This window comes from Enhydra lutris, unplaced genomic scaffold (assembly GCF_002288905.1).
Source record: "Enhydra lutris kenyoni isolate GAN:26980312 unplaced genomic scaffold, ASM228890v2 scaffoldscaffold245, whole genome shotgun sequence".
Taxonomy (NCBI): domain Eukaryota; kingdom Metazoa; phylum Chordata; class Mammalia; order Carnivora; family Mustelidae; genus Enhydra; species Enhydra lutris.
In genome coordinates this window covers 1-60,860 of record NW_019154329.1, presented here as the reverse complement: position 1 = coordinate 60,860, position 60,860 = coordinate 1, and the positions used below count along the sequence as shown (strand labels likewise).

The window sequence follows — 60,860 nt, the reverse complement described above, 5'->3', positions numbered from 1 at the left end:
GTGTTGGTTTCAAGGCAGTCAGTTAGCCCGCCGCCTGCCTGTCTGTCTGTCGCCAGAGCCATGGAGAGAGCCAGTCTGATCCAGAAGGCCAAGTTGGCAGAGCAGGCTGAACGCTATGAGGACATGGCAGCCTTCATGAAGAGCGCCGTGGAAAAGGGTGAGGAGCTATCCTGCGAAGAGCGAAATCTGCTGTCAGTGGCCTACAAGAATGTGGTGGGTGGCCAGAGGGCTGCCTGGAGGGTCCTGTCCAGTATCGAGCAGAAAGGCAACGAAGAGGGCTCGGAAGAGAAGGGCCCTGAGGTGCGAGAGTACCGGGAGAAGGTGGAGACTGAGCTCCGGGGCGTGTGTGACACGGTGCTGGGCCTGCTGGACACCCACCTCATCAAGGAGGCAGGTGATGCCGAAAGTCGGGTGTTCTACCTGAAAATGAAGGGCGACTACTACCGCTACCTGGCTGAGGTGGCCACCGGTGATGACAAGAAGCGCATCATTGACTCAGCCCGGTCGGCCTACCAGGAGGCCATGGACATCAGCAAGAAGGAGATGCCACCCACCAACCCCATCCGCCTGGGCCTGGCCCTGAACTTTTCAGTCTTCCACTATGAGATTGCCAACAGCCCCGAGGAGGCCATCTCACTGGCCAAGACCACCTTCGACGAGGCCATGGCTGACCTGCACACCCTCAGCGAGGACTCCTACAAAGACAGCACCCTCATCATGCAGCTGCTGCGAGACAACCTGACGCTGTGGACCGCCGACAACGCCGGGGAAGAGGCTGGAGAGGCTCCCGAGGAACCCCAGAGCTGAGCCAAGGCCGCCCCCTCCCTGCCGCGCCCTGCCCTCCCCAGCACCCCCACCGTGGCAGAGAGGACTAGTAGGGGTGGGAGGCCCGACCCCTCTCCCCGAACGCTCTGCACCCTGCTCACAAGAGCTCCGAGGAGAGGGACCAGCAGAGCTGAGGCCAGCTGGAGCCAGGGGGTCCCGCTCTGCCTGCAGCTGTGGGAGCTCCTCGCCAGGGGTCAGCCCACCCACCCCTGCTCTCTGCACCCCTCCTCCAAACCCCACCGCCAACTGGGCCACCTCTAACCCCTCCTGCCTCCTTCCCACCCCGTTCACCTCTGAAACTTAGGAATTGAGGAGTGTCCCACCCTTGCGCCTGAGAGCTGGACTGTATGGCAGATGAGTGTGTGAGAGACTGAGAGAGTGAGAGCGAGTGAGTGTACGACCCAGAATGACAGGGAAAGCATGTCTGCTGGGTGTGACCCTGTTTTCTCTCAATAAAGTTCCCCTGTGACACTCCTTCTGTCTCTTCCAGTTATTGGTGGAGGGATGGGACAGGGACTGGCTTATGATTTACGGAGACCTTGACTTTTGCTTCTGATTTAGGGCCCTGACCTCTCACGGGGCTGGCTCAGTGACCCACAGGCAAGACTTTGGAGCCAGTGACTCCAGGTGAGAGGCTGAGGGGTGGGGGTCCAGCTTCCCAGGGGGACCCCCCACAAACTGGTCTGGACCCCGGAGGGACAGGAGAGCGCAAAGGCGGCTCTGACGCTGCTCGGAAGGGGCCCAGGGCAGGAGGCCGAAGAACCAGATCTGAGGGGACAGGAAAGCAGGGAGTGTCAGGTCCGTGCTGCAGGGATAGGCTGTGGGGGGGCATCCCAGATCGGAAAACGAGGAAGAGTCCCATCAAGCGCTCCAATCCGAGAGAAGGGGAGCACAATCTGGACAGGGGCATGACGCCGCCATTAAAAGCCCTTATCTGAGGAGAGGGGAAGCCCCCGCCCCAGCGTTCGGACGCGGGGACAAAATGAGAGCGGCAGGCGAGGAGGAGCCGCGAGCTGGGTGGGAAGGGCCGCGGGGAGCAGAGGCCCCCCCCAAGCCAGTCCGGCTCGCCGCCTCCGCGCCTCACCGCCAGCTCCGACACGCCGGGACCCTCTGCCGCCTTGCTCGCTCCCGCCTTCACCGCCTGGGGCTGGAGGCGGGCCCGAGGCCGATATCGTCCAATTTCGGGAGAGAGCTGCTCAGGGACCCGCCCCCGGAACCCGACGAGCCAATGGGGGAGAGCGCGGCGGAACGCGCGGGGTGTGTCTTCCCTTCGACCGCCCGGCCCCGCCGGCGTCGCGACGCGCAGCCGGAGTGAGGGGTTCACCGCGCAGTCCGCCAAGCCCCAGGGGCAGCGCTTTCCCGGTTTCACTCAGACAAGTTGCCACCCGTTCAGCCCGAGAGCTCCGCATGCACGGAGCAGCGGGACCGGGCGGGGCCGTGCGGCAAAAGGAGTCCCCGCCCTTTGAGTCATCTGCTCTGCTGGCGTTGCCCAGCCTGGGCAGGCGGGCAGGGTTGGCCGCCCGGCCACCAGTGCGTCCCCACTACCTTCCAGGATCCAGGCAGCCCTGAACCGATGGGCTTGGACTGTGTCCCCGACTGACTCTGCGACCTTGGAAAAGCCATTAGAACCTTCCCTGGGTCTCAGGTTCCCCTTCAGTATCAAAGGGTTTGGGCAAAAGTCTTGACAAAAACTGGGGTGTCAAAACTGCCTTGGGTTCGAATCCCAGCCCTCCTTGGTCAAGACTCTGCTTTTCGCTTGTGCCCTCTTTTGTAAAGCGGGGATTGAAAAACTGTACCTAAAGAGTTGCTATGAAGTTTGAGAAAATAAATGTGCCTAAAGTAGTCCACAGTGCATGTTTAATACATGTTAACTATTATTAAACCTTCCAGCATCAGTAGTCTAGGGTTGATCCATTTCCGTACCAATTGTCAGGCCTGGTCCCGAGGAGTAGCTTTATTATTATTTTTTAAATTCAAGTTTGTTTGTTTTTTTAATTTTATTTATTTATATGACACAGAGAGAGAGAGATCACAAGTAGGCGGAGAGGCAGGCAGAGAGCGAGGAGGACGCAGGCTCTCTGCAGAGCAAAGAGCCCAGTGCAGGGCTCGATTCCAGGACCTGAGCACAAGGCAAAGGCTTTAACCCACTGAGCCACCCAGACACCGCGAGGAGTAGCTTTATTGCCAAAGCTGACCTGCATGCTCCCTGGGCCACCAGAGGATACTGTCCTGACATCGAGTGGTCACTCCTCTACCTGGCAAGATAGGGGGAACTCAGTTCAGCCCCCTCAGGTTCCCCAGAGTCCAAGTTTGGTCACACCCATGGGACTGGAAATTGAAGGGCTCTTATCAGAGCTACTTCTACAGGGGAAGCTGGCAGGACCACTCTGCTGCCTTCTGAGTCCCCGGTTTTCTCTTCTTTCCTGGAAGGGTGTTGGTTTTCAAGGCAAGCAGGCAGAGACTCTGGGTTAGGGCAAGTGACTCTCCCTCAGCTCTGGAAGTGACCCATTTTCTCTTACCAAACAGGTCTGGTGACTTTCTCTTAATGGGTAGGTCCTGGGAAGAGATCTTCTTTCTTTTCTCTCACTCTCTGACTTTTGTCTATCCTACACCACTCATGGTTGCCCTATATGGGGAAAGAAATGAGCTACCCTAAGGTAATATGTTGGCGTTGACAGATTCCAGAAGCAGATGCTGTGGATTGGAATATCACCAAATCAGATGGCTAGGTGTGAGCCGGCTTAAGCACCAGCTTCTGACCATGAAAGTCCCAGACCTTTTTGTTTATGACATAATCTCTCTAAAGCTTTCTTACCAGGGCGGAATCTCAATGAGCATCTCTTGCCATCTCTTCCTGACCTAAATTTGACATTTAAATTTTTTCAGTCCTACTGTTAATGGGTACGGAATTTCTTTTGGGGTGATGCAATGTTCCAGATTCAAAATAGTGTTGATATTGGCACCTGGCTAGCTCAGTCTGAAGAGCGTACAACTCTTGATCTCAGAGTTGTGAGTTCAAGCCCCACATGGTGTGTAGAGATTACTTAAATAAATAATAAATAAAAACTTTTAAAAAACCCACCAAAGTGTTGGTATTTGCACAACTTTGTGAATATACTAAAAACCACTAAACTGTACTCTTGAGGAGGATTAATTTTTTAATATGATTTAGTTAATATATCCTGCATTATTAGTTTCAAGGGTAGAATTTAGTGATTCATCAGTTGCATATAACACCCAGTGCTCCTTACACCAAGTGCCCTCCTTCTTGCCCATCACCCCAATGCCCCAACCTCCCCAGCCACCTCCCCTCCAACAAACCTTAGTTGGCTTTCTATAGTTGAGTCTGCTATGGTTTGCCTCGCTCTCTGAAAAAAAAAATGTTCATCTGTTTTGTTTCTTAAATTTTACATATGAGTGAAATCCTATGGTATTTGTCTTTTGAGAAGGATGATTTTTATGGCATGTGCATTTTATCTGAGTTTAAGTGTTTTCTCCTGGAGTTTTCCAAATTCCAAAGCCAAATTCCAAATTTCCAAAGCCCAGCTTCAGGTCAGAACATGACTAGCTGCCTCCCCTCTCCCGTTAACATGTATACAAAGCTTTTGGATATGCTATCCTACCAACTCCTTTCCTTTATAGAGGGACATTTATTCAGTTATGATTTCATATCTACTTGCTTCACCTCTGGGTTTGCAGCTATGTCCTGGGTCTATTTCTTAACTCCTCAGATAGCTTCCTAAAAATGGTAACTTTGTCTCATTATTTTTACTTTCTTCCTCCAGTGCCTTCAGCAAGGTTTTTGTACAGGATGATGCTCAGAACTTAGTTTTATTTATTTTTTATTTGTATTTATTTTTTAAAACGTTGTTGTTGTTTAAATATTCTCTATACCCAGCGTGGGGCTAGAACTTAAAATCCTGAAATCAAGAGTCACATGCTCCACGGACTGAGCCAGCCAGGCACCCCTCGGAACTTAGTTTTAAACCATCCTCCCAAATGCCTGGAAACCCAGTGGAGTGCCAGGTCCTCTATTGTGGAAATGGAAATACAGCTGGTTCTGGGATGAGGCGGGGCTGTCTAGACAGAGATTCGAGCTCACAAAGATTCAATAACCCCAGCCCTATCCTTCCTGTACTGCCAGAGTACCCGACCCACCAGGAAATGGGGCTAAGGGCTTGCAAAGATCTTCCTTTCCCAAGAGGTTGAGGGATATAGGAAAAATCTACAACCTATAATTTTCTAAAGAAGGTATCTACTCTTCTTACATATGTAGTTACTTCAGAGATCAAAATGCAAATTGGCTGTCTAGAACCCCAGGAGTAGAAGATAAAGGGCAAGGCTTTGAACTAACCAGGACCCTAGGGAGGTCAAGTCACTGGGGTCAGGCGGGCTGCAGTGGCTCCTTCCAGAAAAGCAAGACACTCCTACACACACATGTCCAGTGTCCAAATGTCCAGTGCCTTTTTGAGAAAACCTAATTTTGGATGCTTGCCCTGAGACTGCCCATCTAACCAACAGGCCCCACTTCTTCCTAGAGAGTACAGTAATAACAACGGCTGGAGTGACCACCATGGACCAGCCACTGTCAGACCTCGCCCGCACAGAAATACATAGCATCTTTGTTTTGCCTATGAAGATACTGAGGCTCAGAGCGGCTAAATAACCCGATAACCAAGGTTATAAAATTACTTATGTGTCTGGGGAGTGGAATGGGTCTAAATCCAAGGCCCATGATTCTTAAACTACAACAGCTGTTTCCAAATTGTGTTCAGAGGGTTCCCCATAAACTGCCACAGGGCAGGAGGCCAGCAGTCTGGGTTTCCCCTGTTCCCACACACATTGGCTAAAATCGTCACACATATGTCTGTTTTGTATACTGGAGTTTCATGAGTTAAAAATAAGTTTGAAAAGAACCACATGATGTTATGCTGCCCTGCTTGTGTCTTGGACTTTCTAAGAATCGAAACAGACTTTCTCATCGAACCACCACCCCAGGGCCCGGCAGAAAGGAATTGTCTCCAATGGGAAAAGACTGTGTAAGGGGCCAATTTCCTGGCACGTTCACCAAGTTAAACGTTCCTTCCCCTGGTTACATCCTTTGTTCCTTTCCAGTTCTTCGCCCTGTTCAGAGGGCTCCCCCAGCCAGCGCGCTGTCCCTGCTGTGGGAGGGGTGAGGGGAGGGAGGCAGGTTTCTGCAGGGTAGGTGTGCTCCTCTCAGAACACCCCCCGCAGCCCCACCTACCCCGTGAGTCAGAAGCCAGGAATGTGTGTGGGGGCAGCAGACAGGTATGTCACCCTGGGGGTGTCAGAGGCTGATTCGTGTCTCATCTCCACCCAATCTTCTCCTTACTGCTCTTTGGGAAATTTAACTCATTATCTGTCTAGAGATAAAAGAGGAAATTCCAGACTCAGAAAAGCATGGAGTCTTCAATCTGTGGCTAGGTATAATACCGAATACATCAGATTATGGCTTTCAAGGAGTATTTGTTATAAGAGAAGAAGGAAGACACATCCCCCGGCTTTCTTCCCTCAAGTAAAGTTAACCGGAAATATCCTTGTCTGACTGTAGAGGGGCCTGATCTTTAGCTCAGAATAGGCTACGTGACCATGGGTATGACTGAAGAGTTGGGAGAGGGGTGCCTGGGTGGCTCAGTCAATTAAGTGTCTGCCTTGGGCCCAGGTCATGATCTCAGGGTCCCCGCTCAGTGGGGAGTCTGCTTCTCCCTCTCCCTCTGTGTCCTCCCCAAGTAAATAAATAAAATCTTTTTACTATTTTTTTAAATTTTTTAAATCTTTTTTTTTTTTTTAAAGATTTTATTTATTTGACAGAGAGATCACAAGTAGGCAGAGAGGCAGGCAGAGGGGTGAGGGGAAGCAGGCTCCCTGCTGAGCAGAGAGCCCGACGCAGGGCTCGATCCCAGGACCCTGGGATCATGACCTGAGCCGAAGGCAGAGGCTTAACCCACTGAGCCACCCAGGTGCCCCAATAAATAAAATCTTAAAAGGAAAAAAAAAAACATTGGGAGAGATCTTACCCATGTTCCAGTATTCCTTTTCCTCTGTTTCGATCATTCCACAAGGACTGTGAAGGCTTCAGGATTAATGTAAGGGAAGAGGTGGTAATCCAGTATGACGGGGAGCACGAGGGAACATTTCTTTTTTCCTTTTTTTTTTTTATTAGCATATAATGTATTATTAGTCCCAGGGGTACAGGTCTGTGAATCGCCAGGTTTACACACTTCACAGCACTCACCATAGCACATACCCTCCCCAAACGAGGGAACATTTCTTTTTTTTTTTTTTTTAATATTTTTATTTATTTATTTGACAGAGAGAGAGATCACAAGTAGACGGAGAGGCAGGCAGAGAGAGAGAGAGGGAGAAGCGGGCTCTCTGCTGAGCAGAGAGCCCGATGCGGGACTCGATCCCAGGACCCTGAGATCATGACCTGAGCCGAAGGCAGCGGATTAACCCACTGAGCCACCCAGGCGCCCCGAGCGAACATTTGATGTTGTATTTGCACAGCAAGCAGATAGCACCCCCTTCACTCATACACACACATGCACACATCCTCCAATGTCCGAATGTCTGGTGTGTTTGGAGGAAAACTTGATTTCAGATTCTTGAAGCAAGATAGCTGCAGATTTATTTAGGATAATAAATCAGCTGTGTAGGGGCCTACTACTACTACTTCAAGGTCTTGGATGGAAAAAAAATTGAAGCTTTGCTATATATTCTGGTCCAGAGGATCTTCCCAGTACTCGTATTTTCTCACCTCATTTGGGTTCCAAATCCCCAGCCCATCCCCTCACAGCTCCTTAGTCTTAAGCCACCTGGATATCTGGGGCCATCTGAAGTCGGATCCTTGGCTGGAAATGAAGGACACAATGGCCTGGAAATGAGGTGTATGTTTTCCCCTGCCCTCAGCAGGCCTGATGCCATCGAAGTATGAGCTAATCCAGACTCTTCCTTCTAAAGGCTGGGTGAGCACTCAACAGCCAGGGAGGAGAGAGGAAAAAAGTGAAGGAAAAGGAGTAGGGGGCTACTCAGCCTGCTAGAGAATTTCTCTTTAGGATTCTGGGGTAGCTGGGCCTCCCTATTGCTTTCAAAAATTTCAAAAACAGGGTGGATCTTAGTAGTGGTAGGATGGGTCTGCCATCACTTCCCTCCCCTTCTCCATAGCCCTGGGAAAGGCGAGAGAATCTCTGAGGTAGACCTTCCCACAGACTCTAATGGAATCAGGCTTCCTTTCTCAGCCAACTGTGGGTAAGCATTTTACTAATTCAGAAACAGCTGAGAGCAGACCGGCTGTGCTTCCACTCTGTGGGTTTTAGGGCGTTACTCTCACTCCTAAGCCTCTTTGTCTGCACTGGAAACCTGTCCAATTAGCTGTGACCTCTGATAAGTTCCAAATACTATCTTCCAATTTTTTTTGAGGGGGGGGGTCCCCCACTTTTTTTTTTTTAAAGATTTTATTTATCTGTTTGACAGACAGAGATCACAAGTAGGCAGAGAGGCAGGCGGAGAGAAAGGGGGAACCAGGCTCCCTGCTGAGCAGAGAGCCTGATGTGGGGCTCGATCCCAGGAACCTAAGATCATGACCTGAGCTGAAGACAGAGGCTTTAACCCACTGAGCCACCCAGGCGCCCCTCCCCCACTTCTTTAAATAACTTTTTTTTTAAAAAGATTTTATTTATTTATTTGGCAGACAGAGATCACAAGTAGGCAGAGAGGCAGACAGAGAGAGAGGGGGAAGCAGGTTCCCCGCTGAGCAGAGAGCCCAATGTGGGGCTTGATCCCAGGACCCTGGGATCATAACCTGAGCCGAAGGCAGAGGCTTTAACCCACGGAGCCACCCAGGTGCCCCCAAATAACTTTTTATAAACAATTTCAAAGTAAACCTTTAACCACTCATATAAATGGAAATGCACATATCCTAATATCAGTAGTTAGCAGAGATGACCAAGAAGGTCCCTTCTAAGGCACTCAGAGATGGTTTCCTCCCTCCAGAAGTTGGTCATGATTGCCAAGTGAGGTCTGGAAGTAAGAAGAGCACTTTCAGACAATGCCTGGGAGATGCACAGTGCTGCTTTTCTGGAAGGCATTTTGGCATTATGAATCTGGAACCTGGGAAAAATCAGCTGTTTCATTTCTAGGACTTAATCATAAGCTAAAAATCAGAGACTCAAAGATTTGAGTACAAAGATGTAATCACAGCACTATTAACAATAGCAAAAAAATGGTAGTAATTTAGGTTAACCATGGGAGGCTGGATGGTGAACGTCATTGCCTCACCATGAAATATCATATAGACATTTAAAGGGTCTTTATGTTTTTTATTTTTTAAAATATTTTATTTATTTATTTGACAGAAATCACAAGTAGGCAGAGAGGCAGGCAGAGACAGAGGGAGAGGCAGGCTCCCCGCCGAGCAGAGAGCCTGATGCTGGGCTCGATCCCAGGACCCTGGGATCATGACCTGAGCCAAAGGCAGAGGCTTTAACCCACTGAGCCACCCAGGCGCCCCGTCTTTATGTTTTCAATTGCACGAAATAGGGTTAACTAAAAAAAGCAGGTTATAAAGCAAGTAGAACATATTCCCGTCATACAAATGCTATAGCTATCCCTTTGCACGTACAGAAAAGACCAAAAGAAAAACAAAAAATATCTTAAACATTTGAATAAAAAGTTTATTATAGATTACAAGTATTTTTGATTATTCATGTTATGGGATTATGGGTGACTTCATTTTCCAAGTTTTTTACTTTTCTATCAGGGAAGAAAAAAAAGAAATTTCAAGAATGGTTGCCCCCTGCCAGCCACATCGCAGGATTGTCTTTCTCGTGCCCGCTTCATGCTGTACAGACAGACCCAGGTGTCTCTTCTTTTCCACATTGTGCTGTCCCCTCCCCAGCATGGCAGAAAATCATTTTGCCATCAGTAGAAGGTGAACAGAGGTCCATCTACTGGAGGAGAAAAAAGCCTTGCCGTCACACCAAGGCCTGAAAATTAAGTTTTGGATGACTTCCATCTTCCCTGCTTCAAGACTATGGCAAATACATGCTGAGAGGGCTTGGCTACAAGGCCATAAAGTTCAAATGACACCTTCCTTCCAGCTGGCTTGCTTTGGTGAGAGCCAAGGTGACGGGGTGAGCGTCAGAAAACCTGACCACAGCTCTTGGTACTATGTTCAAAAACAGCACCCACCCTCTCAGCCTACCTGATGAGGGATTTGTCCAGCAACCTGGGCGTCGGGATTCCTGGGCTCAAGGCCCCACCGGTGACTCAGTCATCCCCAGGCTGTGCCTCCTGGCCTCAGTTTACCTGGCTTGCTCTGTTGATACTCCCCACCTACTGCAGGGTGTTAATAGGGGTGTGGTGCTTTGAACTTCTCAGATGAAAGAGGCTGGGGAAGCAGCACCTAGTTATTATCCCCTATCCAGCTGAGCGTGGGAGTGGAGGTCGCCTGCTTTCATATACACCCAGCTAGAGGAGCGTCCTCATGGCCCCTCACTTTTGCCTTCTGCTGTCTAATGCCACTTCGGAACAGATTTTCCTAAGTCGAATTCTCCAGTCGCCCAAACCACCAGTGACCTAGCATCCCTTTGATTGCTGATTCAGTAATACTCTACAGGTGTTTAAATTCTGTCTCCTGATGGGCTACAGGTCCTGTGGGAGAAGGGCTGTGGCTTCTCACTATCTAGAATTCACAATTAAGAAGTCAGCGAAGTGAACAATGAGATAGGCTGACCAAAGTTCAAACTCCTCATCTGTTTCCTCACTGTAAGATGAGGCTTCCTAATATTCTGTCTTGTCTCAATCTCCAGGAGTTGCTGTGAGAGCCCCATGAGAAGCATGTGTGTGGAAGCACTTTGTAAAATGCCAAGCCCTTCTCGAGTGTTAACAGGACCAACTGTCTGCAAATATGACTTCTGGCACAACCACCATCTGTCCCCTGCTGCCTCCAGGCTGTGGCTGCAAAAAAAAAAAAAAAAAAAAAAAAAAAAAAAAAGGCCTGGGATGCCACCTATTGGTCAAAAGTATGAACTGCACTCAACCAGTTACAAGAAGAGCAAAAGCAAACCAGTTTCAACTCCAAAGCCATGTTCATTTTTGCCACACTCCTCACGATGTCATGTTATATACTTAATATTTTTCTTTAAATAACTCACTTTTTATATACAATTTCAAAGTAAACCTTTAATCACTCATACAAATGGAGAACTAGTTAACACCTGCCAAAAAGGAATACAACCGTAAAATAAATACCATGAAGATGAAACGTTCAGATCTGCCAGAAGCGTTGCCTATGAAAGCTCAAGCTCGAGTATCACCAACTATTAACAAAATCGCACAACTGGAGTCCACATGTCAGGCCTCTAGCACAGTCTGCCCCGTATAAAGAAATGACTCTTTGAGGAAAGGTGGCATTCCCTCTCGTCCTGCCTCAGCTCTCTGGGCCTGGATGGTTGGAAAAAGTTTAAAGTTTCAAAAAGTAGAAAATAAACCGTTGTATTTGTAGCATGTTCCATCACAGGCCAAGTGGGGCCAGCACCAAATTCCTGGCAATAGCACTGAGAGCTCATGACCACTGAGGGGTGGTGGGTGCTCGGCTCTGGCTGGGAAGATCGCTCTCGGCTCTGCAGTCTGCTGAGCTGTCCGCTGTCATGTTCTCTGGCGCAGGGTTACGCCTCTTGACCTCCAGCTTGCTGCTACAGCTGCATGGCTTCCTGCTCCACGGACTGGTCAGAGGGTGCCAGGTACTTCTCCTGGATGCCCAGGGTACTGAGGGAGGCTGAGTCAAGGCTGGTAGTGCGGGGAAGGACGCGAACTGGTGGGGGCAGGATCTGACCTCTATGGATGCTGGCTCTCCAACCCCATCTGGCAAGGGGCTCCCACCCTCTCCCTTTCTCACCCTGATAGCTCCAGGGCTGGGTCTGAGAATCCCCTCGAAACATCCAGACCCAAATGCTCCTGTGTTTGCCTCTTCCCCACGTGTCGCTGAGGCTCAAAGGACCGGAGAGAGCACGAACCCTCTGGCTGTTAGAGCATGTGCTCTCCAGCCAGACCACTGAGGGTTTAAATCCTGATTTTGCCACTTCCTCTCTTCTTGTCCATAAAATGGAGTTGCTGTGAGGATCAAATGAGACAATGAATACAAAGTGCCTAGTACGGCGCCTGGCACACAGCACTGCTTAGTAAGGGTTTCTGACTTCTCTTCTGCTGTGGGAGGAAACTCAGAGGAGTGCAAAGATGACAACAAATTTCTGCTTGGACTATTGGGTACCTTCTACCTCTCTCTAGGACAGTGGGGAAGTGGAGCAGGAAGGCTACAAATCAGATTCACAAAGGGAAAGACTGTGACACTGCTGAGGACGCCCTGGGAGGCTGGCCGACCTGAGGTCTGGGTGTGCGTCTGAGCAGGAGATGGCTGTTGGCCGTGCTAGGCTGGCTCACCATGGCTTTTCTACTAGATGACTCCAGTGTCAGAAACTGAGGTTCTCCAACCAGGGAGACCGAGGTTTGAACTGTTCTTCCAACACATTCAGGGACAAGGCCTTGTACCTGTCACTCTCAGAGCCCCAACTGCCTCATCTGTAAGAAGGGACTGAATGAGGGGCGCGTGGGTGGCTCAGTCAGTTAAGTGTCTGCCTTGGGCTCAGGTCATGATCCCAGGATTCTGGGATCAAGCCCTGCATCGGGCTCCCTGCTCAGCAGTGAGTCTGTTTCTGCCTCTCCCTCTCCCCCTCTATCTGCTTGTTCTTTTTCTTTTTTTTTTTTTTAAAGATTTTATTTATTTATTTGACAGACAGAGATCACAAGCAGGCAGAGAGGCAGGCAGAGAGAGGGGGAAGCAGGCTCCCCACTGAGCAGAGAGCCCGATGCGGGGCTCGATCCCAGGACCCTGGGATCATGACCTGAGCCAAAGGCAGAGGCATCAACCCACTGAGCCACCCAGGTGCCCCTGCTTGTTCTTTTTCAAATAAATAAAATCTTAAAAGGGGGTGGAGGCGCTTAATGAGGTTTAAAAGGGATCCTACAAGCAGGGTACGTAGCGCACTGACTGAATGATGTTCAGGTTATAGTCCTTCTCTCCCCTCTCTTATGGATCCAGCCACCAAAATCCATCTCACCGCTACTCAAACTGACCTGCAACCCTCGCCCCTTCCCCTTTGCTTTTCCTCAGGAGGTAATACCATGTTCCCGTGCGAGTCGTCCCTGAGATCACTCAGGATGAGTGGAATCTGTCCTGCTCGATGTGCAATAATCTGAAATGTGCCTTGTCTCCAACCTGTAGTCCATGTGCCTGAGCGGGGCTCACGAAAACCTGCATCTGTCTGACCATCTGTCCGGCCCGATCTCTGCTCCTAGCCAAAGCCCCGTCCTGCCCACGAGTCATGCTGTTCTACTTGCAACCCCCCAGACATACCTCATCCCTTTGTAGATACAAAGGGATGCCTTTGTATCTACTGTTCTCTCTGCCTTGAATTCCCTTTCCCTCTTCATCAGCCTGGCTAACCCTCACCTGAAGACAACACAGCTCATGGGCCGCCCCCTCCACGAAGCCTTCTTTACCTACACCTACCCATTCCTTGGCAGAGCAGACTTTCCCCTCCTCTATACCAGTCCTTAATCATCTTATACATAGGGTGAAGTTGAACCTTAAGAAGATTAGGAGATGGGGGCGCCTGGGTGGCTCAGTGGGTTAAGCCGCTGCCTTCGGCTCAGGTCATGATCTCAGGGTCCTGGGATCGAGTCCCGCATCGGGCTCTCTGCTCAGCAGGGAGCCTGCTTCCCTCTCTCTCTCTCTCTCTGCCTGCCTCTCTGTCTACTTGTGATCTCTCTCTGTCAAATAAATAAATAAAAAATCTTAAAAAAAAAAAAAAAAGATTAGGAGATGGGGAAGAATCTAAAATTAGCACAAATGTGTATGGTTCAAAAATAGCCTTGAGGGGTGCCTGGGTGGCTCAGTGGGTTAAGCCTCTGCCTTTGGCTCAGGTCATGATCCCAGGGTCTTGGGATCGAGTCCTGCATGGGGCTCTCTGCTTCAGCAGGGAGCCTGCTCCCCCCCGACTGTCTCTCTGCCTGCCTCTCTGCCTACTTGTGGTCTCTGTCTGTCAAATAAATAAATAAAATCTTAAAAAGAAAAAAACTAGCCTTGAAAATTCCTTAAATCATCTATAAAAAAGTATACAGTTCTATAAATAGAATCCTGCACGATTAACACGTACAAATGCAGAAAGTAATGCACCGTGTGCAAAAACTCATGCCACTACTGGAACGGCCCCTTCTCTTTCTTGCTGAGCACATGCAGCTGCACTTGCCGACCGTAACTGCAAGTGTGAGGCAGCGACACAGCCCCTTCCTGGAGCCCTACATGCTCTACTGCCACTATTTACATGTGTCTGTTTCCCTGGGAGCTTGGTCTCCCACCTGTGAAGGGGCTGCCACAGATCCGTTAAGTACTGGCTGGCATTCTCTTCCTCCGTGCCCAGGACTCTGGAGCCCCCTTGTCACCAGCACGCCATGTAGGTGTCGAATATCTGAAATTATCCTAGCTGGCCTGCATGTCCCTGTCCTGCCTCCCACATGGCCTCCATGACCTGATAGGCACCTACACATGACATTAGCTCCACTCCAACGGTCACTAATACAACTCTACTTCTGAAGGTCCAGCTGCCTCCCAGACAGCTCTGGCTGTCCTCATGGTCCCCTCCAACATAGCCCATGGGCCAGGGCCCATCCCTTCCACCCATGTGACAAACCTGCCCTTTCCTCACCTTGGGGCCAACACAACCACCCATACCACTGTATTAGCTGGAAACCTGCGAGTCGAACTTCTGCTCTACCTCCATTCATCCCATAACCATCCTGTCGCCAACTCTGGTAGCCCATCTCCTTTTATCCAATTCACACCCATCTTTCCATTCTCACCACTCATGTTTCATCTATTCTCAACTACAGACTGTGAACATTTTCCTGCCCCCACTCACATCCCTTAAATGCAAATTCTGCACTTGGAACGACTTTTTAAAAATGTACGCCCGATCATGTCACACTGTGCAGTCCTATGATGCTGGTTCCCACTGCCCTCCCATGAGCTGACGTCCACACTCCTTGGCAGGGCACGCAAGCCCCCCGCTGCCAGCCCTCTACTGTCCCTGCACCCCTACATCCCCCTGTCCCTTTCCCAGTCAGGACGCCAAGCACAGAGGCCCTCGCATCTCTCCCGAATGACCACCGTCCTTTCATTTCTCGGCATCTGTACTTGCTGTCCCTTCTAATCAGTCTACCCTCCCTTATCCTCAGGTACAAGCAATACTGAAGCCTAAGGGATCAGCCTTTGCACCTGAGAGACAATCACCAGGGAGCCCAACTGGTCATCATGAATCAGTCATCAACAAGAGTAGATGTGGCCATTCCTGAGCCCCATGTCTCCCCTTGGCTGTGGCTAAGAGGCTACAGAGCAAGGATACGAGGAGAAATGGAAGTCGGCTCCCATGGCAGCAGACATCATGGCCTCTAGGCTTCGCTGTTCTTGGACCCCGAAGCAGTAGCCATTGGCTTTATCCACCGCCTGCAGGACCCGCTGGATACTCTCCTTGTCCTGGCCAGGGAAGGGAGAGACAGCTCTGTGAATGAAACAGGTGTGTGGAACTAAGGCCGTACCAAACCGCCTGCAGTCCCCAAACATCCCCCTTGACCTTGCTCACGAAGCCTCTGAACATAAGGCTCCTGCGCCTGGAGTAGCTTTCCGTGTCCCGGGAACCCTGGCTACATCCGAGCTTTCCTGTCCACCAACCCACCCAAATCGGAACAGGTAAGCTCCTCTCTGCACACCCACGGTCCCCTGGGGCTACCCTCTTATAGCTTGGATCCTACCAGCTTACTACTGACAAGTTATTAACTCATCTGCCTCCCCTCTTCGACTTTGTACCCCATGAGGTCAGGGACTTATTTATTAAGGTAATCCTTGGTGCCTGGCACAGTCCTTAGCTAACCGTAGCTAACCATACATATATGATGGATTTGCTCATGCTCAGAACAGTGTTATGAACAGTTCATACATCACATGATGGGAAGGAGATGAAAATAATGCACGTATGAGTCGTCAGCACGATGACAGAAAGCGCTCAATAAGGGACAGTTGTTATGACTAATATTGTACGCCTCACTTTCTCATTTTAGAGGAGAAAATTGTGGCATTAAGTAGAGAAGAGACAAGCTCACTCAAGTTCACATACAGGGGCTGGGCACTACTTGGTAAAGTCAACAGGCAGTTGCCCATCCTGAAGGAGGCTGAGAGACCTGTCTTAGGCCTTGGTTACCTCCCTTGCTGACGATTTTCTGAAATCACCCATTTTCGCACTAATGAGGGAACATGTGTTCAGAGAACCCAGCAAGACAGAATCGATAAGGCCAAACTCTGGCCCACCTTCTTTACTGGAATCTTGCCCATGAGAGCCACTCGTCGGAAAACCAAGGGGACTGAATGATAGTTAGACCCAGGATAAAGACCACTGTCAAAGCCTCCTGTTCCCCTGGGTTGGTGAGATCCCAGGCACTGTCAGAGCCCAGGCAATGGCTAAGCCTCTTAGTCCCCAGTACCTGAATGTTGAGAGGAATGAAGGAGACCAGACTGTAGTCTTCAATGAGCTGCACGAGTTTCTCATTGAGCTGACGATAGTGGCGGAAGAAAGGGTCAGAAGCCAGGTGGTCGAGCAGGTAGGAGAGGTCCAGGACCTCTGTGTAGTAGTCCAGGTTGAAAGCTAAGGAGAGAAATTGGGTGTTCAGGAGCAGCTGACATGAGGCTAAAAGATCCGAGGACAGGGACCATATTTCCTTTCTTCCTTTTGTCTTCATTCACTCATTCATTCATTCCTTCAGTCATTCAACAAATATTTTTTGAGGCTCTGAAATGAGCTTACTCATAAGAAAATACTTGGTTTTACCCATCGGCTCTGTCATTTCCTAGCTAGATGGGACTGATGTGAGGATTAAATGCTCTAAGTCCCAGTGTCTGGTACACACAAGCACTTGGTCCACGGTAATAAATAACAGGACTGAATGTGTCCCAAGCACAGTGCTGGGTCCCTGCCGCATGGAGCTCACGGTCAGGCAGTCACACCCCCAGGACCTGGCACATGCACCATAGGACTTGCAGGGCACTTCTGGTATAAATCACTTTCCCTTTCTGGGCCAGCTCCTTCTGAATGTAAAATGAGGATACCAGACTAGATGACTCCAAGTTCTAGGAATGTAAACTTCCTCTAAGAGAAGGAAAGCAGGCCTCCCTGCACTGTCCATTTCTGCTGGAAAACTCGAGCACTTGGGTTACTCAACTGGTTTGTCCCAGAACGAGGCGAGGCAATCAGGCCGTTGGATTGACTGACTCACTCCCTACACCCAACATGGGGCTCCAACTCACATCCCCAAGATCAGAGTCACATGCTCCTCCAGCTGAGCCAGCAAGGGGCCCCTCTGTCTCCCGTCTTCTAACCAGAAACTGTCACCCCTCTGCCTGCAAGGACCAACGTCCTGGGCATTCCGACAAACTTCCTGGATTGCCTGACAGGTACATTCTTCCCCACGAATTAAGCAATTGGGAGCCAGGGGCAGCTGGGTTTGGATTTCATCTCAGCTAACATACTAGCTGTGTGACTGACCTTGGGTTATTCATATAATGTCTCTGGGCCTCAATGGCCTCATCTGATTTTCACATCAGTCTCTTACGAGGATGATGGGCAAGAGTCAGAGGCAGAAAGGTTAAGGACCACCACGTAGCTATCTGGGCTGGAGGCCAGGAAGGTGGGTGGGGAGAGGGGCTTGGGAAGACTGCAAATCTAGGCATAGATAAAATTGGGCTTCGGGGCTCACCAAGAGATGAACCAGGACTCTGGGCTGAGGCAGGCCCTCCAAGTTGCTGGCATCCCTCCATGCCCTGACTGACAACCAGTGGGCCTCCCGGGACAACGCTCTGACATGTCATGATCCTAACAACCTTTCTTCCTGTTCACTGCTTGTCATTTCAGCTTTTCTTCTCCACGTTCCTTTGTGGCTGGAGATGCTATTTAGAGAACTGAGGCCCAGTAGTAGCTCAGCACACTAATTTTGCAGGAATAAAGTGGTGGCCATAAGGCCCCTAGGCAACTCCCCTGCCTCCCGCTTCTCCCTCAGTCTTTCCCACCCTGATAAAGGCACCTCTGTTTGTCCACTGGCTCAGACAGAAACCTGACAGTGATCCTTAATTCCTTGGTCTCCATGTCCAATCCACCAGGAAACCCTGTTTCTTTCTTTCTTTCTTTCTTTTTTTTTTTTTTAAGATTTTATTTATTTATTTGACAGAGAGAAACAGTGAGAGAGAGAACACAGGCAGGGGGAGTGGGAGAGGGAGAAGCAGGTTTCCCACTGAGCAGGGAGGCCAATGTGGGGCTCGATCCCAGGACCCTGGGATAGGACCTGAGCTGAAGATAGACGCCCAACGACTGAGCCACCCAGGTCCCCCTAAATCCTATTTCTTGAGTGAGTTTTGGACCAATCTACTTCTCTCCATTCTCACTACCACTGTTTAGACTGCTGCAAAAACCTCCTCAAGGATCTTTGTTTGCATTCTTGCTCATTTCAATTCATTCTCCACAAAACAGCCAAAATGACGTTCTTAGTTCATGCGATTTCCTTACTTGATATTCATCAATGGCTTTCCCTGGTGCTTCAACAGTATAGGTTCTGGCCCCTGTCCACCTCTCTGACCTCATTTCCTACCACCCGTCCCTGACTACTACCTCACTACCCTGAGTTTCCCCTCTCTGCCCTCCACTTTTTCCCGTTAACACAAACAGCTCTTTCCCTAAGGACCTTTCCTCCTACTGGTCCCTCCACCTAAAACAGTCTTGCCTTGGCAGGCTCCTTCACACCATTCGGGTCTCAGCTCAGGTAGCACTGCTCACTCCCCTCACAGCCAACCACTCATTTTATTTTAATTCCTTTGCAGTACATATCACCGACTATATAGCTCTCTTGTCCCCAAAGCCCGGAATAATCTCTGGCCCAGAGTGGCACAAAACGAACAGGCAGGAATCAGGACCTGCCTGTGGCTATGATAAATAAGCCATGCATGGTCCCTGGAGGCAGCTCTCGTCAGCTGAGATCTGTTTCACTCCTGACTCCCTGACTGCCCAGAAGAGGAGCCCTCTCACCCAGCTTCCCATAGTGCTCAATGAGGTCCATCTTGGAGAGGAGGTTGACATGGGGCAGCTCCACATGCAGCATGGTGGCCAGGGACGTACACAGTACGGAGATGAACTTGGCCGGGTCTGTGCAGTAATGAGAATCCACCAGGTGAACAGCAGTCAGCTGGAAAAGGAGGAAGAGACAGAGTGAAAGGTCTGGTGAAGCAGGAAACATCAGGGCCTATGTCTTTCCCCAAAGACGGGGGACTCCTGAGGACAGAGGGCAAGCCTTCCCCATCAGTGTCCTCCTGCTTCAGCTTCATTCGATAGCGACACTCATTTCCTTCTGCCAGGAGATAAGGAGCATTTTTCCTTACAAGATGCCTTGCACTGTGCCCCCCAGTGGGCAACTGGCTCAATTCTGATCGCACCTGACTCTATTTCATTTACTTTTGCCCAGCAAGTCACAACAACAATCACCATACCGCTTTCTACATAACGCCTTCCACACTTCCAATAATCCCAAGTTGGGTACTAGCACATCCATTCTGCAGATGAGAAAACTGAGGTTCAGAGAAAGAAACTGACTTACCCAGGTCCACACAGCGAGTCAGTGGCAGAGCCTGAATTCGAACTCACACCAGTTTTACTCCCAAGCAACTCGGCCCCTACCTCGCTGTGTGACATGGGGGCGTGGCATCTGTCCTCCCTCTCAGTTCCTCCATCTGCAAAAGGAGCCTGCTCGACCCAAGACGCACCCTGAGGTCCCACTGCGCCATCTGAGAGAAGATGCTGCGCAGGGCTCCGTGGTGCGTGCAGAGCTCCACCTGGCCCGGGCAGTCGAAGAGGAAGTAGTGGCCGCGGAGGGGATCTAGCTTGGCACGCAGCCAGTCCAGGTTGGCCTCCAGGTACTCCATGCAGTAGAGTAGGCCGCCGTTGGGCCCCAGTCGCAGCGCTTCCATCACGTCGCCCAGCCCCACCAGCTCGCCCACGTCCACGGCGCACTCGTAAGGCAGCCCCTCGTTGGCTGGGTCCAGGTTCACCACCGCCACGCGCCGGCCCAGCGCGCGCAGGAACTCACTCATGCCCAGGCAGTAAGTGGTCTTCCCAGAGCCGGGCGGGCCGATCACCGCCTGCCCAAAGGCCGTGGTCGGGGCGGCGCCAGCCATGGGCGGCACGCTGGCCCGTGCGGGGCAGATAAGCTCGGCAGAGACACGAGCCGAAGGAGACGGGATCCCCGGAGCGCACTTCGATGGGGATCGACGTAGATCCCCGGAGGAAGTGCGGGTACCCGCGCAGTGGAAGGGGACCAATGGCCCGGTACTAACCGGAGTAGCACCCGACTTCCGGACGACGTCGGAAACGGCGGGGCCCGGAGAGGAAGTCCCGCCCCCCGACGTTGGCGCAACTTGGCGTCGGGGTGCGTGACGACACGGGGCCTTCTACCCGAGCTGGGGGTGGTGCCTGCGTGCGGCGCTGGGATCGCGTGGGCGACTCTAACCCAGGTTTTCCCGACCGTCTCCCGGTCCAAATTGGAAGAAAAAAGGGAAATCCAGTAGTGAACTTATTTATTCTCCCGTTAGGTCGCAGACCGGGGCCACCTCCCGCGGCCTTGCCGCTGCCTGTGCCAGCCAGTTAGGGGAGGAGGCAAGGAGCGCCCACCCTAAGATCGTCTCTTCCAAGCACCACGAGTCCTCTCCTCTTCCAGGTCCATTCCATCCTCTTTCTGACCTTTATAGTGACACCCCGCCCCCACGACGAAGACTGTGCTGAGAACTTCAGTCAATACAGCTGTTCAAGGTACTGGGGGAGGCAACGTGGGCAAGCTCAAACAGGGACTGGGGTTAGGAAACCAATGAGAGGTCATTAAGCCCTAATAGGAAAAGAGGACGTTAGAGCTTTGGGGAAAAATGCTCTTGAGGTAGAGAGCCAGAAGGCAAGTTCAGAATAAAGCACCTGAACATGCTGCACAGATTGCTGCTCCCCAAGTTCTTTAGGCTGTGGTCGGAGATAAGGCCAAGGCAGAGAGCTGCCCCTGTGCAGTTATGAGTGATATAAGAAAGGCCCGGAAACTGTCACTCAGGCTCTGAAGGCTTGTCCAAGGCACAGCTGGAACTCCTCACAAAGGTCATATCTGGTCGAAACTTCATGCTGGTGGGTGGTTGGCGTCGCAGCAGTGACTCCCCCTGGTCTTGAGGTAGGGGCTCATCATAGATGGTGGAGATGAGCCCCAAGCCAGTTCCACGGGGCCTCTTCAGTTGCCCAAATGGCTGTAGCTTCTCTCCATGGTACCTGCATTAATAAGGGCTCACAGTGAGAGGGCTGCTCTCAAACTCTTTATTAGGTTGGGAAAGGGCAGAGAAGCAGCTCTTAAATGGCTGGTTTGTTCCAAAGACAGAGCCTTTAAATCTGAATCTTTGCTCTTCAGCCTCCTTTATCTATTCAATGACAGTGCCGGCAACCTAGGGTTTCACATACTGCTTTCATTTAAAATAGTACACAGAGTTTAGAAAAACTGTCACCATTCTGTGACTTATAAGCACTCCCTAACAGCAATCATCAAGTCCAAACTCCTCAGACCATGGGGTATGACTGCCCTAAAGATCAATGATCCTGTCAAGCCTTAGGGCTTGGTCTTAAAAAGAAAAAAAAAAGTGCCAGACCTAGGTTTTCCTTTTAATTCTGCTTTGAAATTCATCCCCTCAGATGGAAGAAGTTAGGGGGAAACCAGGATATAGATGAAAGGCTAGCTGGGTCCCCCAGAGAAGTCCCTGGGTCATACTCACCCCAATCCACGCTTGCATCTAGGGTGCTGGCCATCACTATCCAGGGCCTCAGGCACCCCTGAACACTGGCTCCCCAGACCCTGGCCCTCAGCCCAGCCCTGCCGCTCCATCACCTTCCGTCCAATGCCCTGTGCAGGGAAGAGAGAAGACTCAAGAGTATGGGGCTCCTTGTTGGGGGTGGAGGGGAGGAGGAATGGGGACAGAGAAGGAATACAGAGGGGTCAATGGGCTAGGCACAGTGCTCACCTTGGTGTGGCGCTCAAAGGTGCCCACTTGGCATCTGATCACAGAGTCATCCTCCTGGCCATCACGGAGTCTTCTTTCCAGACGCATTTGGACAGAGTCTCGGGCATCTTTGTCGCCACCATCTGAGGAAGTAGAACTCAGTTTGCAGAAGGGCCTCTCTCAGCAGAGAGAGGGGGGGAAATAATCAGGTTTCTAGGACCTCCTCACAAGATTTACATATTTGTCTTTAGGGTTTTTTATTACTTTTCATTTTTTTTAAGATTTTATTTATTTATTTGACACAGAGAAAGAGATCACAAGTAGGCAGAGAGGCAGGCAGAGGGGGTGGAGGAAGCAGGCTTCCCACTGAGCAGAGAGCCCGATGCGGGGCTTGATTCCAGAACCCTGAGATCATGACCTGAGCCAAAGGCGGAGGCTTAACCCACTGAGCCACCCAGGCACCCCTTACTTTTTAAAAAAAAATTATTTATTTAAGAAAGAACACAAGCAGGGGGAGGGGTAGAGGGAGAGGGACAAGAAGACTCCCTGCTGAGCAGGGAGCCCAGCTCAAGACTCAGTCCCAGGACCCTGGGATCATGACCTGAGCCGAGGGCAGGCATTCAAATGAGCCACCCAGAAGCCCCTGGTGTTTTATTATTTTATTATTATTTCTCTCATTAACTGGGAGCTCACCAAGAGTAGGAACCCTGGCTTTCCCATCTTACAGATGAGGAAACTACTGCACAAAAGTTATAGAGCCGGGGCGCCTGGGTGGCTCAGTGGGTTAAAGCCTCTGCCTTCGGCTCGGGTCATGATCTCGGCGTTCTGGGATCAAGCCCCGCATAGGGCTCTCTGCTCGGCGGAGAGTCTGCTTCCCCCTCCCTCTCTCTCTCTGTCTGCCTCTCTACTTGTGGTCTCTGTCTGTCAAATGAATAAATTAAAAAAAAAAAAAAAAAAAGTTATAGAGCCAAAAGATGAGAAGTGGAATTAGAACCCAGATCTTCCCCTCCCACCGTCACCCCAGGTCATTTTTGGTGATTCCAGAATCTAAACTCTTAACCAGAGCTCCTGACCCTCCCACTCTACCAGGGTCTGCCCATCAGAACCAGAGCGCCCTGAGGGCTGACTCCACAGAAAAAAGAAAAAAAAAAAGCTCTGCCCACAAGCAGCACTTAATGCACACAGGTGGAGATGTTTGAAGAGAGGAACCCTCTCAGTGGGCAGCCCCAAGGGAACTGGTCCTTTCTCAGCCTCTGCTCAGCAGGCCTGGTAAGTGTCACTGCAAGGCCAGGGCACCAGTCCCCCGTCCCTGTATTGCAATCCCCGGCCCAGTACCTGTGTCGTAGTACACACTCATGTCCACGTCCCAGTCATCGGCTGTCTGTTCATCAAAGTCTGCAGATAAAAAGCATTAAACAGAGTAAGCGAAGGACTCACAGTTCTGTTGAGAGTTAAATCTAAACTTAGACCTGTGTTCTAGAACTTGGAGCTTTTCACTGATTTTTAAATCTCTCCTCTGGGGTGGGGGTCATTTTTTCTCCACTGATCCCCCACCCCTAAAAAGGAATGATGGGTAAGGCTGTTCACTAGCCCTTTATCAGGCCTCACTGCCAGAAAACCCACCATGTGGAATGGAGAACCCTGACTGAATGGATCAGGGATCAGCCAGCATTACCTCCTTCTTCCTCCTGCCAGAACTGAGCGTCTGTGTAGAACACCAGGCCAGAGCCGCCCTTCTCCCACTTCAGCTCAATCTCCTCCTCAAAGAGCCGCTCGGTGGTGCGCTCCTGCCCGGTCACGTCCTCGTGCAGTGCTTCGTGACGCTCCCACTCCTCACCCCGGTCATCATCCTGGGAGAAGGCAGGGAGAGGTGACCTGCCTGTCCAGCCTCCTGGCCTCAAGCCCGCAAGGGAGGCAGCTCAGGGCCCAGGAAGTCTGTGAGACAGGCGCTGAGCCCATTCTTCCAAATTTCTCTTAGAAGCAGTGCATATTTGGCCCCTGAGGCCTTGCCCAACACATTTCTCCATCCCTTGTGTCTCAGCATACCTGGCACTTTCCTCCAAGCCTGACTCCCTCTTAACCTCTGTGCTTTCAGCCATGTTGTTCCACCTGCTGGAAACAGCTGCTCTCCTCTCCCACTACTTTCTCTTCTTCGCCTGGTAAATCCTCATCCTTCAGGTTCTACAGTCCTACACGAAGCCCCCACACCGAGGCCCACAGCATTCTTGCCAGCCTCCAAACTCTTCAGTCTGGAGGTAATTGGCAAGAACTGTTTGGGCCTCTATACATTACATCATAACAACTAACACCTGTTGTCTACTGTGTGTTGGGCCTTTCTCATAACTTAGTTCCTTTGATCACCCCAACAACGCTGTGAGGTGAGTACCATCATTCCTGTTCTACAAATGAGGAGACCTGGATTCAGAGGAGTAAAGTGATTTGCCTACGATGGTTCACCATGAGAGTGGCAGAGCCAGCGTTCAAACCCAGGTCATCATACCATACAGCCTTTCCTGATGCTGCTGCTTGCCTCTTTCAAGGCAGGAAATGGATCTTGGAATGTCTCTGGAATCCTGCACTAGCCTGTGCACAGCTGCTCATCTAGACGTGCAGAATGATAGGATGACTCCTGGCTTGAAATCTTGGGGGCCCCTGTCTAGTTAAAACTCCCAAGAGTCCTCAGGGATCACTGCTGCAGAGCAGGTGCTGGGGACCAGTCCAGACAGTCTATACCAAGGATGTTAGCAACTCTGGGCTGGCAACTTTGAAGACGTAGATGACTTTTTTTTTTTTAACCCAGAGTATGCACACCAAAAGGTTTCCCCAAAAAAGCACACCTTTCCTGGTTTTATGGATGAACAACTGAGTTTGGAGAAAGAGGTAGAAGAAATGGCTATTTCATTGATAAAATTAGAGTGGAGGCTAGTGTCCAAGCCACAGACTCAGGGTCAGAAAATAGAGGTGACTTCTCAGCCACATACTGAAAGCACACAGATGTTAGACAAGCAGCAAAGGGGGCCAAGTTCACATCCCAGCTCTGCCTCTACTTCCTTACATGACTTTTATCTCTTGGATCACACATTTCCATTTATGAAATGGACGCTCCGGGGGCGCCTGGGTGACTCAGTAGGTTAAAGCCTCTGCCTTTGGCTCAGGTCATGATCCCAGAGTCCTGGGATCAAGCCCCGAGTCGGGCTCTCTGCTCAGCAGGGAGCCTGCTTCCTCCCTCTCTCTCTCTCTGCCTGCCTCTCTGCCTACTTGTGATCTCTGTCAAATAAATAAATAAAATCTTAAAAAAAAAAAAAAGTACGCTCCTCACATTCCTTCTATGTGGAATGCAAAGACGACCCCTTTGAGCATATTCTGATAAAAACTCTGGCCCCTCTCCTCGAAGAAGTGCATATTTGCAATGTAAATGCAATTTTATGTTCAATGTCGGAGTTCTAACTCTCTGGAACCCTCCTAAGAAGCCTGCACGTTTAGAACTATTGTAATATACAACTGAAGAGTGATAGTGTTAAAGCTTTAGCCTCTAAGCTGCCAGCAAAGACAGGGTAGCTCACTGTACTCACATCATCTGAGTGTGACTCTTCCTCCTCCTTTTCCCCTTCCTCCTCGGGCTCTCCATGGGAGCAGGCTGGTACGTCTGCTAGGCAAGTTCCCTGGGGTATTTCTTCGCCTTCAGCCGTATACACAAGCTCTTCCTGCTCCACGGTCTCTGAGTCCTCATACTTGAATGGTACATTGCCATAGCGCCGGGAAGAACCTGTCTTGGGGAACTGGAGCTGCAGCTGGGTGATGATCCGTGGTGGTAGGCGGCAGGCTCGGATTAACTCCAGAAAGACCCGCAGAGGAGTCCCCACGTTCCCATTGGGCATCAGCACTGGTGGGTTCAGCTCTGGCAGTTGCCTCAGATCGGCCAGAGTGAAGGCTTCACTCTTAGCTTTCCGACTCTGCAGCTCCTTCCGGGTTTTGAAAGGAAAGGAGCCCAAACCTTGGAAAGCAGAGGAAGGAAGAGCTCTTGAAACCTAGAAGCCTCCAGCAACACTTGAGCCAGAAATCTGTTCAACTGTTTTAGGCTAATGATCTTTCTCCCTTTCAGACTTCTCCAGAGTAACTTCCTCCATTCCCTGACCAGAACCACCTAATAATTTCATGCCATTTCTCATCACCTCAGCTGAGCACACAAGTTTCTTTCAGATCTGGTTCCTGTTGACTTTTTGATTCTCAACTGCCACCAGCCCCACTCCCTCCACATTCTCATATCATGTGCTTCAACCACACCAAACAATTTAACATGCCCTGAAAGTTCCATGGACTTTCACATCTTTCTGTGTCTGCAAATGCCATTTACTTTAAACACCGTTCCTTCCTACAAACTCCTGTTTCTCTTTCAGATCCAGGTGAAAAGCCACATTTCCTAATCCCTCTAGATCAGTTTCTCCCTTCCCTGTCATCCCTCAACACTTGGTAATAAAGAGCATAGGCTCTGGAACAATATGCCTGGGTTTGTATTGTGACTCTGCCACTTCCTAGCTCTGTAACCTTGGGCAGGTAACAGAATTTAAGTACCCTTCAGTATCCTCACCTATAAAATGGGTAGTAACAACAACTCCGACCTTATAGGATTGCCGCAAGGAGTCAGTAAGAAAATGAAAGGCTTAGAACAGTGCCTAGTAAGTACACAGGAAGTGTTCAGTAAATGTTAGCAATTAGAATGGCATCTTTGTGACAATTACCTTTTTACAAATCTGTCTTCCTCTCTGAATCCTGAGCACACACTGTGTCTAACTGTTCTCTGCACAGTTGCTACAGTCACACTAAGTGTAGCATATAAGCTTGATTTGTTGAATGAATGAATGAATTAGAAGACTCCGAAGTGTTTCCTGTTACCCCATCAAAGTGATTTCCCATGAAAATGGGAGTGTCCAGAGACAAGAGATTGTCTTTTCATTTGCGTCTTCTCAAGACAAGGCTGGATAGGAAGCAACGAAGAATACAATAAAGACAGAAAATAAGGGACGCCTGGGTGCCTAAATCGGTTAAGAGTCTGCCTTCGGTTAGGGTTGTGATCTTGGGGTTCTGGGGTCGAGCCCCGCATCGCCTCCTTGCTTGGCGGGGAGCCTGCTTCTCTCTCTGCCTGCCACTCTCCCTTCTTGAGCACGCGCGCGCTCTCTGACAAAATATTTTGATAAATGACAGTAAGAGGATTAGAAACCTCATTTCCTTTTCTTCCTTCCGTGTCAGTGGAATATCAACCTCTCAGATAAAGGTTGTCAGAAGTAATCTAATATATTGGAAAATGAAGGATCATCCCATTAGACCTCTTACCGTTCTTTCCCCTGTAAGTTAGACTAACGTGCAGTTGAGTCTGAGGCTCTGTTCAGAAATGACCTAAACTCTTAAAAAGTCTGATAACCAGAGACCTGACTTATCCCCGTCATCCCTCAAGAAAGGTGTCTCTGTTTCAGGGCGGGTAGGCTCAGTCTATTATCTTTCCCACGCGTACCTGATGCCTCAGTAGGTAGCCGCAGTCTGCGGATCAAACAACGACCCGGCAGCCAAGTTCCCTGAGAATCCAGCCACCGGCGGCCCGAGTACATGCGAAGAAGCTGCTGAGCTTGAGTTGCCCCCCGTACCGAGATGACGCAGCAGCAAGTGAGGGTCTGGGCGGGAGCACAGTCCGGAGTGGAGAGAGCGTGGGCATCGGTGACCGAACTCTGGGCGAGAACCTGGCCGACAGGAGTTAGGGCAGACTCGGGAAGAGCCTGGGAAGGACCCCGCTCAGGCCGATGTCGGTAGTGGAAACACAGGAAGCCACAGCCGCGCTGTTCCCGGAACTGGCTAAAGTAGCTCCGGAGATGGGCCGAGCGCAAACACGCGGGAATACCGCTCACTATTAAGTAAATTGCTGCCTCCTCCGCCGCCTCGCTGGGCACCGCCATCTTAGCCTGTCACATGATCGGCTGGAACTAACTCTCGCGAGAATATGACAAGTGGCGCTGCGGTCTCTTCTGTACGACGTTGAGTAACCCGTGATTAGTTGGGCGGGTCGTGGTCGAGGAGCAGAGAAGTTTGGGGGTGAGTCGTTCGGGTCGCTCTCCGGCAGGGAGAAGCCAACGATGATGAGAACACTCACCTGAGAAATGGGTTTACAGATCTCTTTTATAAGGCGTTAGTGGTGATAAAATCAGAAAGCTGCGGGAGAGGCAGGTTTTTTTTTAAGGTTTTTGGTTATTGGGGATTTCCCACACCTAATCTCAGCTTTCTCCGCTCAGAGCCTGTTCAGTTGTTCATCCACTTATTCTTCCAAAGCATATTCATGCCTTCCCACAAATCTCTAAGGAAAAGATAATTCTATTGAAAAGTGGACCGAAGACACTTCACAGAAAAGAGCCTCAATCTCATTGATAATAAATGAAATGCAGTGAGACCCACTTAACCTACATCAGACTGGCGAAAAATTTTAAATCCTCAAGTGTCTGTGACAGTGTAGAACAACTAGATCTCCCGTATACTGTTGTGGAGTGTAAGCTAGAACAAATACTCTGGAAAAGAATTTGATATTACCCGGTAGAAGTGAAGCTACCCACATCCACTGACCCAGCAATTCCACTACCATGTATATACTTAAAAGAAATTCTTGCATATATCTCTGTATTGGCAATATTAAATTTCTCGCTGCCCTGTGATACGGGGGAAGAGCGAAGGTTAAGAAACTCCATCCCACTCTTTTGTGTTCGGGAGCACAGCTTACAGCAAAGAAACACGCTCCTTTATATGACTTAGATAAAACTCATGGGTGCCCCCTTGTTTACCTATGTCAAGGCTAGCAACAGACTCCAAATTCCAGTTCTTTGCCTTGTAAACGCTTAGATGAACTGCTTGTCCCCACTGATCAATCAGAGCAAAATGCTTGCTAACCAAACTTTGGTTAAGCTTTTCTCCTTCCCCTAGGTCCCTGAACTTTGCCTCCCCTACCCACCCCCCAAGTTTGAGCCAGCACACAACCCCTCCTGAGAATAGGCTGGCTTCAGGGTAAAACATTTTCTGATCTACTGTCCTGTCATGCCACTCCTGGTCATCCCACTTCCTCACATCCCGTTTTTTTCTAGCCTTGTTTACTCTTCTTATGAATGATGGACTCCTTTTGCTGAACCCTTGAAGGTGCAGGTAGTTCTCACAGTCCCATTGCAAGAGCTTCTTTCTCCCTTTCAATAGTTCCTTTCCTGTCTTGCAATAATCATTTAAAATGAAGTCTCTCTTTACTGAGTCCAGATTTGTTTTTTATTTGACAATACATATGAATATTTGTAGCTAAATTGTTCGCAAGAGCAAAAAATCGGCTTTTAGTACTGTTCAGCAGGAATATAATGTTGAGGGGAACTAAGTCAGAAAATGGAATTATTTATATGAAAAGTTCAAAAATACAAACAAAAGTGTTTCTTGGAGATACTTAAGTAAATATGCATTAAAATCATAAAGAGGGGCCCCTGGGTGGCTCAGTTGTTAAGCATCTGCCTTCTGCTCAGTTCATGATCCTTGGGTCCTGGGATCGAGCCGCACATGGGGCTCCCTGCTCGGCCGGAAGCCTGCTTCTCTTTCTCCCACTACCCGTGCTTGTGTTCCTGCTCTCGCTACCTCTCTTTCTGTCAAATAAATAAAATCTTCTTTAAAAATAATAAAATAGGGGCGCCTGGGTGGCTCAGTGGGTTAAGCCACTGCCTTCAGCTCAGGTCATGATCTCAGGGTGCTGGGATCGAGTCCCACATCGGGCTGTCTGCTCAGCAGGGAGCCTGCTTCCCTCTCTCTCTCTCTCTGCCTGCCTCTCTGCCTACTTGTGATCTCTCTCTGTCAAATAAATAAATAAAATCTTAAAAAAAATAAATAAAAATAATAAAATAAAATCATAAATAAAAGGAAATGATTAACCCCAAATTCAGGGTAATCATTACCTTTGGGAGGAGGTGATAGATTTAGAAAAGGACTTCAAAGTTGATGGGACATGATGAGGGTTCATTGTACTGTTATTCTTTACACTTAGTATATTTTATAAATGTTATTTTCTCTTACTCAATTTTAATGAAACATCTTAAAAGGGAAAATAACTCATTTCCAAAAGCAATAAAGCAAGTGTTCATTTGGTGTTGATCACATATATACACCTATTTGGGAAAGAAAAAAATAAAAACTGTTTTAATGAAAGTCTGGGTATTTGCAGATAGGATTGTTATACATATCTAGATTTTAAAATCTGCTGAGGCAAGTGTAAATTGACACAACTACTTCAGAAAATTTGGCAAGATCTACTTAAGTTGAGCATACCTTCTATGACCTGGTAATTCCAGTTCTTGTTATATAACAACATATCTGGAAACATCTGTGTGCCAAAAGATGTGCAGGAATAATCCTAACAATATTATTTGATTAACCAAATGGTCATTGGCACTATCCTGGGTAAATGAATTGTGATGTAATGGGATACTTTACAGCAATGAAAATGAATAGGTCAGAATGAATCTGACACAACATTAAGTGAAAGACAAAAGAGTTCATGCTCTATATGATTCCATTTATATAAAGTTTAAGACAAATAATCTTTCTTATGTTGGAAATCGGGGATAGTGACACCATTTCAGGAGGAAGGAGAGGGTGGTGATGGGGAGCGTTTCTGGGGTGTTGCTAAAGCTCTATTTCTTGATCTGGGTGGTGGTTACGGCAAGGTGTTCATTTTGTGATAACTCATTAAGCTGTACATGTATGATTTGTGTACTTTTCTGTTCATCAGACAGAAAAGGTTGAATTAAAACTATATTTTGAAAAGTCTGAAAATAGAAAAATAAGTGTTTTACAGCACACAAGCTGTGTGCTCTGAAAAAGCTGTTAGCTGACCCAAGAAGTTATGCACTTAGGGTTCCACACAATTGCCATTGTGGGCCTAATTTTCCAGAACCTTGCATTGATGCTCGATATGTAGGAGACTCAGAAAATTGCCATTGATTTTGAATGACTACTCCTGGCACCGATGTGGGGATGTGCTGTTGGGTGTGGCTGGGGATTGTTAGCTGGTTATTGTTTGGTATGACCCTCAATGACCCACCAGGAATGAGTGATTTCCCCTTGTTAACCCCGATTCCCCTGAGACTTAGCCTTGTTGCCTCCAGCAGCTTCACTGGGCTTGCCTTTCTCTGTGGCCTTGTTCTGGGACATGGTGCCTGTCTACCTTTCCAGGCCCATCTCTTGCTGCTCTGGGCCCAAGTTGCCCCAGGCCATTTGCAGTTAGCTGAACACCCTTGCTCTCTGTCATCTCGGTGTCTTTGCACCTCTCATTCCCTCTATGTGGAATGCCCATCCCTTGGTTGCCCGGCGAACCCCTATTCATTCTCTTTAGCTCAGAGCAGTGACCACGGGCTGAAGCATTCTTCCCACCTCCAGGCAGATTTAATCATTCCCTCTTCTGAGCTCCTGCTCTCTCCAAACATCCCTCTATCACGGTTCTGATTGCTCTGGGTTGCACTTCCTTCTGTGTCTCTCTCTGCCACAGACAGGATGTTCAGTGAAGGCAGGAGCTAAATCTTGGTATTTTGAGTCTCTTAGCATCCAGCACAGAGTCTGGTACAAGTGGTCATCAAGAGAGATGTTGAATGATGGCATGAATGGATGGATGGATGGATGGTAGGTGTTGTCTTTTTGCTGGCATCAGAGGTTCTAGGAAACCCAAAGCCAGGGTGTGTTGGCCAAGGCACCCGGACTGCTTATTAAGCAGTCGATGATTAGGCTAATGAAGGTAGGGATAACGGCGATAATAAAATGATACCCAAAGCTGAGCCCTTTCCTGATTCCTAGTGAGTCATCCCTGGCTGGGCCTGAGGATAGGGATCATGGCTGAGAGGGCAGATGGTCAGTACACAGTGGCTGAGGTGGCTCCAGACAGCCTGATCCTGGCCGTGGCTCATGCCAGCCTGTGCTGGTGAGCCTGGCCTCCACAGTCACACAAGTCTGAGTTCAAATCTCGGCACAGGTAGTGATCGGTCCAGACACTGAGTAAGTTGCATACACTGTCAGAGCCTGTTTCCTCCTCTACCCTCTCTGGCTGATGAGGCACAGTTCCCACTTCTAAGCTGCTGTTAATGGAGACACAGTCCCCCACTTTTGTCTCACAGAGAAAGCATCCGTTTTCCTATAGTATTATAACTCTCTCTTTAGTTTTGCTAGATTTCTCTTGATCTTCCTTGCAGAAAGTTTGGATAGGGCACAGGGAGTGACAGGAGATACAGATGAGAAGCAGAAGTGTAGCTCCCCAACCATGTGAAGGGGACAGGGAAGAAGTTTGCAAAGGAGCAAGGCAGTGCTAATCAGGGAAGCTCTTGAGATGATGGAAACATTAGATAAGTTGAGGGGAAAGGCTGGGGTGGGTAGTGGAGAGGAGCACTTTCTAGTGGCTGTTCAAGGTAGGGGGAGGGAAGGGGTGAGGGGCAGGAAGATTCAGCCTCAGGTTCAGAGAGGTGCAACAGTACACTAATGGGGGCGGTTAGTGAAGGAACATAAAAGAATGACCTGAAACCCCCGAATCCCCTGGATTTGGTTCCTCTGGAGAGACAAGGCAGCTGCTCTTGGAAGAGTTCCCTCCTGCATCTGCGTGGTGAGATGGGCAGTGTGTGTCCAAGTGCTGACAAGGGCAGGCAGGGAGAGGGGCCTGAGGGCCTGAGCTCTGAGTCTGGGAGGGCTGGCAGAAGGTTAGGGGGCTGAAGACAGCAAGGTCTGCTCTGGGCTTTAAAGGATGCTTCTATTTGGGACTTTGATTACCTCCTGGCTTGGGGGAGCTGTTGAACAGGGAATGGCCTGTCTGAGAGGAGGGTAGACGTTGGGGTCACTATGGAGAAAGGGGGTGATTGGTTAGTTGAGGCCCCAAATGCCAAGCAGAACAGTCTGGTCTGGATTAGCAGGCTCTGGGTAGACCCTGAAGATGTGGAGACATCGGTCGGCTTACATTGGGGGCCCCTTTTCTTTCTCTTGTGACATACAGAAAATGGAAAACATGCCCCAGTATGAGGGTGTCCCCATATTGTGTGCCCTGCCCTTGGGCATAGGGATGGGTGTGTGAACATCTGGCTTCCGTGCGGGTGGCTATTGTCATGTGTGTGGGTTTGCTGTATGTCACTGGGTGCGTGTATCTTGGCTGTGCATTTCCATGCTGCGTGTGGGTGGATGGTGGGTCTTTTTTATGGGTCTGTGTAAGTGTGTCTGACTTGTATGTCTTGACGTGTGTGTGTGTGTGTGTAGGATGGAGAGAGAGAGTTGTAGGTCTGAGTTGTGTGTGTCTTTGTTGTGTGGTGTGAGCTGTATGTTTCTGTCACTCTGGTGTCTGAGTGGTGAGTTGCTGATTGGGTAAGGGACAGGGGTGCCCTTGCTGCTGGCACGAGGGCATTGTCCTATCCTGGGGGCCTTCAGAAGAGTCCTGAATGACAACTCTTCGACTGTAGTCCCTGAGTGAATGACCTCGCATTGAGCAATAATTAACTTGGCCCCATGAAGAGGATCCAAACTGGTGGTGACGGGGGTGGGACTGATATGGGCAGGGGCCTTCCTGCTAAAGAAAGGGGGAGATGTGCAAGGGGGTCCTGTAGGCATGTGTGTTGTTATCATTCCCTCCTGCCTGCAGGTCAGTCACCCTAGCCCAGGTGATACTCAAAATCTTTAACCACCAGGGAGGTGCAGACATTGACCTGTCAGAATGGACACAAGCCACACACTGAATGGAGCAATTCTGGAGGCCTCCGAGATGCCAGACACCACCTCTCTGGTTGCTGGCCAACGAGGTTGGATTCCAGGAGAAGGGCTGGGACAGAGGGGCCATGGAAGGGGGAACTCAGGAGGGGTCAGGGCCATAGCTGTGAACCAAGTGCCATGGAAGAGTCTCAGACTTTAACAGCTAAGGTGGCAGCTAAACTTTGGGAGGCCTTGACCTCCATGCAGCTGCACCAGGCCAGCCCTGAGTGCCCTTGCTCCTGCCATTGGGACAGAGTGGACTGTCCTCTTCTGTCACCTGCAGGAATGGGGATGTGAAGGATCCCAAACTGCAGAAATTCCAGTGACCTTACCTGTTTCAATATGGGAATGGGCTGCTTCGTATTTCTTACTCGCTGTGATCTGACTCTGTTGAGGACAGAGGGAGCCTGCAGGGGTCAGAGTTCACTGGGGGACTTGGAGATAGGGAAAAGACACCCCCAAAGATAAAGGCAAGGAAGTAAGGAGGCCTGAACTGGTCCTCTCCCCTGGATTCAGGCCTGTGCAAAATAAATCTCATTCCCCCCAAATGGAATAATCCTCCCACCCTGAAAAACTAATATCCCAGTTCCCTGAAGCCTGGCTCCAGTGCTCCTTATGGCTCCTTCCTCTCAAACTCCTTCTGATAGGGGTAGGGTGGACCCTGGAGGTGGGACAGTCCCTTCCACATGTACAAATTACAGGGTCAGGCTCCAAGGGTGTCATGCCTTTTATTACAAAAACCAATAACTTAAATCACTTCTGTACAAAGTCAGTAGGACTCTTGTCCCAATGAGCAATCTAAGCTTCCATCCCCATCTCAGGAGAGGTCAGGAGTCTTGGCCCAGAGGCTCTGAGGACCACTAAGGGATGGCCGGACAGCTGGAGCACCATGTCAAACCAAGAGAGGCCAAGAGGGGCTGTGGTGAGGGAGGGGCCCCAGAGCCCATCTTGTTGGGCCACAGCCAGCTTATTCCAGGGGAGCTGAAGCCTGCCTATACAGACTGCCCCCCATCCCGGGAACACTGGGTCACCCCTGGGGACAGGCCCAAGTCAGGGCTGCCAGCCTCTGCCCCACCTACACTTGATCTCAGCCTGGGCTGGAATAGGTTGGCTCAGCAAAAGCATGTCCTCAAGGAGGCCAGCGATGTCAATGTCTCCAATGATCGGGCGGAAGAAGAGGTCCCCAAGCAGGCTGGGTGAGATGGACTTGAGGGTGGAGGCTGTGAGGAGGACGCGGGCCAAGCGGCCTTGGCCAGCGGGGCAGCAGGGCTCCAGGACCTCCCACAGTGCATGGTGAGCCTCTTGCTGCAGGTGTCCGATGTGGGAGGAGGCATGGAGGCCTGGCACGTCTGTGGGCAGAGAGGGGGAAGAGGGCAGCTGAGTACCCCACTCCCAGGCAGCAGTACTGACCCAAGACCTAAGGTCACTGGTTTTGTCTTTGAGGCCCTATTACTACCTCTTCCATTTATTTATTTTATTTATTGGTCCTTTTATGGGGCAGCCCAGAGTAATGGTTAAGAGCCAGGCTGCCTTTTTGAATCTCATGCTGTCACTTATTAGCTGCGTGACCTCAGATAAATGAATATCTGTGCCTCAGTTTCCTCATCTGTAAAATGGGGATAATAACACCTATCTCCTAGGCATGTTATGAAGTTTAAATCAGCTAGTATCTGCAAAACCCTTTTAATTGGACCTAGCATACGGTGAATGTAATATGAATATTCATTACTATCACTAGTATTTGTTACTGTAGTTTATATATTCCATGAGGTCTTTTTGGTGAGGAATTTTCATCTTACATTTTCATTCTTCTCTATGGGGTCTTTCTGAACCCACAGAGTTTTACCTGTGGCTGAGGCACAGCTGTGTCTGCCCACCTTCCCGGAGGGTCAGGGGCAAGTTTCTTAAGCAGAGTGGCAAGGACCAGCCTCTGGAGGGAATAAACCTGAATTCCCATCTCTGCATTGGCTCTACGAGGCTGTGTGACCTTCAGCAATTCACTTAACCTCTCTGAGCCTCTTTTGTCAGGTGACTTTCAGCGATAATGAGGACCCAAAGAGATAACGGGTGTCAAGCCCTCAGAAGGAGCCTTCCCTGGCTGGGCCCCCATCCAGGAGTGTCTGGAAGCTCACCAGGATTGAAGAGGATGGTCTCTTTCAGGAAGGCATATTCCTTGGGGCCCAGCTCCAGGCTCCAGAAGGATTCCAGGCAGCCCCGAAGCCACTGCACCGCCGCCAGTGAGGGCTGGGGCCGATCCGGCAGCTGGCCGCCGCCTGAGCTGCTACTGGGCTCCTCCAGCAAGATCTTCTTGAGTATGCTGGGTACCGGGGCCTCGGCCACCTCGAAAGTCACAGTGTCTTGGGCCAACCCCAGCAGGAAGAGGGGGCCCCAGCAGCCCCGCAGCAGCCGCTGCTGATCCTGAGGGGGCAGCTGGCAGAAGGCCGGCAGATTCCTGAGGAAGCCTACTGTCCTGGCCAGAACATCCAAGGCCTCCCGGCAGGTGCGATGCGGAGCGCACAGCCGGACGGGCCGATGCTGTCTGCACAGGCAGTGACTCCGAGCCGGGGGCACAGAGGGCCTAGCCCTGAGGCTAGGGCTCAGAAGCGCGTACAGAATGGCTGGGCGGCCTGCAGCACCCTGGCATGGGCAGGTCCCTGGCTGGCTGGAGCTCATGGTTGGGGAGCTGCTCTTCCTTCCTTCTGGCCCTCCTGCCCTCTGCTCTGCCCTCCTGGGTGCTATATATATCCCCAGTGGGAGGGACGGTGGGTGGGGGTGGAGGGGATGGCATGACAACCTTGACTCCAGAAGTCATGTTCATTGAAAAAAAAAAAAGAAAGAAAGAAAGAAACACGCACCGGCCTGCAGGATTGGTGGGGAAGTGGCAGGGGAGGAGGCTTTGGGAGTTCCACGTGGCGCTGATACTGCCTCAGTCAATGAAACAGCCTGTGCAGCGCTGCCCCTTATCGGATGACTCAAGTGGATAAACAGGGTCATTAACCCGGGCTGTACCAGGGCACCAAGGCCTCAGGAGCACAATCAGCAGGTGGCCATTGCAGGTGTCCCTATTGGTGCCTGCAGGACTCTCACTAAGCTTGGAAGCCAGCCCCGGAGCTGGACGAACCTTGAATGCAAGGCCCAACCTGGAAGTGCCTTATCACTGACTTGTTTGCCTAACCTTGGGGCTTTGCTCCTGTTGTTGGTAAGGAACAGGCTATGGGGAAGGGAGCCAGGACCCTGGGGGGCTGAGAGGACTTTGCCCACTGTGCAGGCTAGGAGGCCTCCCTCCCCTGACTCCAGATCTGGGGGCCCTGCAGAAAATAAGGTCCTTAAGAACTCTCTCTCCTCAGCTTGGATTCCGAAAGTTCCTGAAAGGCTGTATCTGCTGAGAAGTCCTAGCAGAATGCTAATGAAGAACGGCTGCTATTTACTGAGAGCCTACTGTATGCCCTTCCCGTTCTAATCCTTAGAGCTTCCCCAGGAGGCAAGATTCTTACTTTTTGAAACTCAAAGAGGTGAAGTGACTTGCCCAAGGTCACACCACTAAGAAGAACCAGATCCCAGATCTGTCTGACTCTAAAGTCCTTGTTTGTTCCCCTAGACCCACTGGCCCATGATGCGGCCCAAGCTGTGTGACCTAAGTTTTCCAGAGCTAGTGGCCACCTGGGTCCCCACCTTGAAGCTGCCTGGTCTACAGACGTTGCCTACTTATCATCTGGGCAGTCACGTCGCGCTGCCGCCAGCCACATGGCAAATCTGTCCTGGGCGTCTGTCTTTGGATGGTGGGGCATGGGGTGTGAGAGAGGGTGGGAAGGTCCTCGGCTGTGTCGTGTCCATGGACCTTGGCAAGCCCAGCTTGGCAAGCCTTCCGCTAGCACACTGTCGGGCAGCCATCACCACCCTTGGCACTGGCTCCTGGCTCTATCATTTTCCAGGTGTGTGACCTTGGGCTGATCTCTGTGGGCCTCAGGTGCTTCATCTGGGACAATAACAAAGTGAGGTCTTGGACTTGAAATGCCAAGCAGTCTCTGGCATAGGGGGAGAGGACTTTCCTCCCTCTCCCCTGCCTGAAGGAACCAAGGCCCAGCAGACAAACGCGTGTGCAACTTTCATTTGATTGTGAGTGATCTTAATCCTTCCACTTTCAAAGTTCCTTTCACATCCTTTTATCTCCCTGAGTCTTTGGAGTTCCCTCTATGGAGACTCTGGAGTCATACTGCCTGGGTTCAAATTCTGCTTTATCACTTAATGACCATTAGGCAAGTCACTTCATATTTTTGTGCCTCAGTTCCCTCATCTTCAAAAGGCACAAGAAAGGCCAATAGTGGATAGCAGTTTTATGGGGCCTGACACTTATACAATTTGGCGGTTCCCTCTTCAGGAATAGAAAATCAGGAATGAAAGTGAATATTTAAAATGAGAAAATGGAGGTGGGGGCCACCTGGCTGGCTCAGTTGGTAGAGCAGGTTGATTCTTGATCTTGGGGCAAAGAGTTCAAGATGCACGTTGGGTGTGGAGATTACTTAAAAATTAAAAAAAAAAACTTTTTTTTAAAAGATTATTTATTTATTTATTTATTTGACAGAGAGAGAGAGACCACAAGTAGGCAGAGAGGCAGGCAGAGAGAGAGAGAGAGGAGGAAGCAGGCTCCCTACCAAGCAGAGAGCCCGATGCAGGACTCGATCCCAAGACCCTGAGATCATGACCTGAGCCGAAGGCAGAGGCTTAACCCACTGAGCCACCCAGGCGCCCCTAAAAAAATATATCTTTAAAATAAAATAGGGTCCTGGGATCAAATCTCGAGTCCGGCTCCCTGCTCAGCGGGGAGCCTGCTTCTCCCTCTCTGTCTGCCGCTCTGCCTACTTGTGCTCTCCTCTCTGTCAAGTAAATAAATAAAACCTTTAAAAATAAAGAAAATAAAATGGGGGCACCTGGGTGGCTCAGTGGGTTAAAGCCTCTGCCTACGGCTCAGGTCATGATCCCAGGGTTCTGGGATGGAGCCCCGTGTCGGGCTCTCTGCTCAGCAGGGAGCCTGCTTCCTCCTCTCTCTCTCTCTGCCTGCCTGCCTGCCTGCCTGTGATCTCTGTCTGTCAAATAAATAAATAAGTAAATCTTTAAAAAAAAAGAAAAAAAGAAAAGAAAAGAAAATGACCAAACAAATCATGACCAATCACAAACTAAAATAAGCTGACTGAAAATCAAAATACTTTGATTAATTATTGATGATATTTGCCTATTTGTTTTAGCTGCACGTTTTTGCTTGCCTCTTCACATGAGATTTATTTTGAAACCATCACAAACACAGAAAGGTTGCAAGTATAGTGCAGGAAACTTTTTTCAACTTGAACCATTTGAGAGTAAATTGCCAACCCGCTGCCCATTGCTTTCAAATACTTGAGTGTGTAATTCCTGCGTTTAAGAACATTCCTCTACAGAGTGCCTGGGTGGCTCAGTGGGTTAAGCCTCTGTCTTCAGCTCAGGTCATGATCTCAGGGTCCTGGGATGGAGCCCCGCATCAGGCTCTCTGCTCAGCGGGGAGCCTGCTTCCCCCTCTCTCTCTGCCTGCCTCTCTGCCTACTTGTGATCTCTGTCTCTCTCTCTGTCAAATAAATAAATAAAATCTTAAAAAAAATTTTTTTAAAGATTTATTTATTTATTTATTCGGAGGGTGGCGGAGAGAATCTTCAAGCAGACCCTCTGCCGCGAGTGGAGGGCCTCCCCCCTCCGTGGGGCTTGATCTCACTACCCATGGGATCATGACCTGAGTTGATACCAAGAGCCAGAGGCTTACCGACTCAGCCTCCGAGGTGCCCCATTTTTTTTTTCTTTTTAAACATCTTATTTATTTGAGAGAGAGAGAGAGAAAGTGGGTGGGGGGAGAGCAGAGGTGAGGGACAAGCCGACTCTGCACTGTGTGGAGCCCAACATGGGGCTTGATCTCATGACCATGGGCTCATGACCTGAGCTGAAATCAAGAGTCAGATGTTCAAACGATAAGCCACCCAGGCACCCCACTGTTGTGTTCTTTTTGATACATTTTATTAGGTAGCACCCATTTCCATCTGTCCCATGTTTCACTCTGGTCACTTGATGTCTTCTAGGCTTCTCCACTTACTTACTCTTTTCCCTTTATAAGGAATTGGTAGTTTGTGAGGAGGTATTTTGAAACTATGCAGATATACCTTTTTAAAAAAATATTTTATTTATTTTGATATATAGAGAGAGACAGTGAGAGAGGGAACACATGGAGGAGGAGTGGGAGAGGGAGAAGCAGACTTCCCGCTGAGTAGTGAGCTTGATGCAGGGCTTGATCCCAGGACCCTGGGATCACGACCCGAGCCAAAGGCAGACACTTAAGGACTGAGCCACCCAGGCGTCCCTGGGTATACCGTCTCCGAGTTTGAACGTATTATTTATTTATTTATTTATTTATTTATTATTTTTCAAAGATTTTATTTGTTTGAGTGAGCTAGGGAGAGAACATGAGCAGGGAGAGGAGCAGAGGGACAGGGAGAAGCAGACTCCCCACTGGGCAGGGAGCCCGATGTGGGGAGGGATCCTGGGACCCTGGGATCACAACCTGAGCCAAAGGCAGATGCTTAACCAACTGAGCCACCCAGGCGCCCCTATATGTGTGTATTTAGTTATGAACTCATGGTCTCCTATTTTGTTTAATAGCTTGTAATCTATTATTATCATTATTTTTTTAATGCTCAGATTGTCACAGATTAGTCCAATGGGAGCTTCTTTAAGCTGGAGTCTGTCCCTTTGACATGCCCCATCATTCTTTGACCATCTTTTGTTTTCTGATATAAGAAGATACCTCTTTTCAAGCCCCTGGAATCGACCAGTAATCCAAGAATCTCTGATTCAATTTTTAATGGTGTGGAGTGTTTAAAAACCGTGATCTGGGGGCCAGGATGATAATTAGAAACCAAGACCTACTCACTGTTATGGAAGTGTCACTCTTCCCAGGCCCTTCCAGAGTTAAGGAGTCTAAACACACACACACACACACACACACACACACACATACACACACGCAATTTACAGTTATATATTTTTTGAGATATTTTATTTATTTATTTGGTGAGAGAGAGAGAGAGAATGCACACAAACAGGGGGGAGTGGGAGACAGAGAGAGAAGCAGGCTCCTTGCTCATGCGGGACTCCATCCCAGGACCTCCAGATCATGACCTGAGCTGAAGGCAGATGCTTAACCGATTGAGCCACCCAGGCATGCCCCCAGTTACATTTATTTCTATATCTATTTATACATACTAAAAAATTTTTTAGTTCAGACTATCACCTGAAATTCTAATCCATATGCGGGGGTTCATTCTAGGTACCCCCTTTCTATATTTATACCTCCCTTCCTCAACATTGAGAAATCTGGCTTCTGTTATTCTGAATTTGTTTGCTTTTTGGATCAACCCCTATTTCTAACCAATCTCCCATCTTTGCCACGACCCCAGCCCCTATGAAATGCCCTCCTCATCCCACTTGGGCTCTAATACCTTGTGTCAGGATGCCCCCTCCCACTCAGTGACACCTTCTTCACTTTGCTGGACCCCATGCCATGTGGACACCCTCTTTACCCTGCTGGGGCTCTGACTTTTGCTCTGGGCTACAGTGGCTCCCTCCCCCTCGGTCACATGCTTCCCTCCTGTTCTGCTCTGCTTAATAGTTTTAGGACTGAAATTTTCAGGACAAGAAGGAAGGTGAAGAAGTAAAATTGTCCATGAATCTTAAAAGTAAAATTCTCCAGTGAAAATGGAGAGATGATTCTGTCTTTCCTCTTGCATCGTTGATCAAAAACAAGTTTTAGGGGCACCTGAGTGGCTCAGTCAGTTAAGGGGCCGACTCAAGGTTTCTGTTCAGGTCATGATCTCAGGGTCCTAGGATTGAGCTCTGCATTGGGTTCCATGCTTAGCAGGGAGTCTGCTTGTGGATTCTCTCTCCCGCTCCCTCTACCCTTCTCCCCGCTTGCATGTGCGCTCTCTCTCTCTCACTCTGTCTCAAGTAAATAAATACATCTTTTTAAAAAAACATGTTTTCTTCTCTTTTTTTTTTTAGTAATATAAACATATTTTCTTCTTGATAGCCAGGATATGTAAACATGCCATTTCACACATAGATGTTTCTGATACTTGTAGTAGTGCTTAGAGGTGTGTAGTCGGAATTTTGATAAATTCTACTTTGTGTAATTACTATCAAAAAAGAAAGATATGCATGGAGTATTTGTAATTGCGTAGGCTGCATATTCCTTATAGGAGAGAACTTCCTTCCTGAGTTGGCGTCACTATTAAATGACAGACAATTTAGTGATGATTGAAAGAATTTTGCAGAGATTGGCTTCTTGCTCTTTACAGATCCTTCTTTCTCCCCCACCACCCACGTACTTCCAGGTATCTTGGGAATCATTCATATTGGGAAGTGGGATAGGGTGGAAAGAAAGGGTGGTCTTAAGCAATTGTAGTTTTAAAATTTTATTTTTGTGGGGCGCCTGGGTGGCTTAGTCCTTAAGCCCCTGCCTTAGGCTCAGGTCATAATCCCAGGGTTCTGGGATCGAGGCCCACATCGGGCTCCGTGCTCAGTAGGAAGCCTGCTTCTCCCTCTCCCACTTCCCCTGTTTGTGTTCCCTCTCTCACTACCTGTCTCTCTCTGTCAAATAAATAAATAAATAAATAAATAAAATTTTTGCAAATTAAAAAGAATACATATGTATTATATATAATATAACATACAAGGCTATATCTATATCTATCTATCTAGAAGACATTGCTGGGCCTCTCCCAAGACCTTGGATGTACAAGTGAAGCTTCATGGAAAATCCACCCCTAGTAGCATCTTTTCTGGGTGTTTGTCAGGACACCAAGAGACAAAGAACTTGGCACACAGCCAGTGCTCTGTAAAGGAAGGGCAGTGGTCATCACTATTGTTGTTGGTCTCACCTGCATTTTCTAGAGGAGGCACTTGAGGAGGAGACCCAGAGAAGAGAGATCTCTCGGCTGGGGGCGGGGGGGTGTATGGTAAAGCTGGATCCCCCAGGTTTCATCTTGCGTTTTTGTTTGTTTGTTTGTTTTTGTTTGCATGTGGAGAACTGTGTTTTCTGAGTGTTGTGTGTGGCCTGAAGGCCAAGGTGTCAGTTGTGGTGGTCCTGGAGGACAAGGAACAGCCTCAGCAGGGCTCTCTCGGCCTGGGGCATGACTGAAGCTATCCACTCAAGGGGGTGGGAGGCCTCTGTGGGGGAGATGGCCCATCAGCAGCCCTCTGCTCGGGTCCTGCCTTCAGTCTGAAGGCAGAGACACAGGTCAACTTTCGGGAGTCCCCATTCAAGGGGGAGTCTTCAGTCTGTTGGAGAGACACAGGCCAGCCCTGAGGGGTCCCCATTCTGAGGAGGGAGAGACAGTCCTGCTTTCAGTAGTTCCAAAAGGGGATGTGGGACACCCACATCAACAATGGACAGGGATGCTAAAATGGGGCAGCTGGGCAGAGTAACTTGAATCTGGAAGGCTTTCTGGAGGAAAAGTTCCTGACAATGCTCTCCCTGTACAGCACTCTCTGGTTTACATAGTATTTTCACTGCAGTGATCTCAGTTAATCCTCAAACGACAAAGGGATGAAGGAGTTCCTACCCAAGCAGGAGCAACAGTCATCATCATCCCAAGAATTATAATGACTGAGGCTTATTGAGCATCTACTGTGTGTCAGGCACTGGGCTGGGTGTCATCTGTGAAATTAAAGGGCATTCCATAAGATAATGCATATTAAAATGCTTTGCAATCCTATGGCCGGGGTGCCCATGTTTGCTCCCCTTGTGTACAGAGCCCTCAGACTAACTGAGGGGCCAGCTACCAGATTCTAGGACAGAGAGGCCTGGGTTAAGGACAAAAACTGGGAGCCAGAGAGGCAGTACTAAGCACCTTTTCATTCCCTGGGCTTGTCACCTATCTTTGTACCTGCAAGCTTTTGCCTATGCTGCTCCTCCTGCCTGGAATGCCTTTCCCTTACCCTACCTGCCTAGTTAGCCCCCAGCCCCCTTTCGTGGTCTTAGAACAAATGTTATTTCTCTAGCACAGACTTCATGTTTTTCCCTCTCCACCTCTGCAGAAGACTAAATTGCTGCTTTCCTGACTTCCCAGGTCACCCAGCCCACACCCTTAACAGAGCGCTTAGCCCACGGTGGTATGATCACCCACCTACCTGTGTTGGTGTTGCTGGCTGGTCACCAAGAGGCCTTCCCAGGAAACATGTATTATTTCAATGAATTCACCAGGGTCCAAGATCAGGTCTCGGTTTCTCAGGGAGGAGTCATATCAGACAAGCATCTGGGAATGATTTATAAAATCAGAGTCCTAATTCAGGGAGGCAGAACTCTGAGGGGAGGTGGGTAATGTGTGTGGCCTCTGGAATCTGGCTTCATGGCTTTGAACCCTGGCTCTACTCTTCCAGCTGTGTGACTTGAGCACATGACTACCTCTCTGTCTCTGTTTTCTCATCCCCCCAAATGGAGACAGTAACATAGGAACATTATGTTAAGTCAAATAATGTTTATCAAGTGTTCAGTACAGTAGTGGGCACTTAAGTTGATCAATTTTACCAGTATTTGTTGATAAGTTCTATAATGAGATTCAATGGTAGCAGGCAAAGACCACTTATTCATTCCCTAACTATTTACCGAGCTTCTACAATGTTTGAGGTTCTGAGCTGAATGCTCAGAAGAATCAAGCAGGTGCTGGCTTTCATAGAGTTTATATTTCAGTGAGAGGAGATGAACCAAAATTTATTAATTGTATGTTTCAATGTAGTCAGTAATTACAGAGGATGAGCACAAGGCATTTTGAAAGCAAGAATCATGGAGGTGGGGACTTAATCTGTACATCAGGGTTAGTAAAAGGCCTCACAGAAGAAGTGACATTTTGGTTGATACCTGATGGATAGAAAGAAGTTGACTGGCAAAGGCCTCAGAACTAGGACAGAGCACTGGAGGAAGGGAAAGAAGCCAATGAGGGAGCCTGGTGAGTGAAGGGGATCCTGGGACAAAGTGTATCTAGGGAGGTGGACAGGGCCTTGATGGTGTGACTCCTCAGAGATCATGGTTGGGAGTTTGGAACTTACCCTGAATGCAGTGGCAATCCATAAGAGCTAATTTTAAGCAAAAGAGTAATAAGCTCTGGCTTGTCTTTTAGAAGAATTGCTTAGGCTGCTGAGTAGAGGATGGACCAGAAAGGGCAAGAAAGGAGGTAGGGGGACAAGCTAGGATGTGAGAGTTGATGCTGGTTTGGACTAGAGTAACAACACCTTGCTTCACACAGCAAGGTGAGAAGGGGACAGAGGATATAGTTTGGAGGAAAAGCTGACAAGGCTTACTAATGGATTAGATGAGACTAGATTCTGGCCTGTGCAAACAGGTGGATGAGTGGAGCTTTGGGCTTGGGCACATTGGTGCTAGAAGGGGCCATCTTACCCAGTGGGGATTTGGGGAGGAATTAATTTGTGTGTGGGGGGAGAATATCGATGTTGGCCATGTTAGTTTTTTTAAAACAATAATTCTTCAATATAATCAAATACCTAGTCAGAGTTAAATTTCATATTGTCTCATAAAATTATAAATTTCTTTATTGTAGTAAAATATACGTTAAATTTACCATTTTAACCATTTTTAAGTATACAGTTCAGTGGCATTAAGTACATTCGCATTGTTGTGTAACCACCACCACCATGTATCTCCAGAACTTTCTCACCTTCCCAAAGCCAAGGGAGTTTTGAGATACCTATCAATCATCAAGGGGAGTTGTCCAGGAGGTAGTTAGAAGAACCACGAGCTCAGGCAAGGTCTGGGCCAGAGATATCATGAGATCACCTAAGAAGAAAGTGTAGAGAGGGAAGAGGAGAAAGCAAAGGACAGAGCCACCAACATTTACTAGTCTAGGTAGAAGAGGACACTGAGAAAGTGTTAGTGCCGTGGAAAGAAAACCAGGTCAGTGTGGTGACATAGAAGCTCCATTAGGTTGCGAGGGCTGCCATAACAAAATAGCCCAGACAGTGTGACTTATGCAACAGAAATGTATTTTCTCAGTCCAGGAGGCTGGAAGTCCAGGATCAAGTGTTTGCTTTTTCACACAGCCTCTCTCTTGGCCTTGCAGAAGGCTGCCACCCATGGCCTTTCTTCTGTGTACCCATGATTTCCTGGGGATCTCTTCCTCTTCTTCTTTTTTTTTTTTTTAAGATTTTATTTATTTATTTGACAGACAGAGATCACAAGTAAGCAGAGAAGCAGACAGATAGAGAGAGGTGGAAGCAGGCTCCCTGCAGAGCAGAGAGCCCGATGTGGGGCTCGATCCCAGGACACTAGGACCATGACCTGAGCCGAAGGCAGAGGCTTTAACCCACTGAGCCACCCAGGCGCCCCTCTCTTCCTCTTCTTGTAAGGACACTCTTTCAGTTGTGATTAGGGCCCCATCCTTTTGAATTCATTTAACCATAATTACCTCTTTAAATCGCCCTTTCTCTAAAATGTCACATTGGGGGTTTCAACATATGAATTTTGGGGAACACAATTCCATTATCAGAAGCCTAAAGGGGGAAAAAAGTGTTTCTTTCTTAAGGTTTTATTTGGTAGCAAGGGAGAGAACACAAAAGCAGGGGGAGCAGCAGGCAGAGGGAGAGGGAGAAACGGGTAGAGGGAGAGGCAGACTCCCTGCTGAGCAGAGAGCCTGAACCAGGGGCTCAATTCCAGGACCCTGGGACCATGACCTGAGCCAAACGCAGATGCTTAACTAAATGAACCACCCAGGCGCCCTCCAAAAAGTGTTCCTAAAAGAAGGGGTAAACTAAGTCAAATGCAGCTGAGAAGTTGAGGAAAATAATAGTGGTCCATGGGCTTTGGCAACACAAGGTCATTGTACCCTTGGCTAGTCTTTTAAGAAATAACTAATTAGAATACATCGAGAAAAGATGGAAGGTAACAAAGGGAAAAGATAAGTATAGCAATGTTTTCAACTTTTGCTGAAAACGAGAACTGAAAATTGTGGTGGTAGAAAGAGAAAAGGGGGTCACAGAATAGTAAAAAAAAATAAATGACATTAGAGCATGTTTGTAAGTTGAAAGGAATGATCCAGAAGAAATTTGTGATGCAGGAAATTTTAAATTAAAAAAAAAAAGGGGGGGATAATAACAAGACTAAGATGATTAAATTCACTGCAAATGTGGAGGGGTTGGCCTTAGATAGCTGGGACATGTCCCCCACATTAATAAAAGTGAAGGTCAGGGGCGCCTGGGTGGCTCAGTGGATTAAAGCCTCTGCCTTCAGCTCAGATCATGATCCCAGCGTCCTGGAATTGAGCCCCGCATCAGGCTCTCTGCTCGGCGGGGAGCCTGCTTCCTCCTCTCGCTCTCTCTGCCTGCCTCTCTGCCTACTTGTGATCTCTATCCGTCAAATAAATAAATAAAATCTTAAAAAAAAAAAAAAAGTGAAGGTCATATACAGCAACCATTACATAATTTGCAGAGCCCAGTGCAAAACGTGTTGTCTTTTGTTAAAAAATTAAGATTTTTCAGCACTGCATCAGAAGAACATTAAAACCAAGCACGGAGCACTTCCAAGACCGAGGCCCGCGCCAATCTACAGTTTGTAATTCCAAGAAGCTGGTCCTGGCGATGATGACAGAGGTAGGCTATCCTTCAGACAAGCGCCTTCTTTCTGGGCCTCCATTGCCTCATGGAAACATTGAAGGAGAAAACTAAAGACATTTTCAGTTCCACCGTTCTATAAAATGGTAAATTACTCTCGAGGCAGAAGCGCCGTTTGTCCTTTTTTCAACTCCACCAGAACGCAGCTCAGGGTTTTCTGGAAGGCTCCAATCATCTGGTGACCATAGCAACTCACGCCAAACTCCGGGATCCTGGGCTCCGCCCACCGCCTCCTGGACGCGCTCGTCGATTGGCTCAGAGAGTCGACCAATGGTGGGTGAAGCGGGCTGTTTGCCGCGCAGTCACTGGTCGCGGGCCGGGAGGGAGGCGGGAAGAGAGGGCGAGAAGGCGGGCCTGGGCGGTGCGGCGCGTGCGTGTTTCCGGCTCCGCTGCGGAAGGCGGACGACTGGAGCGGTTGGGCCGGACGCTACACGAAGGAGCCGGGAGAGCGCGGGACGCGAGTGAGGTGCTAGGATCTCGGAGCTTGGCTAGTGGCAGGCGCAATGGGCGGAGAGCAGGAGGAGGAGCGGTTCGACGGCATGTTGCTGGCCATGGCGCAGCAGCACGAGGGCGGCGTGCAGGAGGTAACGGCCCGCGCGGCTTCGGCCTGGCCTGGTGTCGCGGCGCTCGCCCACCCGCGCGGCCCTAGACACCCTCACTCCACTTCCCTGCCTTCGCGGGCCGAGATCCACCCCTGGGCTTCGCGGGTTCTTGTGATCCTCCTCCATTCTCACCATGTCCCAGCTTCCGGTCTGGCCTCCCCACCGCACTTCTGTCTCAGGCCCCCGGCGCCGCGCAGGAATCTTAGCAACTGACTAAGACTCGGCTAAGGAGTCTTAGCAACTCCTGCGTCTCGGAACGCGGCCCTGGAAAACCCGCAGCGCCCCCCGTAGCTGGTCCCCCAGTCTTACACATGCTTCCGGCCTCATTTTCTCTCTGATGGCCGCCCCCGAAGAGCAGTTCTTAGGATGAACCATCCTAGACTTCGGGATTTGCATCTATCAAGACCGGGACCGAGCCGACGAATGTGCGTGTGGGGGGTGGGGTTGAGGTGGGGGGGTGATGTTAGCACGTGGTCCTTTCAGGCCTTGAATGGGGAATAGGAAGCCTGGGTTTACACTTTGTTTCCACCACCTACCCACAAGGGACCTTTGCACATCTGCAAGGCTCAGTTCCTTTGTCTTTGAGACAGAGCTACGAATCTCATATTTTCTGAGTAGTGAGGAGAGTAGTGTCTTGAAGTGAAGGACAGTAATGAATTGTCAGTAATGTGCCAGACACTCCCCGGACTGGGTCCTAGGTATATAGATGCGAGCAGAAGTCTGTCCTTGCCCTGATGGAGCTTGAAAAGAGCTTTTCAAAAGCATAATCGTGCATACTGACCACACAGTAACACACAGACCAACTGCTACAGATTCTGGAGTTGGTTTTTTGGACCAAAAACCTGGAAAGTTAGAAGTAGGAAAGCCTGTCAAGAACTCTCATTCTGAAAAGAAACCAAAGGAACTTGCTCAAAATCACCCACCGTGTTCCTGACTTAGGACCACATTCCTTAGGCCTGCTTGCTTTCCACAGTTTATTGCTGATTCTTTATCTCACTGGGAACATGTTTTCTTTGAGCTTTCCATTCCCATTCTTTTACCCAGGTCCCTGTGGAAACCAAGGACTCCTAAGCCCTTTGAATTGGGAAGAGAGTTATTAATCTGCATGTGTGTAAAGATTCCCTCCCCCATCCTCCTAAATTGTTGATCCTAAATTGGATCTGGGAGTGCGTTTTTGAGTGAATCAAAAATCTAGAAGTAGAAATTCAACCATGAAGATTAAGTTCTAGCATCAGCCTTAGAACCACTCATTTGAGCAAATAAAAGGGCTTGTATATGCTAACTCTAGGTCACCACTAGATCTTTTCATTCAGCAGAAGTTTTAGTGAGCATATGCGCTGAGCCAGTTCTGGTGCCCAGCTTTGGGGTTGAAGAAGCCACAGTTCATCGTACCTACGTGGGAGGAGTACACTCTGGCAGGAGGTCTCTTGCTCAGGGTGGGACACTGCTTCAGGCCCTCACCTCCAGTATCTCATTGGATCCTCACTAGGTCCCTAGAAATAGGTCCTGCTGCTATTTCTGTTCTAGAGTTAAGAAACTTCCCCAGGATGACAGCTAATATGTATCAGTCTGATGCTCCAACCCGTGTGCTTACCCACTTGAATATTCTGGTTAACTGGCCAGAGTTAGTTGGTTTTACCCTTTGAAGTGGCTTCATTTGCTCCCCTCTTTTTGGCTCTGCCCTGGTAACTCAGGCAGTGCCAGTCTGGATGGACTTTTTAGTACCTGGAAGGAAAGCCTGGCCTAGGTGTTTCAAGCCCTGGATGCAGAGGAGTATTCTATACCCTTAGGCTGTTTCTAGAGCCTCAAGGAATGTGAAATGCATGTACACATATACAGAGAAATGAAAAATCTGTCTCTTGGGTGATCTGAATAAGGTTGGGCTTCCTAGTGGAAGTCACTAAGGTCGGGCCTGTTGGGGAGGCTGTCTCCTCAGATGAGAGGCTCAGGGTGAAACAGTCCAGTCCCGAGCTCCCTCCTGGACTAGAATCTGGAGGGGCTCCCGATATGGCATCTCCACAGCTTCAGTTTCCTTCTGTCTTTCAGCTTGTCAACACTTTCTTCAGCTTCCTTCGACGCAAAACAGACTTTTTTGTTGGAGGAGAAGAAGGAATGGCAGAAAAGGTGAGTGTTGGGGCCTGTGGTCCTTTTGGAGCCTCTGTTTCTTCAGAAGTAAAGCTCACCTGATCTTCCCTTGGCATAGTAATAACCTTCAGCAGAGATAAAATGGCAAGGGTGAAGAGTTGGGGAAGGGAAGCAAACTGTCATGTACTGAAGCCCTTCTTGCCAGGTGCTTTACCTACCCCTATTTCCCATGATCCTTTGGTGGCTTCAGTAGGGCAGGTGTTACTATTCCCATTTTGCAAATGAGGAAATTGGCTCAAAGCGTTTGGCACTTTGTCCAAAGTCTGTCTTTTTTTTTTTTTTTTTTTTTTTTAAGATTTATTTATTTATTTGAGAGCGAGAGTGAGTGTGCACATATGCACATGCATGAGCTGGGGGGAGGGGCCTAGGGAGAGGGAGAGTCTTAAGCAGACTCCCTGGCTGAGCTCAGAGCCCGCCTCTAGGCTTGATCTCACAGCCCTGAGATCACAACTTGAGCCGAAACCAAGAGTGGACGCTTAACCAACTGTGCCACCCAGGCTGTGGGACTTTGTCCAAAGTCTTGAGCTAAGCTGTAGAAGAGCCAGGGTTGGAACCAGACTCTGTTGTAAAACTGCCTTCTGCCCTTGACACCACACTTCTTGGTTCCTTTTGCATCAAGGAGGTTTTATCTGATTAGCTGAGATGAGAGTGGGCATGTTAGAAATTGAGCTTAGAAAATAAATGCAGGGGGCGCCTGGGTGGCCCAGTGGGTTAAAGCCTCTGTCTTCAGCTCAGGTCATGATCCCAGGGTCCTGGGATCGAGCTCCGCATCGGACTCCCTGCTCAGCGGGGAGCCTGCTTCCCACTCTCTCTCTCTGCCTACTTGTGATCTCTGTCAAATGAATTAAAAAAAAAAAAAATGGGGGGGTAAGAAAAGAAATGCAGGAAAACTTAAAGCCATCCAGTTCCAATCTTCCCAGGCACTGTGACCCGAAGTTCATGGATTTGGGTATTGCACTTTGTGCTACAGGCTCTGAGACCTTGAACTTCCTTTTGATTCCTTAGGTTATAGCTGTATTTTTGAAGATTGGTAAGTCATGAAGATGTTACCTCACTGAAGGACTTTTAGGACCTTGTTACTTGTTTTCACTCACAGAGACATGGTGACAAGGAGGAGACATTTTGCAAACTGCTTTCTGTGGCTTCAGGGATCTGACAAGCTGGAATGTTCTATACTGTATCTTGATGATCTGAGGCTACTCTGTTATGGACACAATAGCCTGGGAGTGGAGACTCCTGGGATCTTGGCCCAGCTGTGTGGGTTGGTTGATTTACCATTGGTACTGTGGTTCTTTCCGTCTGTATGTCTGCAAAATGGAAGAAGGTGGACCTACCTGTAGTGTTCTTTCTGTGTTAGCTCAACACCTCCTGTTTTTTCAGTGGCCTAGACTGCCTTCTAATAGTCATTCATTCAATGAATATTTATCAGACACTTAATGCTTTGTTTGTGGTAGGTATTATACCAGCTCCTTTGGGATTACAGAGGTGAATACAGATGTGGTCTTTGTTTTCATGGATCTCACGGTGTAGCACCCTGCCCCTGCCCCCAAAACATGGAAGTCATGGGAGTTAGGGAAAAGCCCTGGGAGTGTTAAGTGCGGACTAACCTAGAATGGGGGTTCAAGGGAGACTTTCTGAGGCAGTGGTGCTTGAAGTTTGAAGGATGAGTAAGAGGTAGCTGCATGAAAGGAGAGAGGTGAGTGATACAAAGAAGTGGTATTGGGGTGCCTGAGTGGCTCCTTTGGTTAAGTGTCCACGACTCTTGGATTTGGCTTGGGTCGTGATTTCAGGGTCATGAGATGGAGCCCACATTGGGTTCTGTGCTCAGCTAGGAGTCTGCTTGACAGACTCTCTCTCCCTATCCTGCCCCCCCTGCAAATAAATGAAATCTTTTTAAAAAGTGGCATCTTGGGGCGCCTGGTGGCTTAGTGGGTTAGGCCTCTGCCTTCGGCTTGGGTCATGATCTCAGGGTTCTGGGATTGGGCCCCACATCGGGCTCTCTGCTCGGTGGGGAGCCTGCTTCCCCCTCTCTCTCTGCCTGCCTCTTGCTGGCTTGTGATACCTCTCTCTCTCTCTTACTCTGTCAAATAAATAAATAAAATCTTAAAAAAAAAGTCTGGGGATGATGGTAGCTGCCGTACATTGGATGTGTGCTGGATGTGAGCATTAAGTGGGGACTAACCTAGGATGGGGGCTCCTTGGTTCTTTGTTCCTTAGAAACAAAGCTATTCCCCAGGAAATTGGTCAGACTCATGGGCAGGCAAAAACCTGTCCAGCCTTCCCACCTGGTCTCCATTTGTAACACAGTAACTTTTATATTGCGTGCCTACTGTGTGCAGGCCACCAACTACATCATTTGCAAGTGCACTGGTTAGGAGCATGGGCTCTGGAGTCAGGCAGATGTGAGTTAGAATCCCAGTCCCTGGTCCATCACCCACCTCCCCGCCCAGCAACTTTGTGACATTGGTGAATCATATTTTCTTAACTGTAAAGTGGTCTTTTTTTTTTTTTTTAATATATTTATTTATTTGACAGACTGAGATCACAAGTAGTCAGAGAGGCAGGCAGAGAGAGAGAGGAGGAAGCAGGCCCCCTGCTGAACAGAGAGCCTGACGCGGGGCTCAATCCTAGGACCCCGGGATCATGACCTGAGCCGAAAGCAGAGCCCTCAACCCATTGAGCCACCCAGGTGCCCCTATAAAGTGGTCTTAATCCTTATCTTATGGGGCTGTTGTGAGGGTAAAAGGAGGTCATGTGGATGAAGTGGCTGGTGTTGAGTATACAAGTTTATGGTGTGTTTTTTTTAAGATTTATTTATTTGAGAGAAAGAGAGTGCACGAAGGAAGGAACAGAGGGCGGAGAGGAAGAGGTAGAGAAGCAGACTCCCTACTCAGTGGGTAACCTGATGCGGGACTTGATCTTGCGACCCCAAGATCATGACCTGAGCTGTAATCAAGAGTTGACTCCCAACCAGCTGAGCTGCCCAGGCGCACCAAGTTCATGGTCTTTTTTTTTAAAGATTGTATTTATTTATTTGACAGCGAGAGGGAAAGAGCACAAGCGGGGGCAGTGGCAGGGAGAGGGAGAAAGCAGGCTCCCTGTTCCCCATTGTGAGGCTCAATCCTGGGATCCTGGGATCATGACCTGAGCCGAAGACAGATGCTTAACTGACTGAGCCACCCAGGCACCCCCGTGCTCCTTTTTTTGAACCCCTTGGGGCCAGATGTATTTTGGGATTTGGAATTCTTTGGATTTTAGGAGGTGATACAAGGCATATACTATACACAGAGTAATTTGTTACAGTGCGATAATGTATGTAACATATGCTCCGTGAGTTAGAGGCATCCTATAATGAAGCATTAGTATTTCTGTAGAGAAATGTGTATCAATATTCATACCAAGTGGGAGATAGGAAGACTATAAATACCTTCATGCCACAAACTTGTAAGTCCAAAAACACTTTCCGTGGTTCTTATAGCTTTGGGGGCTAGGAATTCAGGATAAGGGAGTGTGGATTTGAGGAAAGCCGTAATGATCAAATCAGTGTGTTATTGACATAGGAAGAGAAAAGTGGGACAGTGAATTAGAATAGAGAACCTAGAAAAAGTCTAGCATATGAGAATTCAGTACACGTCTGATGTAGTAATTCAGTTCTGTAGGCAAAGGATGATTGAATATGTCGTTGCTGCTACAACTGGCTATTTATCTGTAAAGAACTACAAGTATACCATCTGTTTCACTCATACGTAAAAATAAATTGCAGACCAAGAAGAGTCCGGTAAGGAAAGTTAGGAAACCATATGATCTTGTGTGGGAGAGGCCTTGCAAAATTAGAAACCTGGAAGCTATAAAAGAAAAGGTAGCTTGTTGCCTCTTCAAACGTTGAAAACTGTGTGTGTCTGGCAAAAGAGACATATAAAGTTAATTGGAAAACAGTAGATTTGGAAAAAATGTTCACTACAGAGGACAGAAAATTTAATGACTAATTTAATATGCAGGAACTTATAAATTGACAAGAAAAGGATAAGCAGAAAATTAGGCAATTCCAAGAGGAGAAGATCCAAAGAGCATATTTCCTAGTAATCTAGGAAATCTAGGAGACATAGTGAGATTCCCTTTTTTTCCTGCCAAGCTGATGAAAGCATAAAAAGACCCACAAAAAGCATTGCTTACAGGGATGTGGAAAAAAGGGTAATCTTCAGATATTTCTGGTAAAAGTGAATTATTGTGGCTCTTTAAAATTTTTTTATTTTTATTTTAGATTTTATTTATTTGACAGAGATCACAAGTAGGCAGAGAGTCAGGTGGAGGGGAGGGCAGGGAAGCAGGCTCCCTGCTGAGCAAGGAGCCTGATGTAGGACTCGATCCCAGGACCCTGAGATCATGATCATGAGCTGAGCTGAAGGCAGAGGCTTAACCTGAGTCACCCAGGCGCTCCCCAATTTTTTATTATAAAAGATGCTCAATGTCACTAATCAGGGAAATACAAATCAACCATGATGAAATATCACTTCATGCCCATTAGGATGGCTTCTATTAAAAAAAAAAAACAGAAAAATCCCACATATTGGCAAGGGTGCAGAGAAATTGGCACATTTGTGCATTATTGTTGGGAATACAAAGTGGTACAGCTGCTATGGTAAACAGCATGGTGCTTCCTCAAAAATTAAAAATAGAACTACTGTATGGTCCAGTGATCCAGCTTCTAGGTACATACCCAAAAGAACTGAAAGCAGGTTCTTGAGAGATTTGTACCCCCGTGTTCACAGCAGCACTGTGCACAAGAGCCGAGAGGTGGAAGCAGTTCAAGCTTCTGCTGGTGGATGAGTAAAGAGTGTCATGTATACGTGTAATTGATCTAGTGGAATATTGGTCAGCCTATTAAAGGAAGACACACACTTAAGAGTACTTATTGAATGAGGTCATTTATATGAAGTTCTAGAACAGGAGTGTGTTGTCTCTCGTGTGTGTTATACACACACACACACACACACACACTGCCCCCGCCCCCCCCTTTGCCATGTCTCTCCTGGCCAGGCTTGGGGAAACCACTCTTTACTCCCCAATTACCTAGCCTAGGTCAGGGAAAGCCTGTGTTTGGGTATGGGGCCTGTCTTCTAGAACTAGTACAACCGTCTTCATCCCTTACCCACTCTGCTGGGTTGTGGTTCCCGAAGATGTGTCCAGTGACTGATGCTTGGCTCTGTGATGGCCTGCCAGTTGGCATTGCAGAGTAGGCTGCATGCCCTCAGGGGTCTCTGCCTGGGGCTGGGCCTGGGTAAAGCTGATAGGAGGAGATTGGGAGGAGGGGGTCAGAGTCTGCTGTGATTGGCCTTGACTGTGCCTGGTGGTTCAGCTCTGCCCTCACCTAACCTCCAGGAGTTAGGAAGGAACAGGACAAATGGGATGTAACATGATTCACTGGAGCTGGGAGAGGGGAGGGCCCTGCGCCTGCCTCCCCGTGACCACTGGTTGGCAAATGGCTTGAGTTCAAGGTCTTCCCGATTAGGGATTTGGGACCAAGGCCCTGTGGTGGAACAGCCTCCGCTGGCGTAATTGTCTCATGACTGATTCTATTGACAGCGGAATGGCCTTCGGGTGACTCATTTCTGTTTCACATGCGCTCCATTTTGTCAACCCATTTGATTTAGGGGATGCTTTTGGTGCCCGTTAGCCTTGCAGAGGATGGAACTACCCCAGTATGGCATGAAGTTGGGAGTTCCAAGGTAGCAGGAGGAATTGGCACCAAATGAATGAGAAGCCATGGGACATTTGCCAGAACCTAGGTCTAGGAGCCCATGGGTTACTTTGGTGACCCTGAGCCCCATGCAGGCCTCTCAGCTCTTGGAGACCCTTCCCTCCCTCCCGCTCTGGCTTAGAGATGTTTAGAAGATGGTAAATTGACCACTGATCCTGTTGTGAGTGCCTCGAGAGGCCTGTTCCAGGTGTGGGGGTGGACACGGTTGGGTCTCCTGAGTTGGATGTGTCCTGGGCCTGCTGAAGGTAAGGAGGTGCGGCTCTGGAGACATTGGAGCTGGTCCTAGAGGGTGAGCAGGAGATGGCCAGATGACCTGGAAGTAGGGACAAGGACATTCTAGGCAAAGAACAGCTTATGCAAGATTGCTTTTGAAAATAATGAAATAGAAGCACAGAGTGATGACCTCAGGGTCACACAGGTAAGAGTGGTCTGGGAACTGCTGTCTAGGTATGACTCTTCTGGTCTGCTTGAGAAGTGGGCAGGAAGGCTTGTTAAAAATACAGACTGTCAGGGTGCCTGGGTGGCTCAGTCAGTTAAGTGGCCCAGCCAACGCTTGATTTCCGCCCAGGTCTGGAACTCTGGCTCCTGGGATGGGAACTCTGGCTCCTGCATCAGTTTCCCTGCTCAGTGGGGAGTGTGCTTCAGGATTCTCTCTCCCTCTGCCTATCTCCCCCCGCACCCTACCTATGCTCACGTGCTTGTGTGCGCGCTCTCGCTCAAATAAATAAATCTTAAACAAAAAAAAAATAGGATGCTGAGCCCCACCCCAGATTCAGTAGGTCTGGAGTGGAGCCACATTTGGAGACCTGTCGGTATAAACAGGTAAGCCATCTCTCCCATTGTTTTTTTATAGCATGGAATGTACTTGTTCCACCCCTAACCAGCTGACACTGGGTTAGCCTGAGTCGGGCAAGGGATGTTGGGAAGCTAACACTTTGTATGTGGCTGTGATTTGGCCGGGACCGTGCCAGCCTCTGTAAACGTCTGTCGTGTTCGATCCTCATGACAGGTGAGAAGATCGGGCTTAAAAAGTGTCAGAGTCCTTCGCTGGTCCAAGGCTGCACAGCCAGATAGTGACAGTGGCAGCTGGATGTGAGTTGGAAGTGTTCTGGGGAGGCACAGTGGAAGAGGAGGGATTCGACACTGATAGCTTGCAGGCCGAGGGCAGGTTCTAGCCTCTTCGCTCAAGAAAGCTCTCCCTGGCTCCCTGCTGATGTGGCAGGTCGGGGCGGTGCTGAGGGAGGCAGCACTGGGTCTGCTGTCCTGGAGACGGTGGGGAAGAGAGCAGTCAGTGGGGCAGCGCGGGCCTGTGAGCTCAGGAGTTCAGCTTCTAACAGCCCAGCTCTGTCGGTAAGGACTCTGAGCAGATGAGAAGTCTGAAGCCTTTCCAGGCTAGGTCCTTTGCCAAAAATACAACAGCCTGGATGAGAACGCAACCTGTCCGCCTTCCCTGTCCGTGTTTTTAGTCACTAGACTGTTTTTCTTGTCGTGGCCTGAGCCACTCAGGCGCCCCTGTTTTGTTTTTTTAAAGATTTTATTTATTTGACAGAGAGAGTGTGAGCGCACAAGCAGGGAGAGCGGCAGGCAGAAGGAGAGGGAGAAGCAGGCTTCCTGCTGAGCTCATCCCAGGACCTCCGGGATCATGACCTAAGCCGAAGGCAGACACTTAACCAACTGAGCCACCCAGGCGCCTCCTAGACTGTTTTTTTAAATAGCCACTGTTTGTCCCGCCAGGGACTTGCAGGTATTGTCATAATAGCTCTGATCCCCATTTTATAGATGAGGAACTGAGGTCGAGTACAGTGCCGTGCCCAGGCATCCAACGCATAAAGGTGGGACTGGACTCCAGGCGTTGGGCCACCGGCCAGAGCCCCAGTGCCCCATCGCCTTCTCTCCCTTCCCCAGCTCATCACACAGACCTTCAACCACCATAACCAGCTGGCACAGAAGGCCCGGCGGGAGAAGAGAGCTCGGCAGGAGACTGACCGGCGGGAGAAGGCAGAGCGGGCAGCCAGGCTGGCCAAGGAGGCCAAGTCCGAGAGCTCTGGGCCCCAGATCAAGGAGCTGACAGATGAGGAGGCAGAGAGGCTGCAGCTGGAGATTGACCAGGTATGCGCGGGCCTCCCCACTCCTGACGCCCTCCCCATGGGCACTGGCAGCAAGGATTCTCTTGCCAACTGCTGTGCCTTTTGCCACAGAAAAAGGATGCAGAGAATCACGAGGCCCAGCTCAAGAACGGCAGTCTCGGCTCCCCGGGAAAGCAGGTGAGAGGCCTTGGGGGTGCCTGAGGCTCGTCAGGGCTTGGGAACTTCCTGGCACTTTCTGGCCTTTCTCTGTCTCTGGAATGCCTCCCCCTATACCCTCTCCCTCAGCTTTGGGGGTCCTCCCCAAAGCTCCAGATCTCACTCATAGACATTGGACCACAGGACCAGGTTTAAAAGAAACAACCCGCTGGCCTTAAAGCCTTGGAAGGAAAGCCCAAGAGCCAGAGGGCAGTGCCTGGACAGGTATCATTTGGGTTGGGCTGGGGGCTCCGTGCCCAGCCTGGCCCTGTTGGGGGGGTTACTGCTCTGATACATCTAGGGGATATACCCCTCGGAGCTCCTCCCTGTGATGCAAGTCCAGTTCCCAAACACTCCTTGGGACATTGATTTGGCTCTCCAGAGTTTCTGGTCTGACACTTGGTGTCTCAGCCCTACAGACACAGAAGAAGAGAATTGATCATCGGGCAGCCTGGTTTTGTTTAGAACAACCATGCTCATGGCTACCCTGTGACCTTCTGTTCTGGGCTGGGCTTTCTTTCCAAGTCCTTTGGCTTGAATCTCCAGCTAGGTTCTATGGGTCTATCTCTGACTGTCACTGTTCCCCAGCTGTGTCCTTTGTCACATGGCCTCCTGCTCCTCTCGGGCAGAGATCAGAACCATTTTGTAACCATTGGCTCCCAGTGGGCCATGGAGTGGGCAGGGACCGGGTCTGTTTCATCTTGCGGCTGTATGCCTAGTGCCAGCCCTGGGCCTGGCTCAGTGGGGTGCAGTCTGTGTCTGTCAGGTAAGTAGCTGAGCACCCCAACTGTGAGCAGGAGGCTGAGGAGGACGAGGAGGAGGAGGACGAGAAAGACAAAGGGAAACTGAAGCCTAACCTTGGCAATGGGGCCGACTTGCCCAATTACCGCTGGACGCAGACCTTGTCCGAGCTGGACGTGAGTGACTGGGGTGAGGGTTGGGAGGTTAGGGAGCCAGCCTGGGGCTCCTCCTGACTTCTCCTGCCTTGTGCAGCTGGCCTTGCCCTTCCATGTGAACTTCCGGCTGAAGGGGAAGGATGTGGTGGTGGACATCCATCGGCGGCACCTGCGGGTGGGCCTCAAGGGACAGCCGGCAGTCATTGACGGGGAGCTGTACAACGAGGTGAAGGTGGAGGAGAGCTCATGGCTCATCGAGGACGGCAAGGTGGTGACGGTGCATCTGGAGAAGGTGCGAGCAGCCTGGCCTCCTCTGTGTCTTGATGGAAAAAGGAGGGCGGGTGTCTGCTCATTCACCTAGGGACCATGTGGGGGAGTCTGGCAGACATGTTTAGTCTGCCCAATATTTTTAATGTAGGTCTGTCCCATTTTAGAGTCAGGAAAAGGGCAACTCAGAGATCTGCCAGCCTTACTCTCTAGGTTGGGGTGGAATTAAGATGGAAATTCTTTGGGACCAAACCATCTTCCTTTGGTTTGTACATGCATTCGGTTCAGCGAATATGTGAATACCTACTACATGCCAGGGTGTTCTAAATGCTGGGGAGAGAGCAGGGGACAAAATGTAGCGAGTTGCCCTCAGAAGGCCTCCGGTCATTCCCCTCAGAGATGGGGCAGTACACGTAATGTAAATAAATGTGTCTCTAAAGTGTCATGGGTCCCAGGAAGGCTTCCCTAAGGCCTGTCCTAGCCTACCTGCCTCTCTGTCACCTCTCTGTGCCCTTGTACTTGATTTTCCTCCCAGCTGGAATCCCTGCCCTGCTTTTTCATCAGGTGTACTGTGTCCCCCTCCGGCCCAGCCCAGGTGCTGCTCTAACTTCTCGCTCTCTGCCCTGGATGAGTAGCTCCCCGTGCTTGATTTTTGCCCCAATGACGCTGATCTGTGACCGTCTTGTCCATTTCCCCCAGCCACTGGGGAGGGCAGAGGCCTTGCCCATCTGCACCCTAGGTCCCTACACAGGTCTTTGTGGGTTCCCGATGCAGGATGTGGATGGGAGCGAGTTGGGTCCTGGAAAGGTTGAGGGGTGGATCCTAAGGCACAGAGGGAACGACCTCCAGTCCCCCGGCGGTTCCCCTCCTCACAGATCAACAAGATGGAGTGGTGGAGCCGCTTAGTGTCCAGTGACCCTGAGATCAATACCAAGAAGATCAACCCTGAGAACTCCAAGGTGAGCCCTGGCTGGTTGTGGGGGGCGGGAGGGCTTCAGCTGGGAGGTGAGGGCATAGGTGGTCCCAGAGCTTCACCTGTCCCTGTTTCTGCTTGCCTTTAGTTGTCAGACCTGGACAGTGAGACCCGCAGCATGGTGGAAAAGATGATGTATGACCAGAGGCAGAAGTCCATGGGGCTGCCCACCTCGGATGAGCAGAAAAAGCAGGAGATTCTGAAGAAGTGAGCAAGGCAGAGATGGGGGTGGGGTTGGGAGAGGTGGGTGTTGGGCCTGGACCTGGGTGACAGTGAGTGGGTCGCTGAGTAGGAGACAGGAGTTGCCTTTTCCCTTCTGGGCTGAGCCAGCCAAGTTTATGGATTTATAGCCTCAGCTTGCCTACCCTAATCACTTTCTGAGGTCATCTCGAGAGCAAAGGTACCTCAGGGTAGGAAGGGATAACACAAGCGGTCATTGCCACCTACAGAAGATCTTGAGGCCCTAC

The 60,860-nt window shown here is 49.4% G+C and overlaps 5 protein-coding genes across 5 annotated transcripts; 2 read left to right on the top strand and 3 right to left on the bottom strand.

Moving 5' to 3' along the window:
- Positions 1 to 60: 60 nt before the first annotated feature.
- On the top strand, positions 61 to 807 carry LOC111140204 (14-3-3 protein sigma). The gene has a single exon (XM_022492538.1). The coding sequence runs from the start codon at positions 61 to 63 to the stop codon at positions 805 to 807; it is 747 nt and encodes a 248-aa protein (XP_022348246.1).
- Positions 808 to 9,495: 8,688 nt separating this feature from the next.
- On the bottom strand, positions 9,496 to 20,399 carry LOC111140202 (GPN-loop GTPase 2). The gene is made up of 5 exons (XM_022492537.1): positions 19,757 to 20,399; positions 19,026 to 19,182; positions 16,438 to 16,598; positions 15,306 to 15,436; positions 9,496 to 11,613 (listed from the first exon to the last, which is right to left on the bottom strand). The coding sequence occupies exons 1-5, from the start codon at positions 20,165 to 20,167 to the stop codon at positions 11,541 to 11,543; spliced, it is 933 nt and encodes a 310-aa protein (XP_022348245.1). The 5' UTR covers positions 20,168 to 20,399; the 3' UTR covers positions 9,496 to 11,540.
- Positions 20,400 to 20,426: 27 nt separating this feature from the next.
- Positions 20,427 to 27,954, bottom strand: LOC111140201 (G patch domain-containing protein 3). The gene is made up of 7 exons (XM_022492536.1): positions 27,519 to 27,954; positions 25,582 to 26,003; positions 23,685 to 23,859; positions 23,345 to 23,404; positions 22,031 to 22,152; positions 21,785 to 21,912; positions 20,427 to 21,290 (listed from the first exon to the last, which is right to left on the bottom strand). Exons 1-7 carry the CDS (start codon positions 27,952 to 27,954, stop codon positions 21,074 to 21,076), a joined length of 1,560 nt encoding a protein of 519 aa, XP_022348244.1. The 3' UTR covers positions 20,427 to 21,073.
- Positions 27,955 to 34,828: 6,874 nt separating this feature from the next.
- On the bottom strand, positions 34,829 to 36,488 carry LOC111140206 (nuclear receptor subfamily 0 group B member 2-like). The gene is made up of 2 exons (XM_022492540.1): positions 35,911 to 36,488; positions 34,829 to 35,127 (listed from the first exon to the last, which is right to left on the bottom strand). Exons 1-2 carry the CDS (start codon positions 36,449 to 36,451, stop codon positions 34,829 to 34,831), a joined length of 840 nt encoding a protein of 279 aa, XP_022348248.1. The 5' UTR covers positions 36,452 to 36,488.
- Positions 36,489 to 47,852: 11,364 nt separating this feature from the next.
- On the top strand, positions 47,853 to 60,619 carry LOC111140205 (nuclear migration protein nudC). Its single transcript, XM_022492539.1, has 8 exons — positions 47,853 to 48,054; positions 50,119 to 50,196; positions 57,881 to 58,084; positions 58,174 to 58,239; positions 59,055 to 59,174; positions 59,251 to 59,445; positions 60,296 to 60,379; positions 60,482 to 60,619. Exons 1-8 carry the CDS (start codon positions 47,974 to 47,976, stop codon positions 60,602 to 60,604), a joined length of 951 nt encoding a protein of 316 aa, XP_022348247.1. The 5' UTR covers positions 47,853 to 47,973; the 3' UTR covers positions 60,605 to 60,619.
- The last annotated feature ends 241 nt before the right edge of the window (positions 60,620 to 60,860 follow it).

Bases quoted from the DNA above. Each gene is read 5' to 3' on its own strand.
- LOC111140204 (XM_022492538.1), top strand. From the start codon at position 61: ATGGAGAGAGCCAGTCTGATCCAGAAGGCCAAGTTGGCAGAGCAGGCT.
- LOC111140202 (XM_022492537.1), bottom strand. From the start codon at position 20,167: ATGGCTGGCGCCGCCCCGACCACGGCCTTTGGGCAGGCGGTGATCGGC. The intron at 16,599-19,025 runs GTGAGAGGGCTC...TTCTCTCCTTAG, and splicing joins TGAGCACTATGGGAAGCTGG to CTTTCAACCTGGACTACTAC. The intron at 15,437-16,437 runs GTACTGGGGACT...TTCCCTGGCCAG, and splicing joins TCATTCCTCTCAACATTCAG to GACAAGGAGAGTATCCAGCG.
- LOC111140201 (XM_022492536.1), bottom strand. From the start codon at position 27,954: ATGGCGGTGCCCAGCGAGGCGGCGGAGGAGGCAGCAATTTACTTAATA. The intron at 26,004-27,518 runs GTACGCGTGGGA...CTGCTTTCCAAG, and splicing joins GCTACCTACTGAGGCATCAG to GTTTGGGCTCCTTTCCTTTC. The intron at 23,405-23,684 runs GTAATGCTGGCT...TTTTATCTGCAG, and splicing joins CTGGCAGGAGGAAGAAGGAG to ACTTTGATGAACAGACAGCC.
- LOC111140206 (XM_022492540.1), bottom strand. From the start codon at position 36,451: ATGAGCTCCAGCCAGCCAGGGACCTGCCCATGCCAGGGTGCTGCAGGC. The intron at 35,128-35,910 runs GTGAGCTTCCAG...CTCTGCCCACAG, and splicing joins GACCATCCTCTTCAATCCTG to ACGTGCCAGGCCTCCATGCC.
- LOC111140205 (XM_022492539.1), top strand. From the start codon at position 47,974: ATGGGCGGAGAGCAGGAGGAGGAGCGGTTCGACGGCATGTTGCTGGCC. The intron at 50,197-57,880 runs GTGAGTGTTGGG...TCCCTTCCCCAG, and splicing joins AAGAAGGAATGGCAGAAAAG to CTCATCACACAGACCTTCAA. The intron at 59,446-60,295 runs GTGCGAGCAGCC...CCCTCCTCACAG, and splicing joins TGACGGTGCATCTGGAGAAG to ATCAACAAGATGGAGTGGTG.